General features: G+C 42.0%; 5 protein-coding genes and 2 long non-coding RNA genes across 9 annotated transcripts; 5 read left to right on the plus strand and 2 right to left on the minus strand.

The window, feature by feature from the left end:
- Positions 1-17,836: 17,836 nt before the first annotated feature.
- Positions 17,837-18,370, minus strand: LOC114152608 (uncharacterized). The gene is made up of 3 exons (XR_003597175.1): positions 18,360-18,370; positions 18,189-18,272; positions 17,837-17,876 (listed from the first exon to the last, which is right to left on the minus strand). It is a non-coding gene; the product is annotated as an uncharacterized LOC114152608 (long non-coding RNA).
- A 2,288-nt stretch (positions 18,371-20,658) lies between these two features.
- Positions 20,659-23,228, plus strand: LOC114153217 (mucin-5AC-like; the record flags this gene model as incomplete). The annotated part of the gene is made up of 2 exons (XM_028031616.1): positions 20,659-22,047; positions 23,064-23,228. Coding segments are annotated over 2 exons (1,554 nt in total), but the record flags the coding sequence as incomplete, so codon positions are not given.
- Positions 22,952-29,548, plus strand: LOC114152601 (uncharacterized). The gene is made up of 2 exons (XM_028030543.1): positions 22,952-23,224; positions 27,735-29,548. The coding sequence occupies exon 2, from the start codon at positions 28,075-28,077 to the stop codon at positions 29,092-29,094; it is 1,020 nt and encodes a 339-aa protein (XP_027886344.1). The 5' UTR covers positions 22,952-23,224; positions 27,735-28,074; the 3' UTR covers positions 29,095-29,548.
- A 7,291-nt stretch (positions 29,549-36,839) lies between these two features.
- On the plus strand, positions 36,840-40,466 carry LOC114153218 (integumentary mucin C.1-like). The gene is made up of 6 exons (XM_028031617.1): positions 36,840-36,943; positions 38,263-38,364; positions 38,468-38,635; positions 38,729-38,845; positions 39,029-39,617; positions 40,274-40,466. Exons 1-6 carry the CDS (start codon positions 36,895-36,897, stop codon positions 40,464-40,466), a joined length of 1,218 nt encoding a protein of 405 aa, XP_027887418.1. The 5' UTR covers positions 36,840-36,894.
- A 2,061-nt stretch (positions 40,467-42,527) lies between these two features.
- Positions 42,528-46,289, plus strand: LOC114153219 (cell wall protein DAN4-like). Its single transcript, XM_028031618.1, has 2 exons — positions 42,528-43,308; positions 46,032-46,289. Exons 1-2 carry the CDS (start codon positions 42,547-42,549, stop codon positions 46,287-46,289), a joined length of 1,020 nt encoding a protein of 339 aa, XP_027887419.1. The 5' UTR covers positions 42,528-42,546.
- Positions 46,289-49,934, plus strand: LOC114153220 (mucin-5AC-like). Its single transcript, XM_028031619.1, has 4 exons — positions 46,289-46,332; positions 47,021-47,200; positions 47,858-47,991; positions 48,215-49,934. Exons 1-4 carry the CDS (start codon positions 46,289-46,291, stop codon positions 49,522-49,524), a joined length of 1,668 nt encoding a protein of 555 aa, XP_027887420.1. The 3' UTR covers positions 49,525-49,934.
- A 4,838-nt stretch (positions 49,935-54,772) lies between these two features.
- LOC114152606 (uncharacterized) lies at positions 54,773-59,311 on the minus strand. 3 transcript variants are annotated; one of them, XR_003597172.1, is made up of 8 exons: positions 58,808-59,311; positions 58,435-58,627; positions 57,986-58,057; positions 57,518-57,589; positions 57,051-57,122; positions 56,692-56,763; positions 55,842-55,943; positions 54,773-54,877 (listed from the first exon to the last, which is right to left on the minus strand). It is a non-coding gene; the product is annotated as an uncharacterized LOC114152606 (long non-coding RNA). The 3 variants fall into 3 exon arrangements; XR_003597170.1 differs by having other exon boundaries at positions 57,986-58,627; XR_003597173.1 differs by lacking the exon at positions 57,051-57,122 and having other exon boundaries at positions 57,986-58,627.
- Between the last annotated feature and the right edge of the window lie 1,637 nt (positions 59,312-60,948).

Raw genomic sequence — 60,948 nt, forward strand, 5'->3', positions numbered from 1 at the left:
GACCACTACCTGGTGGTGAGTTGGCTCCGGTGGTGGGGGCGAAAGCCGGTCAGACCTGGCAGGCCCAAACGTGTTGTGAGGGTCTGCTGGGAACGTCTGGCGGAATCCCCTGTGAGACGGAGCTTTAACTCCCACCTCCGGCAAAGCTTCGAACACGTCCCGGGGGAGGTGGGGGACATGGAGTCTGAGTGGACCGTGTTCCGTGCCTCCATTGTCGAGGCGGCCGATCGGAGCTGTGGCCGCAAGGTTGTCGGTGCCTGTCGCGGCGGCAACCCTCGAACCCGTTGGTGGACACCTTCGGTGAGGGATGCCGTCAGGCTGAAGAAGGAGTCCTATCGGGCCTTTTTGGCCTGTGGGACTCCGGAAGCAGCTGATGGGTACCGGCGGGCGAAGCGGCATGCGGCTTGGGCGGTTGCTGAGGCAAAAACTCGGGCATGGGAGGAGTTTGGAGAGGCCATGGAGAAAGACTTCCGCACGGCTTCGAGGCGATTCTGGTCCACCATCCGGCGTCTCAGGGGGGGGAAGCGGTGCAGCACCAACACTGTTTATAGTGGGGATGGTGTGCTGCTGACCTCTACTCGGGACGTTGTGGGCCGGTGGGCAGAGTACTTCGAAGACCTCCTCAATCCCACCAACATGCCTTCCACTGAGGAAGCGGAGCCTGGGGACTCTGGGTTGGGCTCTCCAATCTCTGGGGACGAGGTCGCCGAGGTGGTTAAAAAGCTCCTTGGTGGCAGGGCCCCGGGGGTGGATGAGATCCGCCCGGAGTTCCTTAAGGCTCTGGATGTTGTAGGGTTGTGTTGGTTGACGCGACTCTGCAGTATCGCATGGACATCGGGGGCAGTTCCCCTGGATTGGCAGACTGGGATGGTGGTCCCCCTGTTCAAAAAGGGGGACCGGAGGGTGTGCTCCAATTATAGAGGGGTCACACTCTTAAGCCTCCCTGGCAAGGTCTATTCAGTGGTCCTGGAGAGGAGGGTCCGTCGGATAGTCGAACCTCGGATTCAGGAAGAGCAGTGTGGTTTTCGTCCTGGTCGTGGAACACTGGACCAGCTCTACACCCTCAGCAGGGTCCTGGAGGGTGCATGGGAGTTCGCCCAACCAGTCTACATGTGTTTTGTGGACTTGGAGAAGGCGTTCGACCGTGTCCCTCGGGGAGCCCTGTGGGGGGTTCTCCGGGAGTATGGGGTACCGGGCCCTTTGATACGGGCTGTCAGGTCCCTGTATGACCGGTGTCAGAGTCTGGTCCGCATTGCCGGCAGTAAGTCGGGCTCGTTTCCGGTGAGAGTTGGACTCCGCCAGGGCTGCCCTTTGTCACCGATTCTGTTCATCACTTTCATGGACAGAATTTCTAGGCGCAGCCAAGGTGTTGAGGGGATCCGATTTGGTGGCCTTAGGATCTCATCTCTGCTTTTCGCAGACGATGTGGTCCTTTTGGCTTCATCAGATCGTGATCTGCAGCTCTCGCTGGATCGGTTCGCAGCCGAGTGTGAAGCGGCCGGGATGGGGATCAGTGCCTCCAAATCCGAGGCCATGGTCTTGAGCCGGAAAAGGGTAGAGTGCCTTCTCCGGGTCAGGGGGGGTGTCCTGCCCCAAGTGGAGGAGTTTAAGTATCTCGGGATCTTGTTCACGAATGGGGGAAGAAGGGAGCGGGAGATCGACAGGCGGATTGGCGCAGCGTCTGCTGTCAAGCGGGCGCTGTACCGGTCCGTCGTGGTGAAGAGAGAGCTGAGCCAAAAAGCGAAGCTCTCGATTTATCGGTCGATCTACGTTCCCACCCTCATCTATGGTCATGAGCTTTGGGTCATGACCGAAAGAACGAGATCGTGGATACAAGCGGCCGAAATGGGTTTTCTCCGTAGGGTGGCTGGGCTCTCCCTTAGAGATAGGGTGAGAAGCTCAGTCATCCGGGAGGGACTCAGAGTAGAGCCGCTGCTCCTTCACATCGAGAGGAGCCAGTTGAGGTGGCTTGGGCATCTGGTCAGGATGCCTCCTGGACGCCTCCCTGGTGAGGTGTTCCGGGCACGTCCCACTGGGAGGAGGCCCCGGGGAAGACCCAGGACACGCTGGAGGGACTATGTCTCTCGCCTCGGGATTCCCCCGGAGGAGCTAGAAGAAGTGGCTGGGGAGAGGGAAGTCTGGGCCTCCCTTCTGAAGCTGCTACCCCCGCGACCCGACCTCGGATAAGCGGAAGAAGATGGATGGATGGATGGACTTATTACTGAACATGATGCATGCCGTGCCGTTGCGCTCAGCAGCTGGTCTCCTCTCGGTGATCAGATCCATACCATAATAACCGGAGCACCTCAGCAAGTGTACGTTCGTGGCACGTTTAAAGACAGTTCTGAAAATCACCTAAACGCATCTTAACGACTGATTAAATTCTAATGGCTGAAACATCTGATGTCATGACACAAACTTCACCAGGAACCGATCCTGTACCAACCAGGGCGCTGTAGTGGCACAAAGGTAGAGCACATCTACATGAATAATTGGATTCTGTAACAACCAGGTTTCAGGCTGACCACATATTTGGATAATGGGTGAACTGTTTTGCTTGTTTTTGTTGTTGTTTGCTAACCGGTTTTCTTTTTTCATTGCTTTAGCAAAAATTTGTTGTTTTAATTTTGATTTACATTTTTTTTCTGGTGAGTGATATTAGAAATGATAGCTGAGTTTTGGTTGCTATTTGACCTTTAAAGTCTTTGCAAAGGTACAAATAATCCTCATGGTGTTCAAATTCAGATGTAACTCTGTATACAGAGACTGATGTAATCTTTATGGTAGTTCTATATAGATTAGAGGATGACAAGAACATGGCATGGAAAATATGTCAAAGAAAATTTATCATGAAACATTGAAGATCCTTATGCACTGGTCAAATGAGTTTAATAATAATTTGACTTTAGAATTAAAGACATATCAAGGATTTTACTATACAAGGAATGAAAATTGTGTGACAAGATACTGATCAGCATTTTATGTCTTCTCAAAACGACCCAGAGAGTTTGGCGGCTCATAGAACCTTTGTGTGCTGGACTCAGAGACTCATGGTCATGAAGATTGTGTTTAGGGGCCTTGAACCAGGACATTGAGAAGGCAGAAAAATAAAATAAAAAAATCATCAATCTGGAAAACAACAAACTGCTTCTGTGACACAAGGATAGGAACTGTGGTGCACTGCATCACAGCTTAGAACTCATTTAATCTTATAATTTTTAAGCCTAGTTTTTACTTTGTTCAATCCTTTGATGTTATGACCTATGATGACGTTTGGGTGAAGATCAATGGGAGTACCATGTAGTTACCATGGTTACTTGTAAAGAACATTTTGTTCCATTAGTTTTTAAAGGGGCCACTGCACTTTTTTAAAGCAACATCTGAAAGTTTTGGATTATTATTACTAATCTGAAAACACTCAAAACAGATAAATGTTTATGAAGAAACAAAGACAGTTTGTAAGCCTCTTCCAATATCAAGAGAACGGTTAATCTAACAGCCTTTTAATACATCATTACCAAGGGCACCAATAACCTTGAAGGGAAGATTACAAAGCTTAGGTAAAATACCTCTGGCTTTGGTGTATTCAGGACAGTATGCCCCAACTAAAGGTCACATTTAAAAAAATTATTTAGACAAGGTGTTTGTTAGTCATGATCACATTTGAAAACAGGCTTTACAATGAAAATTGACAAAATCCACTTTTTAAGTAGATTTATTTTGAAGGGTCACAATAATGCACATCTTTGATCTTTTGTAAACAAGAACTTATAGCTCAGAATCTTAAGCATGTTTAAATGAAAGTATAACATTTTTTATCAAGTAATTTCAAAAACATTTATTAAAAAGCTGCCAAAAATCATTTACTTAGCAGCAAATACAGACAAAAAAAAATCATGAACAGAAATCTTTATTTTTTATATTTGATTAATGTTGTATGGCTGACAAATAGATAACATATAAATAATGTCAAAAATTACATACATAGCTAAAAAATAATTTGAAATGCCAAAGAAAATTTTCCAATTTACACATGGTCAGTATAAAACATTTACACATTTCCCATAAAAAAAAAAAAAAAAACATCTTAAGAAATAATTCATGTTTTAAGTTTGTTCATGTCTCAGGAAATTTTCAATAAAAATGTATTATTGTAGTTTTCACAGAATATTAGATATGAAATATTAGAGCAGGATAAAAACATAATTCTGCATTTCTTCTTCAAACGTTTTACTTTTATTGAGCCAATGCTCCCTGAAACAACAACAACAATATCTTAATAATTGATCTGCCTAAAATTGTATTTCAGTGTCAGGGCTCCAGCAGCAACCAGTTGGGAAGAGTTCATTAAATAATAATATTACCAATTTACCGTAACTGCAAATGGTAAATATTCAACATTTCAAGTCCCTTAATTTTTCAGAGTCAAATAGAAACATTTCTTTGAATATTCCTGGAAGAACAAGAACAAGAGTCTTAAATTTCATGTTACTCTAAAATGTTTCTTTCATGTTGGTAACAGAGTAAAAGGCCTTAATGAATATTAAAACTACTTATTATGATTGGATAATCTTTGGTGAGTATATATTTTTAACATAGTTTGAAAGAAGAAAATGTCTAATCAAATTAGAGAGAGAGAGAGATTTAGATACTTAGATGAAATTATATCATTGTTTTTAATTGGGATAAGGATCAGCGGTGATAACAAAACCAGTTTAACTTGTAGACAGTCATTTCTGTTGATACATCACAACCCTCATGATTACATTACAGTTTATCAATCAATCAATCAAATTTTATTTGTATAGCACATTTCAACAGCAAGGCATTTCAAAGTGCTTTACATCATTACAATGCAATATAGAATCAATCATTAAGTCAAGTTCCATCAATAAATTTGTAATTGATTACATTTCAAATACAATTCTAAACAGGTGGGTTTTCAGTTGAGATTTAAAAGAAGTCAGTGTTTCAGCTGTTTTACAGTTTTCTGGAAGTTTGTGGTGCATTGATGCTGAAAGCTGCTTCTCCTCATTTGGTTCTGGTTCTGGGGATGAAGAGCAGACCAGAACTGGAAGACTTGAGAGGTCTGGAAAGTTGATACAACAACAGCAGATCTTTAATGTATTGTGGTGCTAATCCATTCAGTGACTTATAAACTAACAACAGTATTTTAAAGTCTATTCTTTGAGCTACAGGGAGCCAGTGTAGGGACTTTAAAACTGGTGTTATGTGCTCTATCTTCCTGGTTTTAGTGAGAACGCGAGCAGCAGCGTTCTGGATCAGCTGCAGCTGTTTGATTGATTTGCTGGACAGACCTGTGAAGACGCTGTTGCAGTGATCAATACGACTGAAGATGAACGCATGGATGAGTTTCTCTAGATCTGGCTGAGACATTAGTCCTTTAATCCTGGAAATGTTCTTCAGGTGATAGAAGGCTGACTTTGTGACTGTCTTTATGTGGCTCTGGAGGTTCAGGTCAGAGTCCATCACTACTCCCAGGTTTCGGGCCTGACCGCTAGGTTTTAGTTGTATTAACTGAAGCTGTGCATTGACTCTAGATCGTTCCTCTTTAGGTCCAAAAATAATAACTTCAGTTTTGTTTCTGTTCAGCTGGAGAAAGTTTTGGCACATCCACACATTTATCTGTTCTAAGCATCTGTTCAGTGATTGGATGGGCTCTGAGTCACCTGGTGACATCGTAATGTAGAGCTGTGTGTCATCTGCATAGTTATGGCAGCTAATATTATTTCCTGTTATAACCTGAGCTAGTGGGAGCATATAAATATTGAATAAAAGGGGTCCTAGGATTGTACCTTGGTGTACCCCACATGTGACCTTTGAGCTCTTTAATGAAAAGTTTTCAATTGAAACAAAGAAATCCCTGTTCTTTATGTAGGATTTAAACCAGTTAAGCACTGGACCGGAGAGTCCGACCCAACTCTCCAGTCGATTCAGTAAAATGTCATGATCAACAGTGTCAAAAGCTGCACTGAGGTCCAACAGAACCAACACTGTGGTTCTGCCACAGTCCGTATTTATATGGATGTCATTGAACACTTTTATGAGGGTGGTCTCTGTGCTGTGGTGAGCACAAAAACCAGACTGGAAGGAGTCAAAGAGGTTGGTTATCGTTGGGAAGCTACTTAATTGTTTAAACAGCTTTTTCAATAACTTTGCTGATGAATGGGAGGTTGGAGATCGGCCTGTAATTCTGCATTAGTGATTTGTCCAGATTGTTCTTTTTTATAAGTGGTTTGATTACTGCTGTTTTCAAAGCCTGGGGGAAAACGCCTGATGAGAGCGATGAGTTTACTATTTGGATCAGATCAGCAGCAATAACAGGCAGGACTTTCTTAAAGAAATGTGAGGGTAAAACATCCAGACAGCAGGAACTGGAGCTTAGTTGACTTATAATTTCCTGTAGGGTTTTATAATTAAGTAGTTCGAATTGGGTCATTTTTCCTGTATTTGTTTTGTTTGGGCACAGCATTGGTACTGACTTTATAGTAGATGTACAGATTAATCCTCTGATTTTTTGAATTTTCTCTGAAAAGAAGCTGGAAAACTGGTTGCTGTCATGAAGCGGTGTGTTGAGGTGGTGAGGCAGACGCTGTAGACCCAGGATGTGATAAATGAATGATTTTAATGGGGAATGTCCAGCAAAACACAGTCCAAAATAACGGGCAGCACGGCCGAGCGGAAACCAGGGCTCGACGCCGGTAGCAACTGTAAAAAGGAATGGACAACGGAACAACACAAACGCACATTAGACGCATTGACAACGAATTGACAATAGCAAGACATTGACAAGCAACATTGACAAGGACCCGATGAGGAACAAGGAACACAGGTGGAGTTAAATACACAGTGGATAATCACAGAACGAGACACACCTGGGAACAATCAAGGGGAGGACAGGACAACGAAGAGACTCAAGGACACAGAAAACATTCAACCATGTTTCTGTCAGAAACATAACATCGATATTATGCTCAGTGATGAAATCATTAATTAATAGAGCTTTAGCACAGAGAGATCTTGTATTTAAAAGAACTAGTTTAAGTGACTTGGAGGCCAAGAAATCTTCAGTCTGAGGTTCCTTTAGGCAGGGGATCAGTCTGATGTTTGAATTAGGTCCCCTGTATTTTATGTTTCTGTTTCTTGTAAATTGTCTTGTAGTTATCCGGACAGGTAATGTCCTTTTCTGCAGTGCCGAGGGGCCAGACACATTCTGGAGCAAGAAGGGTGTAAAGATAAAGTCTGGACCCCGGCCTCAGACCTCAGAAACGCAGAGTGATGGCTTAAATGAAGTGAGGTCTGCTATGTGAGAGCTAAGGAGCGACGTCCCAAGTACAACCTGTTGATTCATTCCATCTGTAAATTTAAGACACTCCGGTCCAGAAGACATTTCTCCATGTGTATCTTGTGAATCCTGTGAATGAGTGGGTGAGCAGAGAGGGAGGGGAGAAGGAGGAAGGGAACCAGTCGCTCCGCCTCTAGTCGATGTATCAGCTGCTTTTGAAACTGTTTGTTCCTGATAAGCCGACGGTTTCTTCCTAGTCAGAAATCCTTGAGCCTGTTCTTCTGAAGCGATGATCACATTGCTGTCCTTGTTGATAAAGTGAAAAAGATTTGCAGTGAGCAGCTTTATCCCATGTTTATTAAGATTGCGTCCGCTTCTTCCAAAAAGGTGAAAGCGCTGCCAATAGATCCAGAGGTTATCGATGAAGGTCACTGAGCTGGCAGAGCAGCTTTTAATCAGCCATTTGTTTATCATGTCCAGCCTGGAGTGTTTTTCGTCCCCCCATTGAGGTGATGGAATTGGACCACTGAGAAATAACTTCATTTTCAACGTTCCCATAGTTTTCAGAAGAATATTAAAGTCTTTTTTCAGAATCTCAGATTTCTGCTTTGCCACATCGTTGGCTCCAACATGCACAACTAAGGACTCAATATCTGGCTGATCAGCAGTTAGCGAAAGAACTTTACGAGTTAAATCAGACAGTGTCACCAGGAAAAGAAATCACTCTCGTTTTCTTGGGATTGCAAACGTGACTGATTCCATTTACTGCCTCATCTCCAACAATAAGCACTCTTGGCATACCTTTTGCTTTCCTGGTAGCCGCTTTGTCCTTTGGAGCTTTGGGGGGTGGATGTGTTGGTCTTGCCTCATTGTTGATGTTTGAAAGCAAGGTTTCACTCAGAGGCTCAGGCTGGAGTACAGAAAATCTGTTTTTCAGTGGGATTCCCACAAAGTCAGAATGTTTTGAGGCTCGGGCTGGTCGCTCTGTCCTTGGGAGCGGGGTCGGTGGAACCGTTTTGTTTGCAGCTGCTTGTTTGTTTTTCTTTGGTGGAGCAGATGTTGAGGTTGAAGGTGGATTGTTTTTACTGCTGATTTAAGCTTAAAATCTGTGAAGAGTTTTCTAGTCCCTAGAAGCCAAATGTTTTAAGTTGCAGTAGTTAACTTTTATCTGAAATGAGTATAGGGTTTTCCAAATTATATGTGAAAATGAAGTCAAATATCATTTATAAATGATGTCATACAATAAATCAATAAATCAACATATTATTTGTTTTTTAATCTGATGTAAAAATAGATAACAAACTAAGAAGCCATTTTTAAATTCGTCTAAGTCACTCCAAAATTTTATTTAGCTATTTGTTCTTACTGAGTGGCCTTACCACTGAGCTTTGGATCATTGTTCTGCTGCTGAATGAAAGGCTTGTCTGACTGGTTTCTAATTATACCCTGAGGGAGAGAAACAAAGACAGACTGACACATGAACGCAACAGATTAATTTTAGGAAGACAGTTCTGTGACTTCTGTTTCAGAGCATTAAAATAATTTGTTTTGCTAAGTCAAGTTTATTTATATAGCACATTTCAGAAATTCAATTCAGTTTATTTTTATATTGCTAATTCACAACAAAAGTATCTTGAGGCACTTTACAAAGAAAATAAATGTAATTCACTCATACATACATCCCAATTGATGCTAATTATCAAACAGTACAAAAGATCAGTTAATTATTCAAAGTAGTTTCAAATGTTTTTGTGTTAGGAAACCATTGAGCCACTGACTAGTATGTAGCAACAGCAGAAAGTCAATTATGTATGTTTGGTTCTGATTCTGGATACAGAACAGAACCAGAACAAGAAGACCTGAGAGGTCTGGAAGGTTGATACAACAACAGCAGGTCTTTAATATATTTTGATGTTAAGCAATTCAGGGACATATAAACTAACAGATGTATTTCAAAGTCTGTTTTCCTGCTTGTTGGCTCAGCTAGCTAGAATCATTGGAAGTGATTGGATTTAAAATGTTTTACTTGTGACAAGACATTTCTAGGTAGTCTATTAGTGCAATTGATTTTTAGTGCCTTACTGAACTAATCACAACCCAGGACCTTTTGCACATTTTTGCACTTTTATAACCAACAAAATATATCTCATATTTGTCACACAGATGGAGAACAACATCATGTTTTCATAATATTTACAAGTAAAGGTCTGAAAAATTGTATGTGCGTATAATTCACACTCACTAAGACAAGAATCCAAAGAGCCTTTGCTTTTATTTAAAATGATCCACACAGGGTTTAATACCAAATCCTCAATATTTTACCAATGTTCAGAAAATGCTTTCATCCATTGGAATTATTCTTTCCAGTGCAGACAGCAACTCTAGACTGTTTTAGTTAAACACAAAATTTCCCTAAAGACTCATTTCCATAATGAATTGCTCTTGCACAATTTCTTATCTGAATGGATGATCATTCCCTCATGATGTGTTGTCTCTCTGAAGTTCAGCAGAGTTCAGAAACTTACATAAAAATATCAAAAATGTTTTGCCTAACTCACTTTGAGACAGACAAATCAATGTTCGGTGATTCAGGTGTTTTGTTTTGTTTACTTCACTTCCCACATCACATAAAGTTACAAAAAAGTCCTTTTTTTCTTCATACACCTTGAATTTATGTCCAGCACCACATTCTAACATTCTTTTCATTGACTTTCTAAACACATAACCTAGAGCTTATGTGCTTAGTTCGGACTGTGTGGTCTGACAGAAATGAATGAATTTTAAGGAGAGTTACAGCTCTTTCTCTGTTTAGGTTAAAGCCAAATAATGACATTTTTGTTTCAATTGGTTGTAAAAAAAACTAAATCCCCTTTGAAGTAAAGTAAATCTTTCTTATTGATTGATCACTTTATGTTTCTACTGATTTATTAAACAGAGTAGATTAATAATAAGTTGAATCCTTATATAGAAAATTGCTTTAATCATATTGGCACATTTTGTTATGGGTATTGTGGGCAGTTGCTCATACTGACAGTAGAACTAGTGGAGTCAAGTTGCAGTTACAAAAATACAATCTGTGAGTTCTTTCCAGAATGGATTTTCCATACCTTGTGTAGAGTGTAGAGTTTTGGCCCCGTGTTGGCCACTGAAGTACAAGAAACCAACTTACCTTCTTTAAGTTGTGCTCATAGGGAAGCACAACATGAGGCACCAGACCTCAAGCCAGTGTAAGTGAAATGTATGTTTAGTAAAGTTGCGTGTAGTGCTGTAACAAACTACACATCAGAGGCATTTAAGGTTAAACGCCTTGATGTCTCCATGGAACAGAAGTAGGAGTGTCTTTGATGAAGGGCGATGGCTTGACTAAATACTTTGTGATTGAAAAACAGAAGCCTTTGTTGAATTTTGTTGCTGCTTCCTTATTGTTATGTATTTCCAATAAGTTTTTGTATTTGACCATAAAAAAGTGTTTATTCTGATAAAAAACAAAATAATTACAAAATACTGCTTTGGTGCAGCAGATAATACATCTTGAAAATCAGTTCTGCTTTCATTGGTATTAGGAATAAGCCTATTATGAACTTTCTTGAGTGCAAGTCAAGTAAAACATCGATGCTGATGATGCAGGAAGAACAATACCTTAATGTATTTTTTTTTTCTTTTTTCAAGATTGGTCTTTGAATATATCATATTATATGCATCATTATAAAAACAATTGTTTTGCATAGAAAAGAGAAGAAACAGTTGCTACTATGAACATCCATGGTAATAACTGGTGAAGAAAGTGCAACAGTAAGTTTAACAATAAGATTTCAACAAAACAAAGTTTTTCAGGGATAGTTAGGATGTTGCTGTGTTAAAATTTGATTATGATGAGTACTACTGACTGTGATTATCTTAAATTACGACCATCATTTAGCAGGTTTCGCGCCATTTAAGAACTATTTTTAACATTGGATTTTATGTTTGTAATCCTTCAGCCTGACTTTTAATAGTCTGAACATTAAAATATTATATTATATCTGGATAAACGTTTTTTCTACATACAATTTATACAGTAGATATGTAATGCTTATGTAAGAAGTTGTCATATACCAGAGAGCATCAGTCAGCTTCAACAGGGAAGAGTCAAACAGCTTTCGTCACTGAAATTCTTTGTGAAACATCATTATTTGGCTGAGTCATGGGTCCGGTCACTGTTTTTATTTACTAGCAGCACTTGTCATTGTTTGAAAAATCATGTTTCTCACAAATGATAAAATTAGGATATCATATGTTTCAACTCTTTTAGCAAAAGTATAATTCCAAAAGAAAATAAAAATAATTTTGAAAGAGTTAAAGATAAAAAAAACTAAATATTTCCCCAGAAAGATTTATTTTTAGCTCATCTGATTCAGCCTATTTCATTACTGATTCTGAATTGTAATATTATTGCTGAAGTTTTTTTTTTTTTAGGTTTTCTTTCTTTTGAAGTTGGCACAGACTGAAAATAAAAGAATTATATTTGCAAAGGAACACAGCAATTGTAAAATATCTTTAAAAAATTTATTACAAAGAAGATGCTCTATTTGTTTTTGGTCATGGGAACCAAAATATGTTATTAAAAAAAAGGCAGGAGTTTGAAAAATCAAGAAAAGTATCACATCAACACAGAAGCTCAGAACTTTATTTTACCATAATGTTATAATGTTGTTTACATGCTGCGTTTCAAGAAATTATTTTATTCAGACACTGGCATGCAGGAATAGGAGTGGTAAGTGTGTGTTGACACTGTGACATTTTAATATGACGTTTTGATGAATGACGTTGAAAACTTGGGAACACCTGTTCATTGATGTCATCCAAGCAGTATTTAAAAAGATGTGAGTTTCAGAGATTAAGTATCAGAACCAGGAGAACTAACCTGCAGGATCCACCTGAACATCACAATGAAGCTGATCTTTTCTCTGACTCTCATCTGGGCTTTCTACTGCAAGGGTAAGAATAATTAATAAATATATATTTTCACTCTTTTCTTGATTAAAATACTGGAATTAAACTATACATATTTTTTTTCAACAGCTGTAATTGTTTATCGTGCTGTTTAACAGACAGTTAAAGCAGTGTGTGAAATTTTAAGTAATAATATTAATTTTGTAAGTTTTATTAAATGTCTATGATTTCAGAATTTATGCATCTGAACAGGTATATTTTCATAGGACGTATTAATTATTTTTATATGAAACAAGGTGCAAGTCAGGCTGATCCCTTTACAAAACAATGTTATTATTTCCTCAAAATATGTAAGCCTTTCTCTTTGACATGTGGTTAAAATAAATCAAATCTAACGGAATATGTTATTACACACATTATTTGATTATTGGTCTGTTTCAGATTTTCCTTTTCCTCTAGGAACAATACAACATGTTTTGACTTTCCATGTTTTCATGGAAGGAACTTAAAATATTGGATATTAAATAGAAGACACTCGTAATGTGTTCTATTTAAGCATTTTCCATCAAATTTAACATTTTCAAAAACACTAGCCTTTAGGGGTTTTTTGTTTGTTGATTTTTTTTTTTAAAAAAGCTGTTTGTTTCTGACTGTAGAAAACATTTTAAGTAATCATTTTTAGTGAACTTCTTTTCACCTTTTTGCTGATGCAGCTCTGACTTCAAATTACAATTTTAGGCACAATGATATTTAAGATGTTCTTGTTTTGCTTAGCTTCAAGGAACACTGGTTTAATAAAAATACAGCCTGTAAGTGAAAAAATTGAATTATTATTAATTTTGTTCTATTATAATTTTTCAAATATGCAATTCTATAAACTTTACAAAGCAAACAAGATTAACATTATGCATTATTAGTGAAACAGTAAGAAACTTGAAAGGAAAGATTAATTAATTGTTAAAGTGGATATATAATGCTTTTAACTCCTTCCTTTTGTGAATAATTCTTTTATGGACAATATAAATGAGAACTGCAGTGCTCTGTTCTGAACTCCTCATACTTGTAGCTCCACAGATTCCTTGTTTGTCCCTGTCGTGTTTTAGAGCAACTCATGTTGCTGTGGCATTTTTTAATGTCAATGAGACATTTAATGTCACGCCACTTCTAGGTCACTTCATTCTGCAATTTTTGTAGTTTGATAGCAGAAATACAACTACCTACAAGAAAGATATTTTTATTCCAAAGTTCATTAAGGATGTAAGCAATATAACCATATGTGGATTAGAAAACACTGCTTGGGCATTTCAAACTTGTGGAACATTTAAAGAAGTCCTTTTCTTCTTCCCCATGATTGCAGCTGGAGCCCTGACATGTATGACCTGCGCAGACCTGACGTGTTCAATCACATTACCACTAACATGTAGCTCAGAGACAATGTGTATAACAGCTACCATCCGAGGTATTGTTCTGTTTATCTCTTATTTCACTTATTAAGGAAATTCAGTGTAAGAATTTAGGTAGCTGTATTTCTCCTAACAACACCAAACTTCTTGACTCTACAGCTACTAAATCTGGAACTTCAGTAACACAGCTCTACAAAGCCTGTGCAGCGTCCTCTCTGTGTCCGGCTACAGGCACCTCGACTTTTTCAGTCAACTTGGGATCCCAAAGTACAATTGCATCTGTTCAGTGCTGCAACACAGACAACTGCAACTCACAGATTCTGCCTGGTAGGTTTCATCAAGAGTGAAAAAGAAGTTCTTATCCTGCTTTTTTTGCTGATATTTAATCAGTTTCTCTTCCACTGTCTTTCTTTGATTTAGCCCCGAGTTCTCAGCCCACTAACTCCCTTCAATGCATTGCTTGTAACCCCACAACTTCTCAGTGCATCAATCCAATAACCTGTTCAGGAGATGAGAGCAGCTGCTTCTCAGCAACTTGTAAGTTTTTTTGTTTAACCATTTAGATAGGTGTACATTTAATCAAAGCTGGAACAATAAAAAAATATACAGAATGCCAAAAAAACCTAATTGGTCTTCAGTTGGTTAATATATTTCAAAACATTTCAATTGAACTTAGTTAATTTAATAAACAACTATTGTTTTTAATTAAATTTAAATTATTAAATAAAGAATTATTTTAATTATAATTTTTTTATGGCAACAGTGAAAAATGGAGCAAACACATTTCCTGCACTGGGTTGTGCATCACCAAACACCTGTACAGCTGCTTCAGGTCTGGGAAGTTTGCCATTCATGCAGAGTGTTGGTTCAATCACCAGTGGACCAACCTGCTGTGGAACCAGTTTGTGCAATAATCCAAGTACAACAACAACCACAACTACAGCACCAACAACAAAAACAACAGCAACAACTGCAGCACCAACAACCACAGCAACAACCACAACTGCAGCTCTAACAACAACAACTGCAGCACCAACAACCACATCATCAATCACAACTTTTGCTCCAACCACAACAACTGCAGGAACAACAACCACAACTGTTGCACCAACCACAACAACTGCAGCACCAATAACCACAACTGCAACAATCACCACAACTGAAGCACAAACCACCACAACCGCAGCACCAACCACCACAACTGCAGCAGCAACAACCACAACCACAGCACCAACCACAACAACTGCAGCACCAACAACCACAAACACAGCACCAACCTCCACAACCACAGCACCAACCACGACAACTGCTGCACCAACCACCACAACAACAACCAAAACTGCTGCACCAACGACCACATCTGCTGCACCAACCACCTCCACTGCTGGATCAACCACAACAACTGCAGCACCAACAACCACAACTGCTGCACCAACCACCACAACCACAACAACAACCATAACTGCAGCTCCAACCACAACAACTGCAGCACCAACATCCACAACCACAGCATCAACCACAAATACTGCTCTAGCCACAACAACTGCAGCACCAACAACCACAACTGTTGCACCAACAACCACATCGAACCAACCACCAACAACCACAACTGCAGCTCTAACCACAACAACTGCAGCACTAATAACCACAACTGAAACAATCACCACAACCGAAGCACGAACCACCACAACCGCAGCACCAACCACAACTGCTGCACCAACCACCACAACAACAACCACAACTGCTGCACCAACGACCACATCTGCTGCACCAACCACCTCCACTGCTGGATCAACCACAACATCTGCAGCACCAACAACCACAACCACAGCATCGACCACAACTGGTCCAACAACCACTACAACTGCTGCACCAACTACAACCACAACAGCTGCACCAACCACAACATCTGCTGCACCAGCAACCACAACTGCAGCAGTCACAACTACCGGAGCACAAACCAGCACAACTACTGCACCAATCACCACAACCGCAGCACCAACCACCACAACTGGAGCACAAACCTCCACAACCACAGCTCCAACCACAACAACTGCAGCACCAATAACCACAACTGAAACAATCACCACAACCGAAGCACGAACCACCACAACCGCAGCACCAACCACAACTGCTGCACCAACCACCACAACAACAACCACAACTGCTGCACCAACGACCACATCTGCTGCACCAACCACCTCCACTGCTGGATCAACCACAACATCTGCAGCACCAACAACCACAACCACAGCATCGACCACAACTGGTCCAACAACCACTACAACTGCTGCACCAACTACAACCACAACAGCTGCACCAACCACAACATCTACTGCACCAGCAACCACAACTGCAGCAGTCACAACTACCGGAGCACAAACCAGCACAACTACTGCACCAATCACCACAACCGCAGCACCAACCACCACAACTGGAGCACAAACCTCCACAACCACAGCTCCAACCACAACAACTGCAGCACCAATAACCACAACTGCAACAATCACCACAACCGAAGCACAAACCACCACAACTGCAGCACCAACAACCACAACCACAGTATCAACCACAACAACTGCAGCACCAACCACCACAACTGCAGCAACAGCAACCACAACCACAGTATCAACCACAACAACTGCAGCACCAACAACCACAAACACAGAACCAACCACCACAACTGAAGCACAAACCTCCAAAACTGCAGCACCAACCACCACAACCACAGCATCAACCACAACATCTGCTGCACCAACAACCAAAAACGCAGCATCAACCACAACAACTGCAGCATCAACAACCACAACTTTTGCTCCAACCACAACAACTGCAGGAAGAACAAACACAACTGCACCAACAACCACAACTGCAGCTCCAACCACAACAACTGCAGCACCAACAACCACAACTGCAACAATCACCACAACCGAAGCACAAACCACCACAACTGCAGCACCAACCACCACAACCACAGTATCAACCACAACAACTGCAGCACCAACCACCACAACTGCAGCACCAACAACCACAGTATCAACCACCACAACCACAGCATCAACCACAACTGCTGCACCAACTTCCACAGCCACAGCATCAACCACAACTGCTGCACCAACCAGCACAACCACAACAACAACCACAACTGCTGCACCGATGACCACATCGGCTGCACCAACCACCACAACCACAACAACAACCACAACTGCTGCACCGATGACCACATCTGCTGCACCAACCACCACAACAACAACCACAACCACAACTGCTGCACCGATGACCACATCTGCTGCACCAACCACCACAACAACAACCACAACTGCAGCACCAACAACTACAACTGCAACAGCAACTACAATAACCACAGCATCAACCACAACTGCTGCACCAACTACAACCACAAATGCTGCACCTACCACAACATCTACTGCACCAACAACCACAATTGCTGCACCAAAAACCACATCTAACCAACCACCAACAACCACAACAACACCATCAACCACAACTACTGCACCAACCACCACAACCACAACAACAACCACATCTGCTGCAACAACAACAGCATCTGCTGCACCCACCACAACAACCACAGCACCAAACACCACAACTGGAGCACAAACCTCCACAACTGCAGCACCAACAACCACAACCACATCATCAAGCACAACTGCTGAACCAACCACCACAACTGCAGCACCAACTACCTCCACTGTTGGATCAACCACAACAACTGCAGCACCAACAACCACAACTGCTGCACCAACAACCACCAACACAGCATCAACCACAACTGCAGCACCAACTACCTCCACTGTTGGATCAACCACAACAACTGCAGCACCAACAACCACAACTGCTGCACCAACAACCACCAACACAGCATCAACCACAACTGCAGTACCCACAACCACAACCACAGCATCATCCACAACTGCTCCACCAACCACCACAACTGCTGCACCAACTACAACCACAACTGCGGCAATCACAACAACCAGAGCACAAACCAGCACAACTGCTGCACCAACCACCACAAGCACAACAACCACCACAACTTCAGCTCCAACAACAACAACTGCAGCAGCAACAACCACAACCACATCATCAACCACAACGTTTGCTCCAAGCACAACAACTGCAGGAACAAGAACCACAAGTGCTGCACCAACAATCACAACTACAGCACCAACCACCACAACTGGAGAACAAACCTCCAAAACCGCAGCACCAACCTCTACAACCACAGCACCAACCACCACAACTGCTGCACCAACAACCACATCTAACCAACCACCAACAACCACAACCACAGCATCAACCACATCTGCTGCACCAACCACCACAACTGCTGCACCAACAACCACATCTAACCAACCACCAACAACCACAACCACAGCATCAACCACATCTGCTGCACCAACCACCACAACCACATCAACAACCACAAATGCTGCACCAACCACCTCCACTGCTGGATCAACCACAACAACTGCAGCACCAACAACCACAACTGCAGCACCCTCAACCACAACTGCAACAGCAACAACCATAACCACAGCATCAACCACAACCACTGCACCAACCACAACATCTACAGCACCAACAGCCACATCTGCTGCACCAACCACCTCCGCTGCTGGATCAACCACAACAACTGCAGCACCAACAACCACATCTGCTGCACCAACCACCACATCTAACCAACCACCAACAACCACAACCACAGCATCAACCACATCTGCTGCACCAACCACCACAACCACATCAACAACCACAAATGCTGCACCAACCACCTCCACTGCTGGATCAACCACAACAACTGCAGCACCAACAACCACAACTGCAGCACCCTCAACCACAACTGCAACAGCAACAACCATAACCACAGCATCAACCACAACCACTGCACCAACCACAACATCTACAGCACCAACAGCCACAACTGCAGCACCAAATACCTCCACTGCTGGATCAACCACAACAACTGTAGCACCAACAACCACAAGTGCTGCACCAACAACCACCACCACAGCATCAACCACAACTGCTGCACCAACTACAACCACATCTGCAGCAATCACAACAACCAGAGCACAAACCAGCACAACTGCATCACCAACCACCGCAACTGCAGCACCCACAACCACAAATATAGCATCAATCACAACTGCTGCACCAACTACAACCACAACCACTGCACCAACCACAACATCTACAGCACCAATAACCACAACTGCAACAATCACCACAACCGAAGCACAAACCACCACAACTGCAGCACCAACAACCACAACCACAGCATCAACCACAACTGCTGCACCAACCTCCACAGCCACAGCATCAACCACAACTGCTGCACCAACCACCACAACCACAACAACAACCACAACTGCTGCACCGATGACCACATCTGCTGCACCAACCACCACAACAACAACCACAACTGCTGCACCGATGACCTCATCTGCTGCACCAACCACCACAACCACAGTATCAACAACTGCAGCACCAACCACCACAACTGCAGCACCAACAACCACAGTATCAACCACCACAACCACAGCATCAACAACAACTGCTGCACCAACCTCCACTGCCACAGCATCAACCACAACTGCTGCACCAACCACAACAACAACCACAACTGCTGCACCGATGACCACATCTGCTGCACCAACCACCACAACCACAGTATCAACCACAACAACTGCAGCACCAACCACCACAACTGCAGCACCAACAACCACAGTATCAACCACCACAACCACAGCATCAACCACAACTGCTGCACCAACCTCCACAGCCACAGCATCAACCAAAACTGCTGCACCAACCACCACAACCACAACAACAACCACAACTGCTGCACCGATGACCACATCTGCTGCACCAACCACCACAACAACAACCACAACTGCTGCACCAACAACTACAACTGCAACAGCAACTACAATAACCACAGCATCAACCACAACTGCTGCACCAACTACAACCACAAATGCTGCGCCAACCACAACAGCTACTGCACCAACAACCACAATTGCTGCACCAAAAACCACATCTAACCAACCACCAACAACCACAACAACACCATCAACCACAACTACTGCACCAACCACCACAACCACAACAACAACCACATCTGCTGCAACAACAACAGCATCTGCTGCACCAACCACAACAACCACAGCACCAAACACCACAATTGGAGCACAAACCTCCACAACTGCAGCACCAACAACCACAACCACATCATCAAGCACAACTGCTGAACCAACCACCACAACTGAAGCAACCACAACAACCGGAGCACAAACCAGCACAACTGTAGCACCAACAACCACAACCACATCATCAACCACAACTGTTGAACCAACCACCACAACTGCAGCACCAACTACCTCCACTGTTGGATCAACCACAACAACTGCAGCACCAACAACCACAACTGCTGCACCAACAACCACCAACACAGCATCAACCACAACTGCAGTACCCACAACCACAACCACAGCATCATCCACAACTGCTCCACCAACCACCACAACTGCTGCACCAACTACAACCACAACTGCGGCAATCACAACAACCAGAGCACAAACCAGCACAACTGCTGCACCAACCACCACAACTTCAGCTCCAACAACAACAACTGCAGCAGCAACAACCACAACCACATCATCAACCACAACGTTTGCTCCAAGCACAACAACTGCAGGAACAAGAACCACAGGTGCTGCACCAACAATCACAACTACAGCACCAACCACCACAACTGGAGAACAAACCTCCAAAACCGCAGCACCAACCTCTACAACCACAGCACCAACCACCACAACTGCTGCACCAACAACCACATCTAACCAACCACCAACAACCACAACCACAGCATCAACCACATCTGCTGCACCAACCACCACAACTGCTGCACCAACAACCACATCTAACCAACCACCAACAACCACAACCACAGCATCAACCACATCTGCTGCACCAACCACCACAACCACATCAACAACCACAAATGCTGCACCAACCACCTCCACTGCTGGATCAACCACAACAACTGCAGCACCAACAACAACAACTGCAGCACCCTCAACCACAACTGCAACAGCAACAACCATAACCACAGCATCAACCACAACCACTGCACCAACCACAACATCTACAGCACCAACAGCCACATCTGCTGCACCAACCACCTCCGCTGCTGGATCAACCACAACAACTGCAGCACCAACAACCACATCTGCTGCACCAACCACCACAACAACAACCACAAATGCTGCACCAACCACCTCCACTGCTGGATCAACCACAACAACTGCAGCACCAACAACCACAACTTCTGCACCAACCACCACAACCACAGCACCAACCACAACTGCTGCACCAACTACAACCACAACAGCTGCACCAACCACCACAACAACAACCACATCTGCTGCAACAACAAGAAAAACATCTGCTGCACCAACCTCAACAACCACAGCACCAACCACCACAACTGGAGCACAAACCTCCACATCTAACCAACCACCAACAACTACAACCACAGCATCAACCACTACTGCAGCACCAAAAACCACAACCACAGCATCAACCACAACTGCAGCACCAAATACCTCCACTGCTGGATCAACCACAACAACTGTAGCACCAACAACCACAAGTGCTGCACCAACAACCACCACCATAGCATCAACCACAACTGCTGCACCAACTACAACCACATCTGCAGCAATCACAACAACCAGAGCACAAACCAGCACAACTGCATCACCAACCACCGCAACTGCAGCACCCACAACCACAAATATAGTATCAATCACAACTGCTGCACCAACTACAACCACAACCACTGCACCAACCACAACATCTACAGCACCAATAACCACAACTGCTGCTAAAACCACAACAGTTGCAGCACCAATAACCACAACCACAGCATCAACCACATCTACTGCACCAACGACCACATCTGCTGCACCAACCACCACAACTGGAGCTCAAACCTCCACAACCGCAGCACCAATCACCACAACTGCTGCACCAACAACCACCACCACAGCATCAACCACAACTGCTGCACCAACTACAACCACATCTGCAGCAATCACAACAACCAGAGCACAAACCAGCACAACTGCATCACCAACCACCGCAACTGCAGCATCCACAACCACAAATATAGCATCAATCACAACTGCTGCACCAACGACCACATCTGCTGCACCAACCACCACAACCACAGCACCAACCACCACAACTGGAGCTCAAACCTCCACAACCGCAGCACCAATCACCACAACTGCTGCACCAACAACCACATCTATCCAACCACCAACAACCACAAACACAGCATCAACCACAAATGCATCACTAATCACCACAACTGCAGTATCAACCACTACTGCAACACCAACCCCAATTGCAGCAGGAACCACCAATAATGCAGGACCAACAACCACAATTGCAACTCCAACCATGACACCAATAACATCTGCAGTACCAACCAAGAGCACTGCTACACCAACCACCGCAACTGCTGCACAAACCATTAATACTGCAGCACCACCCACAGCAGCTATCACAGCAAATGCAGCACAAAATACCATAACTTCATCCACATTGACAACACCTGCAGTCACTGCAACAACAGCTTCAGCAGCACAGTCAGGCACCACTACATCAACCACCAGTAGTGCTTCTAGTATCAGAATTGGCATAATTCATGTCATGATTTTACTGTTTGTTGTCATTGTTTAAAAAAAAAATCATAAATCAGAAGCATCACACCAATGGTAAATTTAAGAGATTGTCAATGTTAGAGATTTTTTGGTATTATCATTTTATTCTTACTCTAGTTCACCTTAAGTCTATAGATCTTAGTGATTTTCTGTTTAAAGTGATTTTCTGTTTAAAGTGTTCTCTTCTTTAAATGACCTGGAGGTCACTACTGTCTGTTCAACTTTACGAGAAATAGATAACACTGAGTTTCTCAGACTTTAAACCCTTTTGCAAGAACACCTATTGTTTTCTTGACAGTATTGACCGAGATTTGAACCGGGCTCAGACCTTTGATCAGATATCACATCTGGACCTGGGTTGTTAGATGTTTGGGTTAGAAGCTTTACGACCTCTGTTGTGTTTCCTGACTGCCCCCTTGCCTGTTCTTCTTTGACAATAAAAACAGGAGCTGTTGTGAGAGCAGATCAGAATGCTCTGTGGATTCCTTGGAGGAAAGGTTCTCAGAGCCTTCTCCCAAGGGTTCTCAGAGCCTTCTCCTTTTGCAAAAGCTCTACATAAAATTCATATACGTTGTCTGTGGTTCTTTCTTTTATTTAGGTTCGAAAGGAAAATACCTATCATTATTTGGTGCCGTGACCCGGATCTCTCACCTCCCCCGCTGTCAGGCAGAGGAAGACGCGCTGAATCCGTGCACGGCCAGAGTCAATTGGACCTGGAAAGGAAAACCCAGGAAGCAAATTCTTCGCTGGGCCAGCAACGTATCCGACTTTGTCTGCCAACGGCGGAGTGACGAGATCCGACTGGACAACCCGAAAACTACAGAAACGTAGGTGAATTTTAAGGTTTGAGTCCTTGTCAAATATTAATTTGACTAAAGAAATACAGGTTTGAGTACTTGTCAAATATTAATTTGACTAAAGAAATACAGGTTTGAGTTCTTGTCAAATATTAATTTGACTAAAGAAATACAGGTTTGAGTCCTTGTCAAATATTAACATTTCAATTTGACTAAAGAATAATGAAGGGTTAGAGTCCCAGTTGACAGAGAGTTTCAACTAAAGGCAAAAGGATAGGCTCTTAGAGCTTCCTTAATTAGAGGACACCTCTTAAGGGAAAGTCCTCACGTAGATAGAAAGTTTGTTATTCGCTGTGCTGCTATTGGTGTTTTGTTTGCTGTTTTGTTGCTGTGTGTGCTTGAAGGAGTGAATGGTGTTTCTCTCTCTGGGAGTAAAACTCTCTGCCTTCGGAATTAGAATCCAAAGTGAAGAACCGCTTGGAGCTCGGCTCCAAGTAGAAGCCTGTTCTTCAGGAGGCACTGAGCGCTGACTTACAGCACTTTCTCTGAGAGAGCACGCGATACTAGTATTTTTAAACTATAACTGCAAGTGATTTAAACAATGGGAAACACAAATTCCTGTAATTCCTCACTTATTGAGGGCCCCGAAGGGGATGAAAAGTACATGATGTCCAGATTTCCTGGCAGCATTGTACATATAAAAAAATGGAAAAAGAAATATAAAATAGATGGGAAGCTAAAAATTGATCAATGGCAAGCAATTGTGGGAATTTTGGAGAGTAGTGTAGCAAGAAAAAAAGAACAAATTAAAAAGGTTAAAGACAAAAGGCTCGTAGAATCAAATAACTTATTTGTAAGACCAGCAGATATTGACAGGCGGAATGCCTCGGTGGGACGGGGGGAGCAGGTACGGCCGACTGCTCCTCCCCCAACCGCTGCGGCAGTTTCGTCTGCCCTTGTCTCAGTATCACCCAGCTCGGTGGATAGACAGCCGAGTGCACCTTTTAATACCAGTGAGGAAGCCACTATTTTGTTTGTAAGACCAAAAAGTGTATATCAACAACAGTTAAAGAACGCTTTAATGTCAAGTTTCCGCCCTGAAATTGAGGGCTGGATTAAAAAACACCTAGTTGAATATGATGCTGCCTCAGTCCCACAGCTGATGACATGGGCACGTCATGCAGAAAAAGTAGTTAAAAAACCAAAAACAGGATCAGATGTTTTTCATCTGGAGGATTTTGGAGAAGTAGATACCTCTGTCTTTTTCCGCGGCTCCTCAAGAGGCCGAGGGAAAAACAGCAGCAGAGGAGGTCGCTATGAGCAGCCACCCCGAAACTATACCCCTCAAAAACCACAACGTCCAGATGGATGTTGGACTTGTGGTCATCCTGGCCACTGGGCAAGACATTGCCCAGAAAACAAAATAAATCACCGGAAGGGTGGCAGATGGGAGAAAAAACAAAAGTATAACTCCTCAGCATGACTAGACTTTTCCACAACCAAACAAAGCTTAACACCAGATCAAATTGATGAAATAGTGGATGTATGTGCAGCTTGGGATATGTTAAATGCATTAAAAGAAAAACCTTATATCACACTGATTGTTTGCGGGGAAAAAGTTGAATTTTTATGTGACACCGGCGCATGCAAAACAGTTTTAAAAACTAAAATAGAAGGTGTAAACCCCACAAATGAATCCATTTGGGTGAAATCTGCCGATGGATAAACACATAGAGAACATATGTCAAAAGGCACATCTTTTAAAGATCCTGAAACAGGAATTAAAATAAAAGCTTCTGTTGTAATGTCACTTAAGTGTCCGACAAATCTATTAGGTAGAGACCTAATGACAAAATTAGGGATAGCAGTAGTCCCTGTACAAGATGGCTGGAGCTACAGTCCTAGCTGTGATGTCTGGAAACAATCACTTTGTGAAGTTGTTACAGGGACAGCCCAAGTTCATGCATTTGAGTGACACATGAACATATTTTTGACAGAAAAAGAAGAAGCTGAATTAGCTAAGCTTCCAGAAAACATGTGGACAAAAGGTCCCTCTGATGTGGGATTACTTGGTTCAATTCCTCCAGTGCAAATTAAAGCAAAATCTAGTTGGAGACCTAGAGTAAGACAGTACCCTATAAAGACGGAAGCACTGGATGGGATTAAACCAGTAATCGAAGGTTTGTTAAAAGGAGGAATCATTAAAAAGTGTTCAGATTCTCCTTGTAACACACCTATTTTTCCTGTTCAAAAGGCAAACAAAAAAAAAAGACTGGCGCATGATTCAAGATTTACGATCAGTCAATGAAGCAGTACAAACGAGAGCACCAAATGTCCCAGACCCACACACATTGTTAAACTCGCTAAGACCAAGCAATAAATTCTTCACAGTAATTGACCTCAGCAATGCTTTTTTCTCTGTACCCATTCATCCAGACTCCCAGTTTTGGTTCGCATTTACCTACAGAGGTCAGGGGTATACTTATACTAGATTACCCCAAGGTTTTGCGGACAGTCCAAGCATATTTTGCGAAGCAATTATGGCCTGCTTGTCTGATTTTCAAATATCGGAAAAAAGTCAACTTTTGATTTATGTTGATGACCTGTTAATTGCATCTGAAAGCGAGGAAGCATGCAGAGCAGATTCACTCGCTCTGCTGCACCATCTCTGTCAGACAGGGAACAAAGTAAACAAGGATAAGCTACAGTGGGTCAGAGCAGAAGTAAATTATTTGGGACACACACTTTCTGCTGAGGGGAAGCAGATACAAAAAGCGAGAAAAGAGACAGTTTCTGAAGCTCCTAAACCAGAAATTAAGAAGCAAATGATGTCATTTTTCGGACTTTGCAATTACTGCAGAGCCTGGATTCCACACTATGCTGAAAAAACACAGGCTTTACAGGATTTGATTCATGGCACCCCAATGGCCATGACTGACAAAATAACTTGGAATCCTGAAGCTGAAAAAAGATTTGCTTAAACAAGCATTAATACAGGCAACAACTTTGATTCTTCCAAACTATAAAAAAACTTTTGTTCAAACTGTAGACTGCAGGAATGGATTTATGACTTCCGTGTTACTACAGAATCATGGTGATAAGCTAAAACCATTGGCTTTCTACTCAAAAAGGCTGGATCCAGTAGCACAGTCTCTGCCAGGCTGTGTGCAAGCAATTTGTGCTGCGGCGTTAGCTGTAAACATGTCGGCTGACATAGTTTTGTTTCACAAAATGGAGCTGTTAGTTCCACATGCTGTAGATGTTCTACTTTTGCAGAGCAAAATGAATTTGCTCTCACCAGCATGACACCTTTCGTACACGGCGACACATTTGTCACAACCACACATTGTAATAAAACGGTGTACGATCCTGAATCCAGCTACTTTGCTTCCATTACCATGTGATGGAACGCCGCACAGCTGCCTAGAAGCTACAGAGCATTTGCAGCTTCCTAGGCCAGACCTACAGGACACCCCATTAGCAATAGGAGAAGTCTGGTTTGTTGATGGGTCATGTTCAAAGGACCCTATGGATAAAAACCAGACAGGTTATTCTGTTGTTGCTTTGCCGAACAAAATAATAGAAGCAGAAAGAATTTCTAGCACTCATTCTGCACAAGCAGCAGAATTGATTGCTTTGACTAGGGCATGCGAACTGGCTAAGGACAAGCACCTGACAGTGTACACAGATAGCCAGTATGTTTTCTCTACACTGTTTTATTTTGCGAAACAATGGGAACGTAGAGGAATGACAACCTCTACTGGGAGACCAATAACACATGCATCTTTGCTTAAAGATCTTTTACAAGCAATACAACTCCCAACTAAACTAGCTGTATGTAAATGCGCAGCTCACTCAAAAAGCAAAGATGAAGTTTCAAATGGAAACAGACTAGCTGATAAAATCGCTAAAGAAGCTGCAGCAGGGAAGCATGGGAAAGGTATTCTCTCAGCACAGACTGAAGGGGAACAACAAATGATAGACAAAACAGTACTAAATGCACCACAGGCTGAGAAAAGGCTGTGAATAACTAAAGGTGCAAAAATGAATGTCAGGAATATTTTTGAGGTTAATGACAAACCAGTGCTTCCTTAGTCTTTATTTAAAGCAGCAGCAATTGTGTCACATGGGCGCTGCCATGTGTCAACTGGGGGGATGGAATGCATAATGAAACAGCATTTCACAACGTATGGTTTAAATTCTTACTTAAAATCTTTTTGTACTGCATGTCCAGTCTGTGTGAAATACAATCCTCAGGGAAACATAAGGCCAAAACGAGGCAGGTTCCCAAAATCATCTTATCCCTTTCAAACTATGCACATGGATTTTATTGAACTTTCACAAAGTGGGCCATATAAATATTGTCTGGTGATGATTGATGCTTTTTCTAAATGGGTTGAAATAGTTCCAGCAAAGCATGCAGATGCTTTGACAGTAGCTAAGGCTATTTGTAAAACTATCATCCCAACACATGGCATCCCACAGACTGTGACAAGTGTCCAGTGCGAATTTACTGCCTTCTGATTCTCCTCCTATATAGGAAGCCATTCCACTTGAGCCAGGTGACTGGGTCTACATACAGGTCATCAAACGAAAGAACTGGACGAGTCCACGGTGGGAAGGACCGTTCCAAGTGCTGATGACCACACCAACAGCTGTAAAGATTGCTGAAAGACCCAGCTGGATACATCTTAGTCACTGTAAGCGGCAGAGAGTGTTGGACCCCTAATTTGGAGTAGAGAGGAAGGTGGGCTTTTAGCCTCTGGGCTACACAGGCATTCTAATTTTTAGTATTATTTTGTCTCAAACCCAGCGAAGAACTGCTAAGATTCTCGCTCTTTTAGTTTGGGGGTTCTGACATCTCTGCACGCCGAGCAGTAATGGGGACTCCATATGCAAGATGGATCTTCTACTGTGCTGTGACTGCTGTATGTTTGATGTTTGGAGAAGGAAGTGAGCCTGAGTTCCACCCACATGACTACAGCACCAACCTGTGGTGGAAACTGATGAATAGAACTGTTTATGAAGGACATGCTGTGAACTGCTACGTGTGTGCGCAGCTGCCGGTTTCCATACACAACTCAGGTCTCCGACCAGGTAACATTACAGACGACAAACAGATGTGTCTCTATGTTCTAAGCACCAGACCACAGCGCGTCCCGCCCCTAAGGGGAGACAGACCACGTGAGAAGGATTATTCAGCTGACCTCCGGATGGGTGAGGCTGTGCAAGGACTGTTTCAATCTTTGAATTGTTCACTTGCAGATGATGTACTTCCTTTTTCGTCATCTCAACAAACTGTATGGAAAATACCAGAGATCATTTTATTAGCAGGAGCTAAACCAGGATCTCTGGGGAACTGTGTTTATAATAATGGAAATGTTTTTCTAGGGACATTGCCCTGGAACTTGTGTAACAGAGTTTACACCTACTGCGAACCGACACAGGATTACATCACCTGCGTAGCCTGCAGGGGTCAAAGGATGGCTCCACACTGCAAAGGCTGGAAGGAAAACCCAGACTGTGACAACTTGCTTCAGGAGAGGAGTTTCAACATCACGCATAAGATAAAGAGGAGACAGGAGACAACACTGTGCAGTGCCATAGTGCCAGGAGATTATGGCTCAAGGATGTTATCAGATTGGTACTTCATATGTGGAAATGAAGCGTACATGTTCTTGCCGAAAAATTGGGGAGGACTGTGTGCTGTGGTTCCTTTGATCAACCCAATTGCATTCATCAGGAAAGCACAGGATGATTCACACACCCGCTCCAAACGAACAGTTATGTCAGAGGTCAAAAGATGGGGAGGCCTCACAACACATACTGGAGTTCCATGGGAAAGGCATCTTATGAGACAACTGAAGATGACTTGTTTCACGTTTCTGACGATTTTCTGAACAATGATGAAGTCCTGTAATAAATAAATAAAAAAACAGAAAAATTCATTTGCTGAATGATTCCTACACTAAAAATGTTAAACAAGTGGTGTTAAGGATGAGAAAACTGCATTTGATTTTTTGCTGTTTCTTTTATTTTATATTCCAATTATTCATTGTGTATTTTCTGTGTTTAGCTTAGAAAAAAAAAGAAAAAAAAAATTCTTGCATTTATTGGTTCTTTTCTTTTCTTTTCTATGCATAGCTTTTGCATAAGGTTTAAGCGTATAATGAAATGATAAAAGGGAGGAATGTTAGAGATTTTTTGGTATTATCATTTTATTCTTACTCTAGTTCACCTTAAGTCTATAGATCTTAGTGATTTTCTGTTTAAAGTGATTTTCTGTTTAAAGTGTTCTCTTCTTTAAATGACCTGGAGGTCACTACTGTCTGTTCAACTTTACGAGAAATAGATAACACTGAGTTTCTCAGACTTTAAACCCTTTTGCAAGGACACCTATTGTTTTCTTGACAGTATTGACCGAGATTTGAACCGGGCTCAGACCTTTGATCAGATATCACATCTGGACCTGGGTTGTTAGATGTTTGGGTTAGAAGCTTTACGACCTCTGTTGTGTTTCCTGACTGCCCCCTTGCCTGTTCTTCTTTGACAATAAAAACAGGAGCTGTTGTGAGAGCAGATCAGAATGCTCTGTGGATTCCTTGGAGGAAAGGTTCTCAGAGCCTTCTCCTTTTGCAAAAGCTCTACATAAAATTCATATACGTTGTCTGTGGTTCTTTCTTTTATTTAGGTTCGAAAGGAAAATACCTATCAGTCAACGTCTCTCTTTATCTGGAAATTGAGCATCTAGAAACAAGTATTCATGGATTCACTTTGTTGTCAACCATTTAACATTATTTAAATATAAATTAAAAGATTTCTATTTATTAATCTGTTTGTCTGTATTTGCTGCTAAGTCATTTTTAGTGGCAGCTGTGCCACATAAATACATGCTTATGCCACTGTTTGATACTGATTTCTATTCTTTTATTTAAACATGCTTAAGATTCCAAGTCATAAATTTCTGTTTACAAAATATCCAATTTGTGCCTTTTTGTGACTCTTAAAAATAAATCTGATTAAAAAAGGTTTTTGTCAATGTTAATTGTAAACCTTGTTCTCAAATGTAATTATCACCAAGAAACAACTCATCCAATCAATTTGTGCTGTGTGAAGGTTTTACACAGACCAGCCAGAGATGCTGAAAGGATTCTAAAAATATTCTTAATTTGTTAAAAAAAATAAAAATGTCCAAAAATAATTCTAAAATGATCAATTGGGCCCCAAACTGAGATCAACATAACAAACTACATCTCAGTTAGTGACACAAAGAACTCAAGTACAAAACTGACGTAACAAAATAGACATGAGGGGGGGGAACTTAAATATTGGCTGATCAGACTATTGTTGATACACAAGGGTAATTAAAGATGCAAGAACTTAAACAAATACTGGTCAACACAATTTTAAATCTTGAAATGAAATAAATACTATTAGTTCAAATATTAGTATTGCTAACTGCCAAAGGAAAAAACATTAAAGAAATAGTAAAATGAAACTAAAGAAAACCAAACTTTCAATTCCCCTGGCAAACAACCAGACTGAGGAGGTTTGCCAGCCATGTAAGGACAGCAATCAGCTGGAGCTCTTCTGTGTGACACTCCTTCAGCAGCTCCAAAGGAAACTGGTAACTCAAAACAAGAATAAGTTAATTTGTTGCATTTAACAAAAATATAAAGAACTGACAGATAAAGTTAACTAACTGTGTGCAATTAGTTAACTAAAGAGTCAAGCTAATAAAAATAAGTTTAAAAATTAAAATCTAAACTATTCACCAATGTTAAAAAAGAGGATAATTTAATGTTAACTTTGGACAAAACGTTTGGCTCTTTCCTCCTTAATCTTCCCGGATCCTCAGCGAGTGGCGGCGTGCGCTAAAGTGAAACAACAACAAAGCGCGTTGACGTCACAGATCACAGAGTTTAATCTCATACAAAGCAATCAACAACAAAACTGCAGAGGAACAGAGATATGCATTTTTCTCATAAAAATAAAGACAGACAAGGGGAAGACAAACAAACACAAAACAAAGACAAACAAAAAGCAAAGACGCGTCTTTGGAGAGAGCCGATGCAAAAAGGCAAAATGGTGGCCGCTCTCTGTATTTTTTCTCCTGACATGTAATCTTATAGTAAGGAGGTGTTTTCCTATCCTCCTGTTGACCAACTGGAAACTCCCTTAAGCACTCAGAAAAACCTGGAACTCCCCCTGATCTACGCAAAGATCAAAGGGCTATCTGTCTTCTAGCGAGACAAAGAGCGCATCGCTGCGCTCTGACCCCCCGTGGCTCCCATGGTAATTCTGAGTACAGAACGATCCTGAGATAAGACTTCACAGATACCTGTGAAATCTAAAGTCCCTCTGCCCTGCCGGGAATGCTAATTTTATGGCCTCCTATGGCCCGGCCTCACAGTGGGGAGGCTCCTGCCTGTCTGAATGCCTGCTCATCTGCTCAATCCCAAATGCTCAACAGAAAACTGTTCCAAATAAGAGTGCTGAACATACCTTTTACACATGTCGTAAGATTAACTGTATTAAGCACTAAAAATAATCATTTTTCCTTAACACTAATCAATATGTAAACTAATGTTAAGGACAAACGGAAAATAATCACTGTCATCATGCTGGTGGTTGGCTGTCACAGTTGTGATCCCTTGCTGGGGATACTGTCCAGAATGCACCAAACTGGTAATTTACCCAAGCTATGTAAACAACCCTTCACAGTTGTTGTCACCTCTAGTAATGATGTGTAACAATACTCTGAATACATTTATCTCATGATTCAGAAGGTTAGTCTCCAAGTTGGTCAGACACTGTATTTTTTTCTTAAATAGCATTTTTATGTTTTAAGAGTTGTTTGCAATTAGTAAAAATAATCTATAGCTTTCAGATCTCTTCTATAACATACTGGTGTTGATTAACTGGTAATTTAAACTATCATCTGCATGCAACAATGTTAGTTACTCATCTTAACACGGTTTGTTTGGAAGAAAATGGCAAATGTTTTTTTTTTTTTTCTTTTGCCATCTAGTGCCATCTAGCTCTGGCTAGTTGCTGAACATGATGCAGGCAGTGCCGCTGCGCTCAGCAGCTGGTCTCCTCTCGGTGATCAGATCCATATCATAGTAACAGGAGCATCTCAGCAAGTGTACGCTCTTGACACATTTAAGCTTATTCAAATATAAATATTTTGTAACCGTTTGACATTAATTTATATTATTTATTTTATTTAGACATGCCTAAGACTTTGATCTGTGAATTATAATAATTTTAAAAATGGATTTTGTCCATGTTTATTGTAAACTATGTTATCAAATGAGATCACCACTAAGAAACACCTAATGTGACCTTTGGGACGGGGACACTCCTCCTTTCAGGTGGAAAGCCCTGAATGCACCAAACCATCAGTCATTTACCAAAGCTCTGTAAGCTTCCCTTCACTGCTGTTGGCGTTCTTTATAATGATATTTAAAAAGACTGCTAGATTAATTTTATACAGCAGAAGCTTAAACTCCAATTGCTTACACAGTGTATTCATTTCTTAGTTAACATTAATGTTTAGAGAGTGTTTTGAGATTAGCAAAAAATACATAATATTCTGGTGCTACTACTTTATTAAAGTGCACTCTCCCCTTAAAATGACTTATGGATTAACTATGGTCTTTAAGAGATTTTTTTTTCTTTTCCTTCCACACTGTTCTTCACTAAGTGTTACTTGTCTTAGACATTGCAAATAATTTAGATGTTATTGTGTTATTGTATTGTTTTTAATCTGACGTGAAAACTGTAACAAGCTAACATGTCATTTCTTTTTCAATATTATTATTTTAGATAGTCAATTAAACCCAAATGACCCCTGATCTTTTTAAAGTTTTATTTATCTATTCTCTTTACTGAGAGGTGATCCTTCCACTGAGCTCTGGCTCATTGTCCTGCAGCCTAAAGAAATAAAAGTCAATCATTTGAATTTCTTTCTCTCTACGTATGCTGAAGTAAAGGAACAGAGAGAGAGTAACTGATGAACAAAACAGATTTATTTCATGACCACTGTTCTTTCACTTCACTTGTGTTTCAGCTGTTTTGCAGTTTTGTGCAAGAACAAGTTTGTTCTAATCTAAAAATTCAGAAACAACTTTTTAGTTTCTTATCTGTTTTCACATCAGATTAAAAAATGCATAGAAACTTGGGGCGTGCTGTGGTGGCGCAGGGGGTTAGCACGCCTCACGTTTGGAGGCCTTAGTCCTCGACGCGGACGTCGCGGGTTCGACTCCCGGTCCCAACGACCTTTGCCACATGTCTTCCCCCTCTCCTCACCCTCCTTCCTGTCTGCCTACTGTAGAAAAAATACGAGCCGCTAGCGCCGCAAAAAAACTCTTCGGAGAAAAAAAAAAATATGCATAGAAACTGAATACTGCTTCTTCATGTTTGATTCTAAGGATGCAGAGTACACTAGAACCAGATGACTTGATAGGTCTGAAAGCTTGATATAAAGACAACAAATCTTTAATGTATTTTGATGTTAAGCAATTCAGTCAAATATAAACTAACAGATGTATCTCAAAGTTTATTTTCCTGCTAGAATTATTGGAAGTGATTGGATTTAAAATGTTTTACTTGTGACAAGACATTTCTAGGTAGTCTATTAGTGCAATCTAGTTTTAGTGCCTTACTGAACTAATCACAACCAAGGACCTTTTGCAAATTTTTTCACTTTTATAACCAACAAAATATATCTCATATTGTCACACAGATAGAGAACAACATCATGTTTTCATAATATTTACAAGTAAAAGTCTGAAAAATTTTATGTGCGTATAATTCACACTTACTAAGACAAGAATCCAAAGAGCCTTTGCTTTTATTTAAAATGATCCACACAGGGTTTAGTACCAAATGCTCAGTATTTTACCAATGTTCAGAAAATGCTTTCATCCATTGGAATTATTCTTTCCGGTGCAGACAGCAACTCTAGACTGTTGGAAGGCATGGTGGGGGTAGGGAGATCAGTGAGGAGCAGCTGAAAATCAGTGACATGTGGTGAGGTGCAAAGCTGGTGAGGCACTGACTTAATCATGATCAGATTTACAAATTCAGACCCCCTGCATGTTATGGGATACATAAGGAAATTTTGTGCATGCGGAAAACGCTGGAGGGCAAAAAGAATATTCTTTTACATGCCATCGATGGCCGCGCTGCAGCGGTAGAATAATTCCGTTAACTCAATCAAACTTGGAAATGTAGGCATTATTAATTCCGTGCTGTGCTCCACAGCAAAGGGAAAAACCGTTGAAGTACAACTCAAAACCACATCTTTCTCGCTCTCTGCAATGGCCAGGCTACACACAGACTCACTGCCATGGCGGTCTGTCAGTCAAATCTCTTACTGTAGAGCAGAGAATGACAGAGGCTGTTTTATAAACCTTTGCTGACAAAGATAAGATTAGGGGATAAGATGGGCTTCACATGTAAGTATCGGCCAATCACGATTCGCCAAAATGAAGGAAATCGGCGCCCAGAAATCAATTGGTTGGACAATAAATGTATCCTATATTACATGTTTATAATGTAAACAGTATTAGGAATAAGCCTATTATGAACTTTCTTGAGTGCAAGTCAAGTAAAACATCGATGCTGATGATGCAGGAAGAACAATACCTTAATGTATTTTTTTTTTCTTTTTTCAAGATTGGTCTTTGAATATATCATATTATATGCAGCATTATAAAAACAATTGTTTTGCATAGAAAAGAGAAGAAACAGTTGCTACTATGAACATCCAAGGTAATAACTGTCAGGCCTACTGGTGAAGAAAGTGCAACAGTAAGTTTAACAATAAGATTTCAACAAAACAAAGTTTTTCAGGAATAGCTAGGATGTTGCTGTGTTAAAATTTGATTATGGGGCGTGCTGTGGTGGCGCAGGGGGTTAGCACGCCCCACGTTTGGAGGCCTTAGTCCTCAACGCGGACGTCGCGGGTTCGACTCCCGGTCCCGACGACCTTTGCCGCATGTCTTCCTCCTCTCCTCACCCTCCTTCCTGTCTGCCTACTGTAGAAAAAATACGAGCAACTAGCGCCGCAAAAACTCTTCGGAGAAAAAAAAAAAAGTTTGATTATGATGAGTACTACTGACTGTGATTATCTTAAATTATGACCATCATTTAGCAGGTTTCGCGTCATTTAAGAATTTATTTATTTTTTTAAGAATTTTGTTATTTTTAACATTGGATTTTATGTTTGTAATCCTTCAGCCTGACTTTTAATAGTCTGAACATTAAAATATTATATTATATCTGGATAAATGTTTTTTCTACATACAATGTATACAGCAGATATGTAATGCTTATGTAAGAAGTTGTCATATACATACCAAACACCAGAGAGCATCAGTCAGCTTCAACAGGGAAGAGTCAAACAGCTTTCGTCACTGAAATTCTTTGTGAAACATCATTATTTGGCTGAGTCATGGGTCCGGTCACTGTTTTTATTTACTAGCAGCACTTGTCATTGTTTGAAAAATCATGTTTCTCACAGATGTTAAAATTAGCATATCATATGTTTTCAACTCTTTTAGCAAAAGTATAATCCAAATGAAAATAAAAATAATTTTGAAAGAGTTAAAGATGAAAAACTAAATATTTCCCCAGAAAGATTTATTTTTAGCTCATCTGATTCAGCCTTTTCATTACTGATTCTGAATTGTAATATTATTGCTGAAGTCTTTTTTTTTTTTTTTTTAGGTTTTCTTTCTTTTGAAGTTGGCACAGACTGAAAATAAAAGAATTATATTTGCAAAGGAACACAGCAATTGTAAAATATCTTTAAAAAATTTATTACAAAGAAGATGCTCTATTTGTTTTTGGTCATGGGAACCAAAATATGTTATTAAAAAAAAGGCAGGAGTTTGAAAAATCAAGAAAAGTATCACATCAACACAGAAGCTCAGAACTTTCTTTTACCATAATGTTATAATGTTATTTACATGCTGCGTTTCAAGAAATTAGTCTCCTTACACCCTTACCACTCCTATGTAGGAATAGGAGTGGTAAGGAGTGGTAATTTCTTCAGAAATGTTCTAGTTATTGTTAGCTAGTAGTATTTCATTTGTTCCTTGTTAATTTTATAAATAACCCACTAGTAGGTAATGGCTGGATTCCTAACACAGTAGTAGATTATTACTAGACAAATGTTAACTACCCAATAAATAACTGTTCTTGTAATAGTTAACAAGCAGTTATTTTTCAATTTTGTATCATTAATGTCTTTGTGAATAAGGACATGTGGCCCTCAGAGGGAGGACCAGGGTCAGCTGGAGAGGGCAGAGTGAGTCCCAACCATAATGTAGTCCAACATCTGGACAAATGAGAGTGAACTACAGAAGTTCCACTTCACAGCATCCAGGACTTAAATGATCATGTACTGATGGTTTTGTGCCACATTCCTTGGCAGACCTTCATAGATCTGGAGGTCTCTGCTGCAGTGGGCTTATGCTGTGACACATACACACTCCTATGTAGGAATAGGAGTGGTAAGGGTGTGTTGACACTGTGACATTTGAATATTGCTTTTGATGAATGACGTTGAAAACTTGGGAACACCTGTTCATTGATGTCATCCAAGCAGTATTTAAAGAGATGTGAGTTTCAGAGATTAAGTATCAGAACCAGGAGAACTAACCTGCAGGATCCACCTGAACATCACAATGAAGCTGATCTTTTCTCTGACTCTCATCTGGGCTTTCTACTGCAAGGGTAAGAATAATTAATAAATATATATTTTCACTCTTTTCTTGATTAAAATACTGGAATTAAACTATACATATTTTTTTTCAACAGCTGTAATTGTTTATCGTGCTGTTTAACAGACAGTTAAAGCAGTGTGTGAAATTTTAAGTAATAATATTAATTTTGTAAGTTTTATTAAATGTCTATGATTTCAGAATTTATGTATCTGAACAGGTATATTTTCATAGGACGTATTAATTATTTTTATATGAAACAAGGTGCAAGTCAGGCTGATCCCTTTACAAAACAATGTTATTATTTCCTCAAAATATGTAAGCCTTTCTCTTTGACATGTGGTTAAAATAAATCAAATCTAACGGAATATGTTATTACACACATTATTTGATTATTGGTCTGTTTCAGATTTTCTTTTTCTTCTAGAAATCATACAACAAAAAGATTTTTTGACTTTCCATGAAAAAATAAGGAACTTAAAATATTGGATATTTGGCACTCATGCTTAAATAGAAGACACTCGTAATGTGTTCTATTTAAGCATTTTCCATCAAATTTAACATTTTCAAAAACACTAGCCTTTAGGGGTTTTTTGTTTGTTGATTTTTTTTAAAAAAGCTGTTGGTTTCTGACTGTAGAAAACATTTTAAGTAATCATTTTTAGTGAACTTCTTTTCACCTTTTTGCTGATGCAGCTCTGACCTCAAATTACAATTTTAGGCACAATGATATTTAAGATGTTCTTGTTTTGCTTAGCTTCAAGGAACACTGGTTTAATAAAAATAAAACCTTTAAAGTGAAAAGATGGAATTATGTTTTTTGTTCTATTATAAATTTTCAAATATGTAATTCTGTAACCTTTACAAAACAAACAAACTGTTTCATTATTAGTGAAACAGTAAGAAACTTGAAAGGAAAGATTAATTAATTGTTAAAGTGGATATATAATGCTTTTAACTCCTTCCTTTTGTGAATAATTCTTTTATGGACAATATAAATGAGAACTGCAGTGCTCTGTTCTGAACTCCTCATACTTGTAGCTCCACAGATTCCTTGTTTGTCCCTGTCGTGTTTTAGAGCAACTCATGTTGCTGTGGCATTTTTTAATGTCAATGAGACATTTAATGTCACGCCACTTCTAGGTCACTTCATTCGGCAATTTTTGTAGTTTGATAGCAGAAATACAACTACCTACAAGAAAGATATTTTTATTCCAAAGTTCATTAAGGATGTAAGCAATATAACCATATGTGGATTAGAAAACACTGCTTGGGCATTTCAAACTTGTGGAACATTTAAAGAAGTCCTTTTCTTCTTCCCCATGATTGCAGCTGGAGCCCTGACGTGTATGACCTGCACAGACCTGACGTGTTCAATCACATTACCACTAACATGTAGCTCAGAGACAATGTGTATAACAGCTACCATCCGAGGTATTGTTCTGTTTATCTCTTATTTCACTTATTAAGGAAATTCAGTGTAAGAATTTAGGTAGCTGTATTTCTCATAACAACACCAAACTTCTTGACTCTACAGCTACTAAATCTGGAACTTCAGTAACACAGCTCTACAAAGCCTGTGCAGCGTCCTCTCTGTGTCCGGCTACAGGCACCTCGACTTTTTCAGTCAACTTGGGATCCCAAAGTACAATTGCATCTGCTCAGTGCTGCAACACAGACAACTGCAACTCACAGATTCTGCCTGGTAGGTTTCATCAAGAGTGAAAAAGAAGTTCTTATCCTGCTTTTTTTGCTGATATTTAATCAGTTTCTCTTCCACTGTCTTTCTTTGATTTAGCCCCCAGTTCTCAGCCCACTAACTCCCTTCAATGCATTGCTTGTAACCCCACAACTTCTCAGTGCATCAATCCAATAACCTGTTCAGGAGATGAGAGCAGCTGCTTCTCAGCAACTTGTAAGTTTTTTTGTTTAACCATTTAGATAGGTGTACATTTAATCAAAGCTGGAACAATAAAAAAATATACAGAATGCCAAAAAAACCTAATTGGTCTTCAGTTGGTTAATATATTTCAAAACATTTCAATTGAACTTAATAAACTATTGATTTAATTTCATTATAATTTTTTTATGGCAACAGTGAACGATGGAACAAACACAATCCCTGCACTGGGTTGTGCATCACCAAACACCTGTACAGCTGCTTCAGGTCTGGGAAGTTTGCCGTTCATGCAGAGTGTTGGGTCAATCACCAGTGGACCAACCTGCTGTGGAACCAGTTTGTGCAATATTCCAAGTGCAACAACAACCACAACCACAGGACCAACAATCACCACTACAACACCAACAACAACAGCAGCACAAACTACCAAAACTGCTGTCCCAACAACCACAACTGCAGAACCAGCCACCACAACTTCTTCACCAACAACAACCGTAGCACCAACCACAGGTACAGCAACAACTACAACAACTGCTGCACTAACTACAACTGCTGCACCAACCACAACAACTGTCGCACTAACCACAACCACATCAACAACAACTGCTGCACCAACCACTACAACCACAGCACCAATCAGCACAACCTCAGCACCAACCACAACTGCTGTACAGACCACCACAACGGCTGCACCAACCGCAACAACTGCAGCACCAACAGCAACAACTGCTGCATCAACAACGACAACTGCTGCAGCAACAACAAGCATGGCACCAGCCACCACAACGTCTGCACCAACAACAACAGTAGCACCAACCACAACAACTGCGGCACTAACCACAACCACAGCAACAACAACTGCTGCAACATTAACAACAACTACAGCACCAACAACCACAACTGCTGCAGCAACAACAACAAGCGCGGCACCAACCACTACAACCGCAGCACCAATAACCACAACTGCTGTCCCAACAACCACAACTGCAGAACCAGCCACCACAACTTCTTCACCAACAACAACTGTAGCACCAACCACAACAACTGATGCACCAACAACCACGATTGCAACTACAGCAACCACAACTTCTGAAACAACCACAACTGCAGCACCAACCACAACAACTGCTGCACCATCAACAACAACTACAGCACCAACAACCACAACTGCTGCAGCAACAACAACAAGCGCGGCACCAACCACTACAACCGCAGCACCAATAACCACAACTGCTGTCCCAACAACCACAACTGCAGAACCAGCCACCACAACTTCTTCACCAACAACAACTGTAGCACCAACCACAACAACTGATGCACCAACAACCACGATTGCAACTACAGCAACCACAACTTCTGAAACAACCACAACTGCAGCACCAACCACAACAACTGCTGCACCATCCACAACAACTACAGCACCAACAACCACAACTGCTGCAGCAACAACAACAAGCGCGGCACTAACCACTACAACCACACCACCGACCACAACTGCAGCACAAACCACAACAACCGCTGCAACAATCCCCAAAACAACTTCTGCAACCACACCAACTGCAGCACTAACCAAAACCACCGCAACAACAAACTCTGCACCAACAACCACAACTGCAGCACCAACCACAACAGCTGATGCACCTACCACAACAACTACAGCACCAGTAACAACTGCTGCACCAACAACCACAACTGCTGCAGCAACAACAACAAGCACGGCACCAACCACTACAACCGCAGCACCAACAACCACAACTGCTGTCCCAACAACCACAACTGCAGAACCAGCCACCACAACTTCTGCACCACCAACAACAGCATCACCAACCACAACAACTGCAGCACTAACCACGACCACAGCAACAACAACTGCTGCACCAACCACTACAACCGCAGCACCAATCAGCACGACCTCAGCACCAACCACAACAACTGCTAAACAAGCAACCACAACTACAGCCCCAACAACCACAACTGCCGCAGCAACAACAAGCGTGGCACCAACCACTACAAACACAAGTGCTGCACCAACCACAACAACTACAGCACCAACCACAACCGCAGCACCAACCACAACAACTGCAGCAATAACAACAACCACCGCAACAACTGCTGCACCAACAACCACAACTGCCGCAGCAACAACAACAAGAGTGGCACCAACCGCTTCAACCGCTGCAGCAACCACAACAACTACAGCACCCACCACAACTGCTGCACCAACCACAACAACTGTCACACTGACTACATCAACAACAACAACTGCTGCACCAGCCACAACAACCTCTGCACCAACCACAACAACTACAGCACCAACCACAACTGCTGCAGCAACAACAACAAGCATGGCACCATCCACCACAACGTCTGCACCAACAGTAGCACCAACCACAACAACTGCAGCACTAACCACAACAACAACAACTGCTGCACCATCCACAACAACTACAGCACCAACATCCACAACTGCTGCAGCAACAACAACAAGCGCGGCACCGACCACTACAACCGCAGCAACAACAACCACAACTGCTGTCCCTACAACCACAACTGCAGAACCAGCCACCACAACTTCTTCACCAACAACAACAACTGTAGCACCAACCACAACAACTACAGCACCAACCACAAATGCTGCAGAAACAACAACTGTTGCAGCAACAACCACAACAACCGCTGCACTAACCACAGCAATTACAGCACCAACAACCACAACTGCTGTCCCAACAACCACAACTGCAGAACCAGCCACCACAACATCTGCACCAACCACAACAACTACAGCACCAACCACAACTTCAACACCAACCACAACAACTGCAGCACTAACCACAACCACAGCAACAACACCTCCTGCACCAACCACTACAACTGCAGCACCAATCAGCACAACCTCAGCAACAACCACAACTGCTGTACAGACCACCACAACTGTGACACAAACCACCACAATGGCTGCACCAACCACAACAACTGCAGCACCAACAGCAACAACTGCTGAATCAACAACAAGTGCGGTACCAACCACTACAACCGTAGCACCAATCAGCACAACCTCAGCACCAACAACAACTGTTGCACCAATCATCACAACTACAGCAACAACAACCACAACTGCTTCACCATCCACAACAACTGCTGCACCAACAACCACAACTGCTGCAGCAACAACCACAACTGCTGCAGCAACAACAACAAGCGTGGCACCAACCACTACAACCGCAGCAACAACAACCACAACTGCTGTCCCTACAACCACAACTGCAGAACCAGCCACCACAACTTCTTCACCAACAACAACTGTAGCACCAACCACAACAACTGCTGCACCAACCACAACAGCTACCGCACCAACCACAACTGCTGCACCAACAACCACAACCACAGCAACAACAACTGCTGCACAAGCAACCACAACTACGGCCCCAACAACCACAACTGCAGCACCAACCAGAACAACTGCAGCACCAACAGCAACAACTGCTGCATCAACAACAAGTGCGGTACCAACCACTACAAACGCAGCACCAATCAGCACAACCTCACCAACAACCACAACTGCAGCACCAACCACAACAACTGCTGCAACATCCACAACAACTACAGCACCAACAACCACAACTGCTTCACCCTCCACAACAGCTACCGCACCAACCACAACTGCTGCACCAACAACCACAACCACAGCAACAACTGCTGCACAAGCAACCACAACTATGGCCCCAACAACCACAACTGCAGCACCAACCACAACAACTGCAGCACTAGCCACAACCACAGCAACAATAACTGCTGCACGAACCACAACAACTGCAGCACCAACAGCAACAACTGCTGCATCAACAACAAGTGCGGTACCAACCACTACAACCGCAGCACCAACAACCACAACCACAGCAACAACTGCTGCACAAGCAACCACAACTATGGCCCCAACAACCACAACTGCAGCACCAACCACAACAACTGCAGCACTAGCCACAACCGCAGCAACAATAACTGCTGCACGAACCACAACAACTGCAGCACCAACAGCAACAACTGCTGCATCAACAACAAGTGCGGTACCAACCACTACAACCGCAGCACCAATCAGCACAACCTCAGCAACAACCACAACTGCAGCACCAACCACAACAACTGCTGCAACATCCACAACAACTACAGCACCAACAACCACAACTGCTTCACCATCCACAACAACTACAGCACTAACAACCACAACTGCTGCACAAACCACAACAACCGCTGCACCAATCACCACAAAATCTTCTGCACCAATAACCACAACTGCTGCACCAACAACCACAAGTGCTGCACCAACTACAACAAGTGCTGCACCAATCACCACAACAACTTCTGCAACCACAACTGCAGCACTAACCACAACCACCGGAACAACAACAACTGCTGCACCAATCACCACAACATCTTCTGCACCAACAACCACAACTGCAGCACCAACCACAACAACTGCTGCAACATCCACAACAACTACAGCACCAATAACCACAACTGCTGCACCAACAACCACACCTGCTGCAGCAACAAGTGTGGCACCAACCACTACAATCACCACAACCACAACACCAACCACAACAACTGCTGCACAAACAACCACAACTGCAGCACCAACCACAACAACTGCTGCACCAACAACCACAACTGATGCAGCAACAACAACAACTACAGAACCAACCACAACTGCTGTCCCAACAACCACAACTGCTGCAGCAACAACAACAAGCGCGGCACCAACCACTACAACTGAAGCACAAACAACCACAAAAGCAGCACCAACCACAACAACTGCTGCCCCAACAACCACAACTGATGCAGCAACAACAACAAGCGCGGCACCAACCACTACAACTGAAGCACCAACAACCACAACTGCACTACCAACGACAACAACTACAGCACCAACCTCAACTGCTGCACCAACCACAACAACTGTCGCACTAACCACAACCACATCAACAACAAAAACTGCTGCACCAACTACTACAGCCGCAGCACCAACCTCAACAACTGCAGCACTAACCACAACAACTGCTGCACCATCCACAACAACTACAGCACCAACAACCACAACTGCTGCACCATCCACAACAACTACAGCACCAACAACCACAACTGCTGCAGCAACAACAACAAGCATGGCACCAGCCACCACAACGTCTGCACCAACAACAACAGTAGCACCAACCACAAAAACTGCAGCACTAACCACAACCACAGCAACAACAACTTCTGCATCACGACCAACAACCGCAGCACCAACCACAACAACTGCAGCACTAACCACAACCACAGCAACAACAACTGCTGCACCAACAACCACGACTGCTGCAGCAACAACAACAAGAACGGCACCAAACCCTACAACTGCGGCACCAACAACCACAACTACTGTCCTAACAACCACAACTGCAGAACCAGCCACCACAACCTCAGCACCAAAAACAACAACTGCTGCACCAATCATCACAAGAACGTCTGCAAAAACAACCACAACTGCTGCACAAACCACAACAAGCGCTGCACCAATCACCACAACAACTTCTGCAACCACAACTGCTGCACTAACCACCACAACGGCTGCACCAACCACAACTGTAGCACCAACAGCAACAACTGCTGCAACATCCACAACAACTACAGCACCAATAACCACAACTGCTGCACCAACAACCACAACTGCTGCACCAACAACCACATCTGCTGCAGCAACAACAACAAGTGCGGCACCAACCACTACAACTGAAGCACAAACAACCACAACTGCAGCACCAACCACAACAACTGCTGCCCCAACAACCACAACAGCTGCAGCAACAACAACAAGCGCGGCACCAACCACTACAACTGAAGCACCAACAACCACAACTGCACTACCAACAACGACAACTGCAAAACCAGCCACCACAACTTCTTCACCAACAACAACCACAGCACCAACCACAACAACTGCTGCTGCAACAACAACAAGCGCGGCACCAGCCACCACAACGTCTGCACCAACAACAACAGCAGCACCAACCACAACAACAGCAGCACTAACCACAACCACAGCAACAACAACTTCTGCACCACCAACAACAGCAGCGCCAACCACAACAACCGCTGCACCAATCACCACAACAACGTCTGCACCAACAACCACAACTGCAGCACCAACCACCACAACTACAGCACCAACAACAACCGCAGCACAAACGAGGACAACCTCATCATCAACCACAACAAGTGATGCACCAACAACCACAACTTTTACAACAACAACAAATGCAGCACCAACCACAACAACTGCAGCACCAACAGTCACAACTGCTGCATCAACAACAAGTGCGGTACCAACCACTACAACCGCAGCCCCAACAACCACAACTGCAGCACCAACCACTACAACTACAGCACCAATAACAACTGCTGCACCAACAACCAAAACTGCTGCACCAACCACAACTGTAGCACCAACAGCAACAACTGCTGCAACATCCACAACAACTACAGCACCAATAACCACAACTGCTGCACCAACAACCACAACTGCTGCACCAACAACCACATCTGCTGCAGCAACAACAACAAGTGCGGCACCAACCACTACAACTGAAGCACAAACAACCACAACTGCAGCACCAACCACAACAACTGCTGCCCCAACAACCACAACAGCTGCAGCAACAACAAGAAGCGCGGCACCAACCACTACAACTGAAGCACCAACAACCACAACTGCACTACCAACAATGACAACTGCAAAACCAGCCACCACAACTTCTTCACCAACAACAACCACAGCACCAACCACAACAACTGCTGCTGCAACAACAACAAGCGCGGCACCAGCCACCACAACGTCTGCACCAACAACAACAGCAGCACCAACCACAACAACAGCAGCACTAACCACAACCACAGCAACAACAACTTCTGCACCACCAACAGCAGCAGCGCCAACCACAACAACCGCTGCACCAATCACCACAACAACGTCTGCACCAACAACCACAACTGCAGCACCAACCACCACAACTACAGCACCAACAACAACCGCAGCACAAACGAGGACAACCTCATCATCAACCACAACAAGTGATGCACCAACAACCACAACTTTTACAACAACAACAAATGCAGCACCAACCACAACAACTGCAGCACCAACAGTCACAACTGCTGCATCAACAACAAGTGCGGTACCAACCACTACAACCGCAGCCCCAACAACCACAACTGCAGCACCAACCACTACAACTACAGCACCAATAACAACTGCTGCACCAACAACCAAAACTGCTGCAGCAACAACAAATACGGCACCAACCACTACATACACAGCACCAACAACCACAACTGCTGTCCCAACAACCACAACTGCAGAACCAGCCACCACAACTTCTTCACCAACAACAACCGTAGCACCAACCACAACTACAGCACCAACCACTAATGCTGCAGCAACAACAACTGCTGCAGCAACAACCACAAGCGCGGCACCAACCACAACAACCGCTGCACTAACCACAGCAGCTACAGCACCAACAACCACAACTGCTGCACCAATCACAACAACAACTTTTGCAACCACAACAACTGCAGCACTAACAACGACCACCGCAACAACAACAACTGCTGCACCAACAACCGCAACTGCCGCAGCAACAACAACAAGCGTGGCACCAACCACTACAACCGCTGCACCAACCACAACAACTACAGCAACAACCACAACTGCTGCACCAACCACAACTGTCGCACTAACCACAACCACATCAACAACTGCTGCACCATCCACAACAACTACAGCACCAACAACCACAACTGCTGCTCCAACAACAACAAGCGCGGCACCATCCACCACAACGTCTGCACCAACAACCACAACTGCAGCACCAACCACCACAACTACAGCACCAACAACAACCGCAGCACAAACGAGAACAACCTCATCATCAACCACAACAAGTGATGCACCAACAACCACAACTTCTACAACAACAACAAATGCAGCACCAACCACAACAACTGCAGCACCAGCAGTCACAACTGCTGCATCAACAACAAGTGCGGCACCAACCACTAAAACAGCAGCACCAAGCAGCACATCATCTTCTGCACCAACAACCACAACTGGAGCACCAACCACAACAACTGCTGCACAAACAACCACAACTGCTGCAGCAACAACAACAACAACAAGCACGGCACGAACCACTACAACCGCAGCACCAACAACCACAACGGCTGTCCCAACAACCACAACTGCAGTACTAGCCACCACAACTTCTTCACCAACCACAACTACTGCACTATCCACAATAACTACAACACCAACAACCACAGCTGCTGCATCAATAACAAGTAAGGCACCAACCACTACAAGAGCAGCACCAAGCAGCACAACATCTTCTGCACCAACAACCACAACTGCTGCATCAACAACAAGTGCGGCACCCACCACTACATCCGCAGCACCAAGCCACACAACCTCAGCCATAACAACCATAACAACTTCTGCACCAACCACAACAACTGCAGCACCAACCGCAGCAACCGCTGCACCAATCACCACAACAACGTCTGCACCAACAACCACAACAACAACAGCACCAACCACAGCCGCTGCAGCAACAACAACAAGTGCGGCACCAACCACTACATCCGCAGCACCAAAAACCACAACTGCAGAAACAGCCACCACAACTTCTTCAACAACAACAACCGCAGCACCAGCAACCACAACTGCCGCACCAACCACAACAACAACAGCACCAACCACAACCGCTGCACCAACAACCACAACTTCTACACCAACATCAACCGCAGCACCAACCACAGCAACTGCTGCACAAACAACAACAAACACAGCACCAACCACAACAACTGCTGCACCAGCCACCACAACTTCTGCACCATCAACAACCGCAGCACCAACCACAACAACTGCAGCACTAACCACAACCACAGCAACAACAACTGCTGCACCAACCACAACTGCAGCACTAACCACAACCACAGCAACAACTGCTGCACCAACCGCTACAACTGCTGCATCAACAACAAGTGCGGCACCAACTTCTACAACCGCAGCACCAATCAGCACAACCTCAGCACCAACCACAACAACTGCTGCACAGACAACCACAACTACAGTCCCAACAAACACAACTGCTGCAGCAACAACAACAAGTGTGGCACCAACCACTACAAATGCAGCACCAACAACCACAAGTGCTGTCTCAACAACCACAACTGCAGATCCAGCCACCACAACTTCTTCACCAACAACAGCCGCAGCACCAACAACCACAACTGCTGTACCAACCACAACAACTACAGCACCAATCAGAACTGCTGCACCAACAACAACCACAGCACCAACCACAACTGCTGCACCATTCACCACAACAACGTCTGCACGAACAACCACAACTGCAGCACCAACCACAACTGCTTCACCAACATCCACAACTGCTGCCACAACAACAACAAGTGTGGCACCAACCACTACAACCACAGCACCAACAACCACAACAACTGCAGCACCAACAACAACTGCTGCACCAGCCACAACAACTGCAGCACCAACAACAACCGCTGCACCAACCACAACTGATGCACCAACAACCACAACTGCAACAACAGCAACCACAACTTCTGCAACAGCAACAAATGCATCACCAGCCACAACAACTACAGCACTAACCGCAACCACAGCAACAACAACAACTGCTGCACCAACCACAACAACTGCTGCACAAACAGCCACAACTACAGCCCCAACAACCACAACGGCTGCACCAACCACAACAACTACAGCACCAACATCCACAACTGCTACATCAACAAGTGCAGCACCAACCACTACAATCGCAGCACCAATCACCACAACCTCAGCACCAACCACACCAACTGCTGCACAAACAACCACAACTACAGCCCCAACAACCACAACTGCAGCACCAACAACACCAACTGCTGAACTAACCACAACAACTACAGCACCAACCACAACTGCTGCACCAACATCCACAACTGCTGCAGCAACAACAAGTGCAGCACTAACCACTCCAACCACAGCACCAACAACCGCAACAACTGCTGTACCAACAACCACAACTGCAGAACCAGTCACCACAACTTCTTCACCAACAACAACATCTGCAGCACCAACCACCACAACTGCTGCACCAGCCACAATAACAGCAGCTCCAACTGCAACACCAACCACCACCAGTGTAGCACAAACCACCACACCCATTGCAACATTCACCACTACTTCAAAACCAACCACAACACCATTCACCACAACTCCAACTGGCAGAACAACCACAACAACCACCTCAACAATGTCAACTGCAGCCACAGACACATCAAACTCTACAACAGTGCCACCCACAGGTGCAGCAACAAGTGCCACAATAACAAACCCAACCACATCAACAATGACAAACACAGCTAGTATCACAGCCAAAACAACTTCAGCAGCACAATCATTCACAAATGCACCAACACATTTTTCCACAACCACCTCAAGCACATCATCAACAACAACCACTGCAGCCACAACCAAAACAACATCAGGAGCACAGTCAGCCACCACAACATCAACAACCAGTAGTGCTTCTAGTGTCCGAATGGGCATGCTTCATGTGTTGGTTTTACTTTTTGTTGTCATTGTGTGAAAATCATGACTCTGAAGCATCAAGAATAAATTCAGGGATTCTCAAAGTCTCACTTTTCATGGGAATTAAGTATTTACAATCAAACAGATCCATTCAGAAAATATAGATTGATTATAAAAAACACATTTGTATAGCTAGTAAAGCATTTTTGTCTGATATTATTTATAGATTTTTTGTTGTTAATTTTAACAATACTTATATATGGATTAACAAGGTTTCTCTTTGATTGTTATTGTCTGTATTTGTTGCTTGTTTGTAGTCTTTTTTTAATTTAAGGCTTTGCAGTTGTTTCTCACTATCTTCTATTTATTTAAACCTGCCTAAGATTCTGACCAATGAATTTTTGCTTATAAAATATCTAAGTTGTGCATTTTTGTGACCCTTCAAAATAAATCTGTTTTCAAAAATTGTATTCTTGATGTTGTAAAATGTGTTCTCAAATTTGCCTTCAAGAAAAACCTCATCCAAATCACCTGTACTGTAAGTAAGTGTAAGTCCTTTTTGGGGCATATTCTCCTCTGAAGCGAAAGGTAATTTACCTAAACTATTTGAACTTTTCACACACGGTATTTAATTCATAATTAATATTAATCTGTTATAATTAGACTTAGACTTAGACTGACTTTATTGTCATTTTGCATGCAGAGGGTGTATACAGAACGAAATTTCGTTGCATACGGCTCAGGACAATGTTTTGAGGTTCCAATGTTGTGAGGTTATTCCAGAATAAAATAAAATACAGTATAAAATATGAATATAAATATGAATATTAAATATAAAGTGCAGGACTGACAGTAAAATGGAAGTTATTTAGCTCTGTACATGTGCAAGGTATGAAGTGGAGACCAGATTTTAAGTGCAGTCCAGTTAAGAGTTCAGCAATCTGATGGCAAGTGGGAAAAAGCTGTTTCGGAACCTGGTGGACCTGCACCGGATGCTGCAGAACCTGTTTCCACAGGGCAGCAGGGAGAACAGTCCATGGTGGGGGTTTGAGGGGTCACTGACGATGTTTCGGCCTCGGGACATGCAGCGCTGGGATGAAATGTCCTGGATGGAGGGAAGGGGGGCCCCGATGATCCTCTCTGCTGTCCGCACCACTCTCCTCACGTTCTTCCAGTCGGAGGCGCTGCAGCCTCCACACCACACAGAGAGGCAGCTGGTCAGAATGCTTTCTATGGTGCTTCTGTAGAACGTCTTGAGGATGGGCGGGGGCGGGTGTGCTCTTCTCATCCTCCGCAGGAAATACAAGCGTTTCTGTGCCCTCTTGACCAGAGACGTCGTGTGCCCAGTCCAGGTGAGGTCGTTTGTGATGTGCACCCCCAGGAATTTGGTGCTGCTGACCCCCTCCACAGCCGAGCTGTTGAAGAGCAGTGGAGCGTGGCTGGGCCGGTTCTTCCTGAAGTCGACGATCATCTCCTTCGTCTTGTCAACGTTCAGGATCAGGCTGTTGTCTCTGCACCAGTCCACCAGCTGCTCCACCTCCTCTCTGTAGTCCAGGTCGTTGTCGTCTCTGATGAGGCCCACCACCGTTGTGTCGTCCGCGAACTTCACGATGTGGTTGGTGGCGAACCTGGGGGCGCAGTCGTGTGTCATCAGAGTGAACAGCAGAGGGCTCAGGACGCAGCCCTGAGGGGAGCCTGTGCTGAGGGTGATGACATCGGAGGTGTGTTGTCTGATCCGGACTGACTGAGGTCTGTCGGTGAGGAAGTCTAGCAGCCAGATGCACAGGGGGGTGCTGAAGCCCAGGTGTCCCAGTTTTTCTACCAGATGCTGTGGGATGATTGTGTTGAATGCTGAGCTGAAGTCCAGGAACAACATCCACACATGAATGTTCTTCTCCTCCAGGTGAGCCAGGCTCAGGTGTAGGGCGGAGGAGATGGCGTCCTCAGTGGAGCGGTTTCGGCGGTAGGCAAACTGGAACGGGTCGAATGTGGAGGGGAGTCTGGAGACAATGTGTTCTTTTACCAGCCTTTCAAAGCACTTCATCATGATGGGAGTCAGTGCCACAGGCCGGTAATCGTTGAAAGAGGTGATTTGAGGTTTCTTTGGCACCGGAATGATGGAGGCAGTTTTGAGACAGGCTGGCACTGTGGCTTGGTCCAGTGAGGTGTTAAAAATGTCTGTTAGGACACCAGCCAGCTGACCTGCGTATTCCCTGAACACCCGCCCAGATATGTTGTCGGGGCCTGGGGCCTTCCATGGGTTGACTCTTTTCAGAGTCTTCAACACATCAGCTGTGTCCAGGCAGAGTGCCTCCTCTTCCTGGTGGGGAACAGTTTTCTTTGCCGGAGTACTGTTCAGTGCCTCAAACCTCCCAAAGAAGTTATTGAGTCCATTGAGAAAGTCAGCATCAACTTCGCCCACTAGGGGGGAGGATGGATTGTAATCTGTGATCGCCTTTATGCCTTGCCACATACTCCTGGTGTTACAGGAGTATGTGTAAATACTCCTGTATTTTCCGACTGTGGGTTCGCTTTGCTAACCTGATAGCACGGTTCAATTTGGCTCTTGCTGTCCTCAGTGCCTCCTTGTCGCCAGACTTGAAGGCTGAGTTCCGTGCTTTTAGCATTTCCCATACATTTATAAAAAAACAAATAATCCATAACTTTCAGGTAGTTTTGTAGTCAAGACCATTTAATAAAAGACTAAGACCAAAACTAGAGTTCTTAACCAAGAAAACATTCATTGTAGTTCTAGCCTCATGTATAAAGCGTTCAAGCGCGCAAATAATGTGCGGCAGCATAATTTACGCACAAGTGGGCATGTGAATATATGCAAATTTTTTTGTGGACAATGACTACCTACAAAGCGCCAAAACTCACCTAAATACACTGAAACCTGACTTCATTCTATTTTGACCAAGAAGCATCAAACCTGATGTTTTTCAAGATTTTATTCTTTTATTGTTTAAACATATGCGATTAAACTAAACCACATTTAACTTCAGACAATAATATAAAATAACACACGCGTACGCACACACACAAAATAAATAAAAGTAGAAAGATGGAAAAACCTCACTCGAATGTAAATAGTAAATTTTCTCAATTTTTGTCACATAAAGATGTAACGTATTGGTCTGAGTGCCAAAGCGCAAGAAATGCATGTATGGGATAATTTCATTCTCACTAAAAAAGAAAATGGCAGTTTAACTCCAAATAGGTCAGGTTTGATTATTTTTAGGGTGATCAAGGTGTGTATACAGTCACAACATATACTGTAAGTAGCTGCACAAAGGTGTCCTGCGTAATTGTGGAACTTTTTGGAACTGAACGAGATTATCGCCAATAGAAGGATTCGGAGGGAGGGAGTGTTCAGTGATCATATTGATCTGCTGGGAAATGTTGATGTTTTTTTAGAGGTTAACTCTGCGCAGAACTTCAAGAAGGAGCCGTACTTTACCGGTTCAGTTGGGAGTGTTTACAGGTCGAGACAGTCATCCTACAGTCAAGCCACGGCAACTTAAATGTGCCTTTATGTATAGAAAGTATTTCCATTCTGGAAATGTGCAACTTATACACACAAGTTTTCTATTTAGAATAAACGTCCATATTCCCCACTCACCGCAAAAGACTCTCTAGCATACTGTCTTTCTTTAAATCCAGAATGAATGCTCTGCTGTTCAAACAAGCATTTGCACTTGGATCGCTTTATTTATTTATTATTTGGATTTTTTTTTTAAATGCATTATTTTTATTTCTGTGAGGTAACCTTAAATGTCCTGAAAGCAGCTTTTGAATAAAATATGTAAAAATGATTAACATGATTACTTATATTGCTACAAGCAAGGACCGTTGCCATGGTTATTGCTTCACGTGGTGGCAGTCTTCCGAGTATTTATGCTAATTTACATATGTATTTGTGGGTGACGACAGGGTGGACCAGCAACTGCGCTCTATTTCCTGAAAATTGTGATGTAGCCTATAAAGGAAAGGTGCACAGGTATATGCGTAGGCACTACTTTATACATCAGATTTTTTGTGTGTGTGCCGCACTTTTGTCCGCCAAACTGGCACTTTTTTATATATATGAGGCCCCAAGTGATGAGTCTGATAAAGAACATTTGCACAGAAGCTCACCTTCTGAGCTCCACCCTGCGGGATCACTAGAGGTCTAGTCACACCCTCCAGTAGAGCCCCTCAACTCCTCTCTTCGGATAAAAAAATTTAAAGCTGCAATATGTAACTTCTACAAAAATATATATTTTTTACATATTTGTTCAAACTGTCACCATGTCATGACAGTATATTAAGAGAAAGAAAGTTTGCGAAAAATCAAGCTCATCCACTTCCTGCCAGCGCTGCAGTGTGAAGAAATGCACTTCTCCTGGTCAAAAGGAATCAATCATAGCCTGAACAAGTGTCTTAGTGCTGTGTTTCAACCTTGTGCACACACTGCTAATGGTGAAGAAACAACTTACTGTTCCAAGAAAACTGTTTATGCAGTGCTATTTTCACAAAGAAGCATCAAACTCAATGTTTTTCAAGATTTTAATCTTTTATTGTTTAAACGTATGCGATTAAACTAAACCACATTTAACTTCAGACAGTAACATAATACACACACATGCACACACACACATACTGGTTTTGGTGGATTAGAGGGACACTTTTTTCAAACCAGTTTTTTGCAACACTAAACAGTCACCCCTTTCCACTTGTGCTAGGAAGACCTACTAAGTTGTCAAAAATCTTGTTTGAGTTACACAACATAGATCTCACTTGAAAATTTAGATACACACATCAGAACTCAAAATACAAGAACCTGACGCAATGCTGTATTAAAAGGACAAACGATAATGAGGTGCTTGGCTCCGCCCATGACACCAACAGTAATTGTCAGGGCCAACTTTATTTATCAGGACCACGGCATACACAAACATGAAATGTATTTGTATTAAGTCCAAACATGGAAATATGGAATATAACTACGCAGAAAGTGGACTGCATTTACAGCACCTTCTGCTCTAAGAACTAGAGCAACAATTCTATTTGTGAACATAAAGGAAAATCTGTGAATGCCAAAATTAAATGAATTACAGGTCTATTGTTAAATCAAAAAGATAAAACAAATTGTGTGAACAAGATGAACTTACTCATAGTATCAGTAACAATACTGGATTAATTTATTGAAAGTACTTTCAATGTTACACCCTGATTTCTCACAAAATCTCTTATGTTTTGGATATCACAACTAGCTAGAGCAGGATCCTCAGCCTTTTTGCATTGCTGGCATTCTATCATAGTGACCAGTTGTCCTTTCTTGATGTGTTCACCAAAGTGCCTCATGACCGCAGCAACCTCTACGGGAGACCATGGATGCTTTTTTGCTCTCCTAGCACTTTCCAGAGATGCTAGAAAAAAGACAAATAATTCATTATTAAAAACCAACTCCAATTGTTAATTTTTCTTTGTTATAAATTATGTAATGCCTGTTTATTCCCCTTTTCAAATGAGCATTCATAAAGAACTTACATTAGTGGGACAAGCTACAGAAATGAGCATGTACGTTGCACCGATGAAAATTAATTTCTGCAAATGCCAAACAGCTTATACTGCTGTTAACACTTGGTATGGTTGCTTGGTATGTATGACTGATTATTTGACTGAATTCTGGAAAAACAAATATTTTTCATAATCTAAAATTGCATTTGTTTGACAAACAGGCCTCAGCAGCTGGTGAAGAACCATCCAAAGCCAAAAGACTTGTTCTTCCTTCTCATGCTGGTTCCTAGTCTTTTTTCCAGTGAAAGAGATCCCACTCAGAACCATCTCACTGATTCCACCAAAATACATTTCTGTACAGGTGCAGCATCAGCAAAGGCCCATTGATTGATTTCTCTGATTTCCTTAAACCAGAGATTAACCAAATTTAACATCTTAAATTTGGTGAATATCTTAAAATTAACCAAATTTAAAGATATATTCCAATTACTTTGCTTATTACAGTTTTGTGGTGCTTTGCTACTTTGAAAAAATATAACTATGTGAATGTATTTCAGATTAAGATTGGCATAGAGAAAGTAGTATAAACAGTCCCATTACTCATCACTAAATTAGATTTTCTAGCATCTGAACATTGACTATGTGAAAGTTTATCATTTTAATACAAGGTACAGTTTTATATGGTATGTGCATGGTAATTTAAGCCAGATGACATATTGGATCATGTCTGCTCAAAATATTATGCATAAAGAAGAAAATGGTCATCCTATTGCCTTTCAGTGGTGTGGATCATTACTTTTGACCATGCTTCAGTTGTGCTTTTGAGCTTAAGTAGATTGGTGTTTCTTGACTTGTGTAGGTGTGGTGACTTACCAGAATTTTTATTTGTGTTCATTTTTCTGCGGGGCTCTATGTCCTTCCGTTTTAGTTTTCTGTTGAGTTCTTTCCCCTTACCATCTCTGTGTTTACTTTGTGCTGAAAAGAAGAACATATAAAAAAATAATGGTCTGGATGAGCATTTATTTGTTGTAGGTAGGTTCCTTAAACTGTGAAGTCCAAAACACTCCTTTATGGGGTTAATCAACTGAAAAGTAAAGAACACTCGCTTAATGTACAGTAAGTCTGTTCCCAATGTAGAAAACAGTCCTCCTAATTCCTGCACATTACATGTTGAATATTACACAGGACCTGTGTGTCTGTGCACTTCTACATGTAACTTTCATTCTTTTGTACTTGCAATTTCAAAACTCAGTCCTCCTGATATCACCACCTTACATGATGACTATTACACAAGACCTGTGCGTTTGAACAGTAGTTAATATAATTAAAACTAAGAAAATAAGTTGGTCGTTGGAGACCAATAGTACCTCTGGAGGGTTGGTTAAACAGGATCTGCATGCATCCACGTCACCAGCCTGATATAGTTCATTTTTGAAAATCTGAAATGTAAAGACCACTCACTAATTGTGAGTTTGTTCCCAATGTAGAAAACAGTCCTCCTTATTCCGGGACCTTACATTTGAGTATTACACAGGACCTGTGTATGGGCGTTTCTACATGTCACTTTCATTCTTATGTACTTGTAATTTCAAACCTCTGTCCTCCCTTTTTAGGCAGCTTACATATCAAGTATTACACAAGACCTATGTGTTTGAACAGCACTTAATATCGTTTCAATTACTTTATTTTAGAAAATAAGTTGGTCGTTGGAGACCAAAATTACCTCTGCAGGGTTGGTTGAACAGGTTCTGCATGCATCTACCTCACCAGCCTGACACAGCTCATCTTTGGAAATCTGAAAAGTAAAGAACACTCACTGAATGTGAGTTTGTTCCCAATGTAGAAAACAGTCCTCACTATTCCAGCACATTACATGTTGAGTATTACACAGGACCTGTGTGTATGGGTGTTTTCACATGTAACTTTTATTCTTATGTACTTGTAATTTCAAATCTCTGTCCTCCCTTTTTAGGCAACTTACATATCAAGTATTACACAAGACCTATGGGTTTGCACAGAACTTAATATTGTTTCAATGACTTTATTTTAGAAAATAAGTTGGTTGTTGGAGACCAAAATTACCTCTGGAGGGTTGGTTGAACAGGATCTGTACGCATCCACATGACCAGCCTGACACGGTTCTTCTATGGAAATCTGAAATGTAAAGAACACTTGCTGAATGAGAGTTTGTTCCCAATGTAGAAAACAGTCCTCCTTATTCAGCCACATTACATGTTGAGTATTACACAGGACCTCTGTGTATGGGCGTTTCTACATGTCACTTTCATTCGTCTGTACTTGTAATTTCAAACCTCAGTCCTCCTTATTCTGGCACCTTACATAATGAGTATTACACAGGACCTGTGTGTATGGGCGTTTCTACATGTAACATTCATTCTTTTGTACTTGTAATTTCAAACCTCAGTCCTCCCTTTTTATGCAGCTTACATATCAAATACTAGACAACACCTGTGTGTTTGAACAGTACTTAATATCCTTTCAATGACTTAATTTTAGAAAATAAGTTGGTTGTTGGACACCAAAATTACCTCTGGAGGGTTGGTTGATCAGGATCCGCATGCATCCACGTCACCAGCCTGACACCTTTCATCTTTGGAAATCTGAAATGTAAAGAACACTCACTGAATATGAGTTTGTTCCCAATGTAGAAAACAGTCCTCCTTATTCCAGCACATTACATGTTGAGCATTACACAGGACCTGTGTGTATGGGCGCTTCTACATTTAACTTTCAGTCTTTTGTACTTGTAATTTTGAAACTAAGTCCTCCTTATTCTGGTACCTTACATGTTGAGTATTACACAGGACCTGTGTGTATGGGCGCTTCTAAATGCAACTTTCAATTCTTCTGTACTTGTAATTTCAAACCTCAGTCCTCCCGTTTTATGCAGCTTACATGTCAAGTATTACACAAGTCCTGTGTGTTTGAACAGTACTAAATATCATTTCAATCACTTTATTTTAGAAAATATGTTGGTCGTTTCAAACCAAAATTACCTCTGGAGGGTTAGTTGAACAGGATCCGCATGCGTCCACGTCAACAGCCTGACACAGTTCATCTTTGGAAATCTGAAATGAAGGGATGTACACTGAATGAGTCCGTACTTCTAAACCTACTACTGAATGAACCTGTCCAGCTGATTGTTAACCAGAACCTTTGTGTATTGACACTGCAAAATATATCTCCTGCTATAAAATGTTCATAAATATAAGGTTAGAATAAATTAATTTACATATGACAGTTTCTAGCATTTTGGATAGCACTGAACCAAGTTGAAATATTGGTCTGATTAAGTCTTTCTCCAAAATCTGTTTTTTTAGGCACTACTAATCACTTCTTGTTTTCAACTATAATGAAACTCTGTACTACAACATGACATATCCTTCAAAAATGTCTTCAATGCTAGTAAAATGACTTGTGATAGAATTTTCACTCTTATCAATACCTTTCTTCTCCATGGCCAGTCAGAATCACCATAAATATAAGTGATTTCTTCCCCAGGACCAATATCTTTGAGTGCAAATAAACAAAGATGAGGTCTTCCATCCACCCTTGTAACTTTCAATTTGCTGTTTGGGTTCATCTCTTCATCATTTACCAGCCTCCCCAATGATCCATCCTCTCTGGCAGCATCAACACTAAAATATTAAGTAAGCAATAAGAATAATTATACCATGCAAGGGAAAGGATTTTGCATGTTTGCATGTCGGAAGAATATTCCTCCACCAACTAAAACTACTTTTACTGATGAAGCTGAAAATGTTTACATCACTTTGTTTAAATATAAAATAAAAAACAACCTTAAAACAGTCACATACCAAAGCTGTTGTCCATTGAACTTGAAATCAAACATAAAAGCCTCGAGTGCATCATGGTAAATTTTCAATCGGTTTTCTTGTTCCTTTCTACTTATGACTTCCCCTCTGTACTCAATAAGAATCTCCTTTTTGAAAGCACCGGCAACTGAACACACCCCGACCTGTAGGTGAACATAAGGAGTAAAGTAGAATAAACTTTAAACAATGCAGATCTTTCAAACAGTAGCAAATGAGATTAACATTTTTCAAAATCACTTAATTGATCTAATTTGATGTCTTTCTGTGATTACATAAACATTTGTTTGTCAACAGAATGGTGCTTCTAAATGTCACTCATTCTTTTGTACTTGTAATTTCAAAACTCAGTCCTCCTTTACATATATATATATATATGTTAATAATGTGCGGTATAAAAATAGTTTAAATGTCAAAACGCAAGATTAAAGAAAAAAGCAATCCTTCAATAAACTCTGGAATCATGTGCATAATAAAGTCACAACTCACCTTTAAATTAATTAATGTATTTTCATCAAATCCCTCTTTATCTTCACCTAAGGAGCAATAATAACTGGCATCATGTTTGGGATTTCTTTTTGCTCTCTGAGACCTTGTTGCTGACATCTCCTGCAAAGATCAGAGTAACGTGCTGTTGAGTAACAACATGACACTGTACACCAGGGGTGTCAAACTCCAGGCATCGAGGGCCAGTGTACTGCAACTTTTAGATGTTCCTCTGGTCCAAAATACCTGAATTATATGACTGAATTAGCTTCTAAGTGCAGTCAAGTTGATGACCTGCTGATAACCACCCCATTTGATCCAGCCGTGTGGCATCACAGACACATCTGAAAGTTGCTGGACACAAGCCCTCAAGAACTTGAGTTTGACACCTCTGCTGTACACAATATGATTTGATGCTATTGTATGAGAAAATGCTGTATTGAAGTACACAGTATTACATAATTGACTTTCTATTGACAAGTTCTCAATACCTTCAAATATTAAAACATTATCTTAATACTAATGATTATTACCTAGATAATTTGTGCCTGTGAAAGAATATCACTCACTGATACACAGAAAATGACCAAATACAGTTTTGTCTAATTCTGGAGTGAGTCACCTTCCCTTTAAACTCTGGTACGCTGACTAAGATGGTTGGTAAGAACTAGCTAAACTGCAGCAAATCAGATGCTTTGGTGTATCCAAACATCAAGTAACCTACAACATTCTTCAGAATTACAATGTTACATATCGTAAGAGAGTCTGTATGAGTCTTACCTCTTCCTCCAAGCAAAAGAAGTTCTATTAGCACTAATTGCTTGCACCTGGTCTTGACGGACTGTACCACGTTGATAGAGGAGGAGGGGTACAACAAAAGGAGAAATCCATTTTGTTTTGGAAGCATACAAGGTTTGATTTTTTTCAGGAACAAGAAAATTAATTTATTTGAGTAATGTTTTGTAACTTTCCTTCAATATTTCAAAGTTAAATAGTTTATCATACATTTTTATTTAATTAGGAGGCAGCAGTCAGATGGTATCTCCCACCAGCAATGTTTCATCATTTAAAAGGAAAGTCACTTCTTTTAATCATTTCTGTTCAATCAATTAATCAAGTTTACTTGTATAGCACATTTCAGCAGCAGTGCAGTTCAGTTTATATCATAAAAACAAAAACTGTTGTCTAATGACAGACACAACACCAGCAGAAAATGGTTGTCTGTTGTACCTGCCTACAGACAAATTAGACTACCTAATCTGCATGTAGGCAGAGTAGCAACATTGAGATAATGACAAAATATCAATTTTTAAAGTTTTGTGCTAACAGTAACATAAGTAATCATATTTTTGGCACTTTAAATATTATTTAAATAAATGCTTTTTATTTTTATATTTGTAATTCTGTATTACTCCATGAATAGTTATCCCTTCTTTCAAATTCAAAAATACTTTATTGATCCTAAAAGGGAAATTAAATTTAAAAAAGCTTGGGTCCTCTACCACAGGCCTTGGAGTCTGAGTGGTCTTCACGGTATATTAGCAGTTCCCAAGGGTGTGCTTCTCTGCATCATGCATTCCAATTTATTTCTAGGTATTTGTTTGAGCCACTCTTCCAGTTTAGGGGTTATCACCCTGAGG

The sequence above is a fragment of the Xiphophorus couchianus genome, chromosome 11 (assembly GCF_001444195.1).
Source record: "Xiphophorus couchianus chromosome 11, X_couchianus-1.0, whole genome shotgun sequence".
Taxonomy (NCBI): Eukaryota; Metazoa; Chordata; class Actinopteri; order Cyprinodontiformes; family Poeciliidae; genus Xiphophorus; species Xiphophorus couchianus.

Bases quoted from the DNA above. Each gene is read 5' to 3' on its own strand.
- LOC114152601 (XM_028030543.1), top strand. From the start codon at position 28,075: ATGGGGACTCCATATGCAAGATGGATCTTCTACTGTGCTGTGACTGCT.
- LOC114153218 (XM_028031617.1), top strand. From the start codon at position 36,895: ATGAAGCTGATCTTTTCTCTGACTCTCATCTGGGCTTTCTACTGCAAG. The intron at 38,365-38,467 runs GTATTGTTCTGT...TTGACTCTACAG, and splicing joins TATAACAGCTACCATCCGAG to CTACTAAATCTGGAACTTCA. The intron at 39,618-40,273 runs GTCTGCACCAAC...CAACTGCTGCAG, and splicing joins ATGGCACCAGCCACCACAAC to CAACAACAACAAGCGCGGCA.
- LOC114153220 (XM_028031619.1), top strand. From the start codon at position 46,289: ATGCTGCAGCAACAACAACTGCTGCAGCAACAACCACAAGCGCG. The intron at 47,201-47,857 runs GTAAGGCACCAA...CCACAACCACAG, and splicing joins AGCTGCTGCATCAATAACAA to CAACAACTGCTGCACCAACC. The intron at 47,992-48,214 runs GTCCCAACAAAC...CAACAACCACAG, and splicing joins CACAGACAACCACAACTACA to CACCAACCACAACTGCTGCA.
- LOC114153219 (XM_028031618.1), top strand. From the start codon at position 42,547: ATGGCCCCAACAACCACAACTGCAGCACCAACCACAACAACTGCAGCA. The intron at 43,309-46,031 runs GCAACATCCACA...ATCAACAACAAG, and splicing joins CACCAACCACAACAACTGCT to TGCGGTACCAACCACTACAA.